General features: G+C 37.9%; 1 pseudogene; it reads right to left on the minus strand.

Moving 5' to 3' along the window:
• Positions 1-609: 609 nt before the first annotated feature.
• LOC133091768 (dynein light chain 2, cytoplasmic-like) lies at positions 610-41279 on the minus strand (annotated as a pseudogene).
• Positions 41280-72089: the final 30810 nt, after the last annotated feature.

The raw sequence follows: 72089 nt of genomic DNA on the forward strand, positions 1-72089 counted from the left end.
GGACTCCGCAAACCACATCCAGCCTTGCCGCCAGTTCCCTTTTCCTCTTCCACCAGGGGGCACTAGAGGGAGATGGCCAGTCTGGAGGAGGAAGCCACGCTCCTTCCCGTCTGCTTCCTGTTGGCTTCTGAGCTCTTCCTGTTCCTATGAGCTGCGCTCCAGCAGTGCTTTCCCATCCCGCGGCGGCAGTTCCTTCCTGAAGTCAGAATTGAATCCAGTTTGCAGTTCCTCTGACACTTTCAAATATTGTGCTTCATTTCAGTCACTGGCACCAGTCACACCTCCTTTTTGTTTATATATTTATGTATGCATGCATTTATTTATTTTTCACACTTCTCCATCAGATTTATTTATTTATTTTTTGAAAGGAATGGATTTTGAGAAGAAAAAACATGGGGAATAGATAAAAATTACAAATGTAGGCTGCTTTGCTAATTGTTTTATAACCACAAGTAATTAGAATGCCCTGTTCAAAACAAGACAATGAAATCTCAAAGATCGAGGTGTTCCTTTAGGCGAGGATGAAGATTTCTGTCTCTGGTATTTGGAATTTAGGCTGCAGTCCTTGTTTTTGGATAGATCACCGGGTGTTTGGTACAGTCCATGTTTCTAACCAGATCTGAACGGAAGAATGGCCACTTGGCTCAGGTAGAAGTAGATCAAGTGTTTAGTTACAGGGGTCGCATAAGTACCGAAGTTCCTGCTGCGGTGCTGTGCCGGGTTGGCTTGTACTTGTCAAATGTCCTCCTCAGTGTTATATTTCTCCAACACCTGGGTAGCGCACTCCACCAAGCCCGTTGCATCTCCTCCGACATATCTGCATTTTTGATCACGGCCTTTCGGGGTACACGTGGTTACCATGGAGCAGAGGCTGCCTCACCCTGCGGGGCCCCTCCTCCAGGCTACTAAGTTTCAGTAATTCCAGCTTCTTTGTTCCTCAGCCCTAGGGATGTTAGCGGTTTCCTGCAGTTGCTACCTCTGTGCCAGAGCCAGCCCATATTGGCTCGCAGAGTCTATTGTTAAATTTTCAGGAATTTTGCAAGTGACATGGTAAACTGCTGGTAGCTGGAAATCTGCCATGCTGGGAGTATTTACACCATGAAAATTGGCAAATGCTGCAAATCAGATTTCCCCAACCAGAGATCTGGTTGTAACACTTAGCAGCCCACCACTAATTAGAGTTCTCCTTTTACTCCTTCAGTTACCTAGTTAATTACTTTGTATCTAGTTAAGAATACTTTATATTCATTTCTCTCTATTCAGTTAACTGGTGTGGTTTCTGTATCCTGGATTGACCCTGAATGATACATTACCTTGTAGAGTTGTGCCTCTATCAATCCCAGTTGTACTCCAGGAAAACTGGTGTGTGTAGTTTTGTTCTGTTTTGACAAATATCTTCTGTAAAAAGTGCCTAACACCTAGAATTTTATAAATAATCAATTAACATGAGTTGTGTTACTAACATTGGTTAACATCAATAACCTGAGTTGCTGCTGGTTCAGAGACTCCAATAGTCATGTGGAAAGCTATCTTGCCTGTTTTAGGATACAGTTTGTAATTCTTTTTTCTGTATAGAAGGGAAGGAGATATAGCCAATAACCACATTTTGCTGAGCAAGGAGGGTGGCATGTTTCTTGAAAAAACCAAGTAAATAAAATCCTGTTCTCAACATGTTAGGCTAAAAGGAAAAACGTTTCCTATTCTGGCACTTGTATAGATTGGGTCAGATTTCTGAAAAGCAAGGTATATTCGATATCTCTGATTCCTTAAGATATACGTTCTGGCTCTTGATAACTATATACTTTCTGTTAAGGTTTTCAAGCTCCATTTTAACTGCATAATTTTGCTTATTCGACTTGGAGCAACCTTCTGCTGGCTCTCCAAAGCTTTGATCTTGCTCAACATGGGTATGAGGCTCCACAAAGTTATATTCTGAAAAAAGATGCCAACATTCCAACATAATTTCAAAATAACTTGTAAGAAAAAGCAAACTTTTCACACAAATCCTATATTTAAAGATGCCTTCCTTCCAATAACATTCATTAAGCGACCATCTGTTTGCCTTTGATTATCATCTGGACCACTAATAAGCGAGTTTAATCTGAGCAGTGTTATTTGCACGCTACTTCTAAATTTAGTGCCTTTCAAAGAAGTCAGCAAGGCTGGTCTCCAGGAAATATTGCCTTTGATGTAACATCTGGTTTTCAGGGAATTTCTATGTAGTGCCCAACCGGGGGGTGGACCAAAGGGCAAAGAGAAATCAAGTGACTTGCCCAGAGTCACGTAATGAGTTAATGACTTAACCTGGGTTACCTGCAGTTTCTATCTGTGGCTAAAAGTCCTAGCCTGCTGTTTTCCATTCTGTATGTTATATAGATACTGAACATGTAGACATAGCTATTCCCTTCCCTGCATTCACGAATGGATAAATGTGTGGATCTGTAAGACTGGTTATAGATTTATTGATATTTATTTGCATCTTTCTATTTGGTGTTTCCTTTCTATATTTTGAGAAGAAAGGAAAATTTCCTGCATTATCCTCCCCTTTAGTAAAAAAAATGATTGGAAGTAACAGTGAATTGTTACTGACTGCAAAATCTTCTCTAGAAGTGAACCGACCTTTTTCCTTGCAAGGGAAATGGAAGGTTAAACTGTATGGACAACTCACTTGATTTGAGGGAAACTGAAAGGCATCATTACAGGCATCATCAACATTCAACCTTTCTCCCTTCTCTTTTGTCTTCTCTATTTTTCCCTCCTTTCTCCTTCCCTGGGCTGGAGATCACAGGGCTGTCAACACCTTAAATACATGATTATAAAGAAAGTTCAAGGTTATGATGCTTTATTATAAAAGCAATTCTTTTTGTTACTTTACTGGGTCAATACGTTTTATAATCGATATGTGATTTTAATATCCTTGTACTAATTATAGCATAATGTATTCAATCTAATTAGTGCTTATAGCTTTAAAGGTATTTTCACATTTATGGTTTATTTTAATCTTCTCAGATTTATATTATAAAACAGTTTGTATTTTATGTATGCTTAGAATTGTTTTTCCGTAACCTAAAGGACCACTCCAATTTTTGTACAGTGAAGCATAACTTAATATCTTATAAATTAAAAAAATTAAAATTTTAATCTGACAAATTGGGGTTGAAGTCTCAGCTCTACTGGCTATGTGACCGTGGGCAACTCACTAGATCTTTCTAACCTTCAATGTCCTCATCTGAAATACCTATCTCATAACACTGAGAGAATGAAATGAGATTATATGTAAAGCTGTTAGCACAGTGCTCTGATATACATTAAAAGTTCAGGAAATAGTCTTCAATTTTCTTTCTTGTTCTTTTTTTTTTTTTCTATAAAGTACATTAGTCTCCTGTGCTTGTTCTTGCCTGACTCTTAGAGATTTTATGAAAATCACAATCACATAGCGGAGTGAGAGAGGATCTTGGGAAACTGAGAAACCTGGATTAGAAGATTAAATGAAATGGTGTATTAGCGGCTTTTGCGTTTGGCTGGACAAGATCCATTCCCTTTGCTTTGGGTAATGCCACCCTGATTCCCTTTAAGGGAGTTCCTTTTGCTCTTTTTTTGTGGAGTCTTAGGAGTACAGTCAGAGAAGTGACAGGCCTTCCCTTAGCCAAGGGCTGAGCATGAGACCTAAGCCATTGCAATTGTACCATCTCTTTTTTTAGGACTTTGATCCTGGTGAAATAACGCAAGGGCAGGAAAATTGTTAAAGTCACTTGGGGCCTTGAAGCGACTACCCATCAGAGAGGTCATAGTATGCTGAGTGGCTCAGAGCAAGACTCAGGAGCCAGATAGCCTGGGTTCAAATCCCTCACTAGCTAAATGACCATAGCTAGGGTGAGTTACTTAACCTCTTTCTTAAAAAAAATTTATGAATTGTTTATTTCTGGAATTTTTCTTTTAATGTTTTTGTTTTTCTAAAATTTTATATTGGCGTATAGTTGATTAACAGTAATGTGTTAATTTTAGGTCTACAGCAAAGTGATTCAGTTATACATATACTTGTATCTATTCTTTTTCGAATTCTTTTCCCATTTAGGTTATTACAGAATATTGAGCAGAGTTCCCTGTGCTATACAATAGGTCCTTGTTGTACTCAACCTCTTTATGCCAAGTTTCTTTATCTCTACAATGGAGTCATTAATAGTACCTAACTCATAGGGTTGTTATGAGAATTAAATAAGTTAGACTATCTAAAGGGTTTAGGATATGCCTAGTACCGATTAAATACAGTATACATTATAACTGCAGCTGCTAATACTGGAACTATTATTACTCTGTTCTTGCCTTGAGACATCCAGACCTACCTTCCTTCCTGTTCTTCCCTGATCCTGGTTCTCCAGCCTTCTCTTTGATTCTGAGGGAGCTACCCCAAATCCCTTTTATAAACTTCTTTACTGCCTAAAGTAGCCAGAGTTGGTCTCTGTTCCTTGCAACCATATGATCTTAAGTAATAAGAATGGTCCTGAGAAACCATGACATCCCATCTCCTCTTTTTATAGATTTTTAATATAGATTAGAAAACTAAGTGAAATCCCTTGGGTGAGATCACTTAGCACGTAAATAGCAGTATTTGGATTAGTGTCTGGCTATACTGACTACTACTTGTGGACTTTGTCTAGTGGACCAAGATTATGCTTAATTTGTCCTTATTCTTTCTTTCTTTGTAACAACCCCACCCCAAATCCTTATTTGTTACTGAAACTTGGCTAATTTCTTTTACACATTATTTTTAAATACAGTCATCACCTCTGTCATTTAATTGTTTTTTACACTTGACTTGACAGACCAAGGCATATATAACTTGGGTTTCACTGCTAATATTTAGGGACTCAATTAGGACTCAAAAGATACTTGGTCCTTTCCCCATACTCCTCTCCACTAGTCATACTCCTGTCTTTTTATTTTGAAAAATCTTATTGGTTGATTCATTCATTTCTTGCTTCATTCACTCATATATTCATTTAATCAGTTGACACTTACTGAGCATCTATAATGTGCTAGGAACTGTTCTAGATCCTGGAGATATGGCAATGAACAAAGCATAGTCCTTTACTGCAAGGAGCTTATATCCCCAGTTGATTTAGGAATACATAAATATAATTATAATAGTATGTTATACAGTGATAAAAACTATCAAGGGTAAGGGGATGGAGAGGGGAGGTTCTTATTTCATATAGGGTATTGAAGAAGCAACATTTGAACACAGAATTGAATGAAGTGAAGATGGGAACCCTGTGAATATCTGTGGGAGGAACATTCACTGAAATGGGCATATACTTGGGATGTTTGAGGAATAACAAAGAGGTCAGTATGGCTAGAGGACAGCAAATAAGAAGAATGGTAAGATCTGAGGGGTAGCAGGGGCAGGTCATGTAGGGCTTTGAATTCATAGCAAGAACTCTGGATTTTTTTTCCAAGTGTGCGGGTACCAGTGATGTCTTGGAGCCCATTTACACTACTCATGAGATCAGACTGTTAGCATTTCTTCCCAACCTTGTATTTGGTGATTTCACACAGGTTATTAAATGTTGTCAAGCATAATACTGGATGGGACACTCTTGGATTGTTAAGAGGAGGAGAGTGGCACAATCCCATTTATCTTTTAGAAGGATCACTCTGGCTGCTCTATGGAGAACAATTTGTAGGAGGCCAAGAGTGCCTGCAAGGAGACCAGTTAGGAGTCTACTGCTATAGTCCTGGGAGTGTTGTTGGTGGCTCAGAGTTTGGGAGTAGTGGTAGGTTATGCAGGAAATAGCGGAATGTAGGATATAGTTTAGAGATAGAGTGACAGTAGAAGCTGAAGAATTAAATGAAGGTGTGAATGAAAGAGAGGAGTCAATAGTGACTCCAAATTTGGGTTCTGAGCAAATGGCTTAATAGAGGTACTGATTCCTGAGATGGGGAAGACTGGGGAAGTGACAGATTGGGGTAGGAACTTATATCCAAAAGTTGTAGTTTGGATCTGTTTCCAGAGTAGAAAAAACCTGAGGAAGAGTAAGCATTGTTAAAAGGCCGTACAAAGAGGAGGTTGAAACTAGGAAGTTGTCAGTTGTCCAGCTTATTGTTGGGAATGAAGAATTGTAACTGAAATCCTTGAGGGCAGGTATTAGCCTATTAGACAAAGAGTCGGTCACTTCATTCTTAGGTATAAATAGGTTTCTACCTAACATTAAAAATATACCTCTTGCATAAAGACCTCGAACAAACATATATACAGAAAAACATTTAATTAATTGTTACCTTTCTAAGCCTCAGCCAGATTCTCTCAATGCCTAAAGAAATGATTAATTATAAAGTTTTACTGAACAATTCACCCTGACTCGTTTGGACCACACTATTACAGTGGTGAAAGAATGGAATAGTGGTTAAGAGAACAGGTGCTGGAGCTCAAATGCCTGGGTTCATATCGCAACTCTGTCCATTCCCAGCTGTGTGACTTTGGGTGAATTGATGGAGCAGTCTCTATCTGCAACTTTTGGGTCTCTCGGCAGAGGGGAAATACACATGGCTAACCATGTGTTAATTCTTAAAACTTCTTTTCAAAGGTGACAAACGTGACTTTTGCTTACATTCCATTGGCCAAAGGCAGTTATATGGCCAATCCTGACCTCAATAGGCTAGGGATGTTTAATCTTCTAAAAGAGAGGGCAACACAAATCACAAGACCAAGCCTGATTTCAGCCTCCTTCAGAGATTAACAGCAAATACTTTGAGCAATAATACAGCCTACTTGAGGGTAGTATAGGTACAGGGTAATATAATACATGAACCTCGTCTTTAACATCAAATGACTTATGATCTTAAAGCTCTGGTTCCATGTTTATTATTACTGATGGCATCAAGATTCTTTTCAAAAATGAAAAATTCTCATTAACACCTAGAAGGAACAGAGCAGGGAATCATATTCCTGGCAGCTAATTAGAAGAGAATGGCTTTCCAATCTTGGGACATTAGATTGTGCTATAATAGTAAATTTCTTTGGAGGGCCTGTGTTTCTGTGGGTTTAGGGCCTGGATTTTAGAATGGGTAGCTGCTGCTTGGATGTCTACCCTGGCGGTCCCACAGGCATGGTATAGCAATTCTGCCACTCATCCCATCCCCTGGGTCTCATCATTTTTCTGTGAAACAAGGTAGACCACTTGTCATCCCCTCGACTGACTCACAGTCATGTTGTGAGGATTAATGAGTTAAAGTTTGTAAAATGTCTTCAGCTACTGAAAGGTGATAAATAGAAGGCGTAATTATTGGTATTTTCCCATCTTTATTTAGACTTGAAAGGCCTTTCTAGTCACCTTTGAGATTCTGACATAATCCAGCTACTGTGGTGAATTTCTTTGTTTTACCTCTCTTCTGTTTGACATTTTCCTACCCTCGTCCCATCACGGTGACTTTAAAGAAAGAATGTCAACCTTAACCTTTTACATCTCCATCTGTTGAGATTTTTGGCTTGTCTTATTGTTATTTTGTGTATTTTATTCTACCATTTACAAGACGGTGCTCTCAGACCTATGCTATTAGCTAAGTAACACAGAGGTATAAAGGGCAAACTGTAGTCACATGTTTATTCTATATAGTGCCTGTTAAGTTCATAGGGTGGCTCAGTGATTAACCAACATCATTCACAACCACAGGCTTCCAGTGAGTGAGCTCTCAATTGGGAAGTCTCATTACTAATTTAAAACAGAATTCAAAACAAATGTTTATTATTAATATAGTCAACGCATTACCATATAGGTACTATCCATCCCTGGCTTTGAGCAGACATCATAGAGAGAGAAGAGAGTTGAGAGAGGAATATTCTGTGTAGAGGTTGTCATTACAGGGGTGTCATTTAAGTTTGCACTATTGTGTCCACTGTGATTTTGCCTGTGAGATACAGAAATTAACTGTAACGCTTCTCTAGTCAGGCAAATTGGGTTTCTCTCAAGAACATGCATATAGATGGCTTCCATTTTCACATTTTTTTGCTTATTGCTTCTGTAAGGGCAGACCTCTCTGCAGATTTGTGTTTCACCTTTAAAACTTGTTTCTGCAGAACTGACTTACATTAGACTAACTTCAATCATGAGTTATTTGGCTTTCCTTTAGCACTAATGGAGGCAGGATGGTATGGTAGATAATGCCATTAAAACCCTACTTTATGTAAAACCCTATTATTATAGTAAAGTCCAAGAGTTACATGTAAAATATGAATCAGAAAATCAAAGGTTCAAGTTTTGGCTTATTCCTATATCCAGTCAACAGACATTTATAAATTGCTTTTCAGAAGTCAGACATTATATTTGGTGCTGGGTGCATTCTGCCCCTTGACCAGGGTGTTCCTTTGGGCAAATCACTGGGGCTTTTAAGCCTCAGTTTCCTATCTGTAAAATGGGAATAATACACTTTATCTTGTTAAGAGGACCTGTTTTAATTTTCTTTTGGTTGCAAGTTCCAGAGTCCCATTATCCCTGTGCCTTTAACCCAGCAATTCACTAACTCAGTACTAATAGGATGAGGCCTCAAAATTAAATCCTTGAAATCTTTTGCTTCTTACCCACTTTGGTCCTTGACTTAAATTGTTTTCCTACATTTACTATGCTCCTGATCTTTCTGTGTCATCTAACATTGTTGGTTGTAAGTAAAATCCTTGGCCTAGGTTTAAGATTTGGCCTCTTGAGTTGACACTTGGCTTTTGCTCTCCATCACTTGTGATAACCTTGGTGTACTACAGAGGCTGATCAAACCTTGTCTGATCCTGACATCCAATCTTGCAGTTGACCTGCTGGATTTTTGACTTGGTTGAGCCTGCTCTGGTCTGCTTTAAGGGGATATTTCATAGATATGGTCTCAGCCTCATTGAGAGGAGACCAGAAAGTGTTAGCGTGGTCATCAGGGCTCTGTTTGGACGGGGTTCAGGCAGAACCCTGGGTCTAGTGAAAGAACTGGAGTCTTATTCAGAACCTGCAGCAGAACCAGTTGTATGGTTATTCCCCAAAGTGTTAAGATGATGCCGTGGCTTGGTGAGCTTATGAGAGTCTAGGGATTATTTTAGTACACCGGATACAAAACCCATAGGACAAATCTACTGTCTCTGTTTGTTGTTGCATCTTAGAGGGAATGGGTCAGAAAATAAGTGGCTGTTAGACCACAGGTTGGAGTGTTCAAGTTCACTGCAGAGAGGGACCAGGAAAGGCAGGTATTAACATTTTGTAAACTATACAAATGTGGGTGTCATCATTACCAACACTATGTGGCAAAAAGCAGGTACTGAACAGGTATTTGCTCAATAATATCTGTTGCTTTTATTGCTTAGTTTTTTTTAATTGATTTATTGGTTAGTGGCTCATATGTTTATTAGGAAATGTTCTCATGTCTACTATACATTCTTATTTCAAAGCCTTATTTTTTCTCTCCAGAGAGATCTGGCAAAGTTGTCTAGTGCTGGTGGTATGGTAGCTAGTACCATGAAAGAGCTAGTTCATGTAAAGCCCTAGGAACAGGGAGGCTCAAGAAGTTCCATGTAAATTTTTTTTAATTTGGGTATAAGTTACCTTTAAAATTTGAATCAGAAAGTTGGGGGTTCTGGCATGGACATATATACACTACCAAACGTAAAATAGATAGCTAGTGGGAAGCATCCGCATAGCACTGGGAGATCAGCTTGGTGCTTTGTGACCACCTAGAGGGGTGGGTTAGGGAGGGTGGGAGGGAGACACAAGAGGGAGGAGATATGGGGATATATGTGTATGTATAACTGATTCACTTTGTTATAAAGCAGAAACTAACACACCATTGTAAAGCAATTATACTCCAATAAAGATGTTAAAAAAAAAAAAATGAAAGTTGGGGGTTCAAGTTTTGGCTTATTTCTATATCCAATCAACAAACATTTATAAAGGGCTTATTAGGTGTGGTACTATCTACCATACCACCCGGTACTATCTAGACTCCTGATTCACAGCAGTTTATTCAGTATATGGTGATTCGGTATAGGAGTGGGAGAAGCCGTGGATTCCTTTTAGCAGCTATCTTTATATAATACAAATAACATTAATATAGTACAAATAATAGACTGGCCATGGTTTAGGCCTTCCTGGGAGAAAGTAATTTAATATATGTTAATTTCTACCTCACAAGCATTTTTTGAGAGTTAGAGATTAAATGTGTAGTTGTAACTCTGTTTCCTAAGGCTGACTAACTGCTTTTGTTCCTTGGCTGGGAGACTTGTTTAAAAGCTGAACAATATTAATGGCAATGTATATCATTAATCATTGCTCTAGCTTTGATTAAGCAAGTACTCTAAGTTGTTCAATGCATTATTCTATTTATGCTTCTAAAATCCTCTGTGATTGATCTTGGGCAAACTAACTACATTCTCTGAATCATAATTTCTTTACCTATGCTGTGAAAATGGTCATGGTTACCCTTCAGGATTATTATGAGGACTAAATGAAGCCATACAGTCCTTGGACAGGTATTTACTGAGTGCCTCCTATGTGTCAGGCACTGAGATATCTCCTAAGTATACAATAATGAAGCAAATTTTGACATTGTCCCTGCCCTCGTGGAGATTACAGTCTAGGGAGGGAAACAGACATTAAATAATACAGATTGTTATTTAATTACAGTTGTGATCAGTGCTACCAAGGACCAGGGTACTATGAGAGAGAATTTCATTGAAACTGACCGAGAATGTGGAGTCAGGGAAGGAAGTTTCTCTTGGGAAGAAGTGTAAGACCTGAGGATGAGTAAAGAGAGGTGGGGAGACCCATGGAAGAACATTTCAGGAAGAGGAAATAACCTGCTGTGAGAGGAGTTTGGCACCTTAATGCTGTGGTGGGATTTCAGTGGGCAAGAGTGAAAGGGTTGCCTGTGAGCTTGGGGAATTGTTACGGATCTGATGGTGTAGGGCTATGTAGGCTGTGGTGAAAAATTCTGAATCTATCATAAGGATTATAGAAACCATTGAAACACTTTAAGTAGATTTGAATTACATTTACTTTTTATTTGACTCTGATAGCACTGTGGAGAAAAGTGTAGAAGGAATCCAGAGTGGATGCAGGGAAACCATTTGGTGGCTACAGTAGCTGTCCAGGTAAGAAATGCTGGTGCTTTGGACCTAGGGAGGTGTCCATGGAGACGGGGAGAAGGGATGCCCTGGTTATGGTAGGATAGGGAGAGAGGAGTTAAAGATAGTGCCCAGGTTTTCTGGTATGAGTCACTGAGTGAAAGGTGTTAGTGGTATCTTTATTGCGAGAAGAGACACTGAAGGAGGAAAAGGTTTGGAGTAGACAGAGAATACTAAGTTCATTTTTAGGCATGTTAAGTTGAAGGTGGCTGTGAGACATCCAGGTGAAGGCACCAGGTACACAGACAGTATATTGATATATAGGTTTAGAGCCCAGAAAAAACGTCCGGATGGAGAACAGATTTTCTGAAATCGAAGTATAGTTGATATACAATGTTGTGTGAATTTCACGTATAAGGAGAACACATTTGGGTCTTCGTTGCTGCGCGCGGGCTTTCTCTAGTTGTGGCGAGCAGGGGCTACTCTTTGTTGCAGTGCACGGGCTTCTCATTGCGGTGGCTTCTCTTGTTGCGGAGCATGGGCTCTAGGTGCGTGGGCTTCAGTAGTTGTGGCACGCGGGCTCAGTAGTTGTGGCGCACGGGCTTAGTTGCTCCACGGCATGTGGGATCTTCCCGGACCAGGGCTCAAACACGTGTCCCCTGCATTGGCAGGTGGATTCTTAACCACTGAGCCACCAGGGAACCCCCAGGAGAACAGATTTTGATGTAGGAAGGATGGCAATTAAAGTCATGGAAAGGAGGAGGTGGCTTAGGGAAAAGGCGTACAGTAAGAAGAGAAGCCCTAGACCTAGGCTGTAAGGACCTAGGGCTAGGCTGTAAGGAATATCAATATTTAAAGGTTACATAGAATAGGAGGGACAGGCCAAAGAGGCTGGGCTAGAATGGGAAAATAGACAACAGGGAAATTAAGAGTGTGCTGTCACAGCACAAAAGCAAAGGCAGTGTTTAAGAAAAAAGGCATAAATGGGCCCATGCATATTTTTGGAATGATGGAAAATTTTTTTAGAATTGGACTGTTGTGGTGATTCCACGATTCCGTAAATTTACTAAAAAGAATTGAGTTTTACGTTTAAAATGGATGCATTTTATGGTAAGTAAATTATACCTCAATATGCTGTGAAGAAAAAAAAAAAAAGAAAGCATGGTAACCATGCTGACAGTCAAAGAGGGATTGAGACAGATAAAGACTAAGAAATACATATATTTTTTCCATCGAAAGGAGGCCTTCATTAGAAAGATGGAAGAAAGGTGGAAGGGTGTTTGGAAGGAGTCGAGAACTGAATGGATGGTGAGGAGTGGAGTCAGTGAGTGCTGACACCTTTGTAGACACTAAAGTGCTTTGAAAACTATAAATCACATTATGTTGTACTGAGATTTTTTTTTCTAAAATATAACAAGCTCTTTCCCTGGAACAGTGATTTCTAAAGTGGAGTACAAGAGGAAATATTAGACTTTGCAGATGTTAATTTCATCTAAATAAGAGAAATCAGCTTTACTAATTTTTTTTTTTGGCCACACCACGTGGCATGCGGGATCTTAGTTCCCCGACCAGGGATCAAACCCATGCCCCCTGCATTGGGAACATGGAGTCTTAACCACTGGACTGCCAGGGAATTCCCAGCTTTACTAATTTTTAACATGCTGATTGATAGTGGTATTCTCCCTTGGTCCACACTGGCTTTTTCATAAACGGTATTTATGGTGCTGGGGGAAAATGTGAGGGTTTCACAAAGTAGAGAGTGGACAGTGGTACTGACCTGGGCGCTAGCTTGTTTACTTCTAGTGAAATGTGGTATATTCCAGTTTGTGTCTGGGTAAGAAGTTTCACATTATCAGGCTGTAATGAAGCAAACTTTAAAAAACTGGACAAGTTTCTTAAAAGTGTTCCTGTAATTAAAGCATATTATCAAAGAGAATTTTAATAATTTAACTACAAAGAACAAGAAAATGCTCCCTCCCCTTCTAGTACAAGTTGTCTGTCACTTTGCAATAACAGAATAATGATTTAATCCGACCAGAAGTTGGCCAAAGCACTTGAAACAGTTACAATGAATTGATATGTGAATCTCATCTACTGTTGTTAATAAACTTTGTCCTGTTTGTTTTCTATTGTGTATATTGTGCCTTTGCAAGCTATATTTTCCAGCTGTAAAGCAGCTATAAATCCATTAAAGCCAAATATTGAAATACACTGGATTTAGAAGCAACCTTTAAATTGCTGTGTCGCAGAGTGTGAAACCAAGGATTTTAGAAAAACCGAGCATAACCAATGCAGCTCTTGCATCAGAATTAATACTAATTATTTTTCTGATGTAGTAAAAAATACTTAGCATTTGTTTATGCTGTCCCTGCGATACTACTGTTTACCATCTTGGTCAGTCCAGGGCAGAGATTGTAAAGAAGGTAAAGTCTGTTTTTAATATTCACCTCCTCAGTTCTTGACTTTTCCTCTAATCTAAACTTCTTCCTTAGCTCTTCCTAATCCATCCCTGAGGTTGGTTCTGCTTATTTCACTGGGCAGCTATGGTAGCTGTAGGTGACACCGGCAATTCTCAGGCACCCCTAAAGCAAGCATTCTCCTACCCTACCTGGGAGGGTGTAAATTGACAGTACATACGAAAATCTTTAAAACTCTGCATATCCACTGACTTAAAAATTCCGCTTTTAGGGATTTATCATAAGGGCATTTTCATAGCAGCCTACAGGGTTAGCTTTAAAGGTGCCACATTGCTGGTAATATAGAAAAGTCAGAAACTATTTAAATGCCCAAGATATAGAGTTAAATTATGGTACTTCCACACAATGGATATTAACCAGCCATTGGGGATGCTGTTGCAGAAGAACATTTTGTGACCAAGCTATTTGTGATATATAACATTTAGTGAAAAATGTAGGATATAGAAATATATATTTGATTCCATTATTAGAAAAATATTAATATGAATAGAAAAAAGACTGGAAGGATATGCATGAAAACATTAAGAATCATTACCTTTTGGTTAGGGTATTAACAGATGATTTTTAATTTCTCCTTTGTGCTTATAGATCCCCTATATGTTCTAGAAGGAACATAACATGTATTATAAGTTTCAATAAGTTACTGAAAAAAATAATTGTCCGGGGCTTCCCTGGTGGCACAGTGGTTGAGTCTGCCTGCTAATGCAGGGGACACGGGTTCGAGCCCTGGTCTGGGAAGATCCCACATGCCGCGGAGCGACTAGGCTCGTGAGCCACAACTACTGAGCCTGCGCGTCTGGAGCCTGTGCTCCGCAACAAGAGAGGCCACGATAGTGAGAGGCCCGCGCACCGCGATGAAGAGTGGCCCCTGCTTGCCGCAACTAGAGAGAGCCCTGGCACAGAAACGAAGACCCAACATAGAAATCAATCAATAAATCTTAAAAAAAAAAAAAAGAATTGTCCGATCCCTCTTTTTCCCCATCTCTCCCAAAGAAAAGTCAAGATTAGGAAGATTAGAGTTTCCAATGAGACCATTATTGACTGCAAATGGCCAGGATCGCTGATGTTCAAATATAACCCAGAACTACTTTTCAGTGCAGAGGGAAGGGCAATGAGCACAGAAGCAGCAGCCACAGCTACTGAGCATCAGTCTGTGCTGATCATCCATCTAGGCTCTTGGAGCACAGCAACAAATGATATGATGTCCTGGGCCTTAGGAATTTTATGTTCTAGTGAGCTAAGGCAGTCAGTTAATGAAAAACAAATACATGATGTGTCAGGTGTAACAAAGTCTACAGAAAAAATTTAGCAGGTTAAGAAGATTGAGAATGGTGTGTGTGTGTGTGTGTATACTTGTGGGCTACATTAGACAGGGAAATAAAGAAGGCAGCTCTGGTAAGGTTATATCTGAGCAGAGACCTCAAAGAAATGGGGGATGGACCCATGTGGTTACCTGGTTATCTAGGCTGAGGAAACGGTCAGTGGAGAGGTCCTGAGGCAGAAATGTGCTCGTCAGGTTTGTGGAATCGAAGGGAGGTCAGCGGTACTGGAGGGTGAGCAAGGGTGAAGAGAATCAGGGCGCTAGATCAGAGGGGCAGGCAGAGGTCAGAGTGTCTTGTGGGTCATAGGAAGGGCTTTGGATTTTATTCAGACATGAGACACCATTGGAGCACTTTGAGCAGGGGAATGATGTGATGTGATTTAAGTTGTAAAAGGATCACCCTGACTGCTGTGGGGATAAGGGACTGTGAGATTGCAAGGGTGGATACGAAGAGTCTAGTTAGAACACTAGTGTAATTGTTCAATCAAAAGGTGATAGTGGATTACCACGTGATCCAGGAATTCCACTTTTAGACATATACCCAAAAGAATAGAAAGGAGGTCTCAAACAGATACTTGTAAACCAAGGTTCATAGCAGCGTTATTCACAATAGCCAAAAGGCTGAAGCAACTCAAATGTCCATCAACAGATGAATGGATAAGGAAAATGTGGTATAGACATACAATGGAATATTATTCAGCCTTAAAAAGGAAAAGGAAAATTTGATACATGTTACGACATGGATAAACCTTTAAAAAATGCTAAGTGAAATGAGCCAGACATAAAAGGACAAATATTGTATGATTTCACTTATATGAAATACCTAGGAGAATCAGATTCAGAGAGCGAAAGTGGAACAGAGGTTATCAGGGGCTGGTGGGGGGAAATGGGAAATGGGGAGTTACTGTTTAACGGGTTTGGGATGATGTAAACGTTTTGGAAATAGATAGTGGTGATGGTTGTACAACATTATGAATGTACTTAATTCCACAGAATCATATGCTTAAAAATAGTTGACATGGCAAATTTTATGTCTATTTTACCCAATTAAAAAAGGTGATAGTGGCTTGAACTAAGAGGCTGAGGAGGAGGTGGTAGGAGGCGTTGGATTTTGGATATATTTCGAATTTTAGCCAGTAGGATTCTCTGATGGTTTGGATTTTTATGTGGGAGAGCAAGAAAAGAATTAGTGATAATACCAAGTTTGTGGGCCTGAGCAGCTGGAAGCATGGAGTTGCCATTTCCTGAGATGCGGGAGACTGTGGGAGGAGAAGGTAAGGGAATCAAGGAGAAGGTTTCAGATGTGCTAATTCTGAGGTGCAAGACAGCCAAGTGAAGATGGTGAGTTATCCGGTGCTAATCACTGGTCCATCCAGCTAGGCCTTCCCTTTGGAAATCCATGAGGACCTTGTCACAAGGAGTCTGTTATTTAAAATATATCAATTATCTAAAAATGGAATACTACTCAACCATAAAAAATAGTGAAATTCTGCCATTTGCAACAATATGGATGGACGTGGAGGACATTACACGCAGTGAAATAAGTCAGACAGAAAGACAAATATTGTATGATATCACTTACATGTGGAATCTAAAAAATACAACAAACTAGTGAACATAACAATAAAGAAGCAGACTCACAGATATAGAGAACAAACTAGAGGTTATGGGCAGGTGGGGAGAGGCAATGTAGGGGTGGGAGAGTGAGAGGTACAAACTATTGGGAGTGAGATAGGCTCAAGGATGCATTGTACAACATGGGAAAGTAGCCAGTATTCTGTAATAACTGTAAATTTACTAAATGTAAATTTTGTAATAAACTTTAAAAATTCTATAAAAATTTAAAACATTTAAAAATCGGTTATCTGTCAGATTTTATTTGAATATATCATATGAAACAAATAAATAAACAGATTGATGGATAGATAAATAAATACATGACTAAAATACAGCAAGCCAGCTTTTCAGGACAACTGAAAAAGAGATGTGGTATTCTGGTGATTATCCTTAATACAGAATTTGTGGCTGTGTAATCTGGGGCTAATTGCACTGTTGAAATCAGTACACTGTGTTCATTATCTTTTATCACGAGGTGGCCTTAATTCACTTGGTGCTTCAGATAAACTTTAATGGAAGAATCTCAGAGTCACCTTGATCCTCCTTACCTGACAAATTAGGGTAATATAGAACTCAAATCTAACCTGAGCTCAAAGTTTAAATTTCATCTGTGTTTTGTGTTGGAAAATAATTTTAATATTAAAGGACAGCTGTAGACTGCTAATGACTTGAATACAGTTTGACTGTTTTCATGAAGTGCTCTGTGGGATGTCAGAATATTTAATTCAGGATGTTAAAAACATCCCAAAATGTCACAATAATTATATCACAGCAGGCAATTAAAACACTGGAAAATGCCAACTGACTAAGAGTGTTCCTTGTTATTTAGGAAACTATTAAGAACCTGACATATAAAGTAAAAAACCCTGGTTATAATTTTCTATTTCAATAGACAATTTCATCATCATATATGAAATTGACACTTGATACAGTAAGGGTCACGTTAAAAATGCAGCCCAAGGCAGAGCTAAGGAAGAGACCTCTACTTGATCTTTAACTTTATAATATCTATATTCACTCATTATAAAAAAAGGTTGTTTGGTTTTATGTATCATACCATATGTGCTGCAATACCCTCCATACAATGGTTGTGTTAATTAAATCATATGTTGGCAGGCTTAATTGATCTGATTTTGCCACCCTAAATTACAGGCAATAGAATTACTTCCTCGTTTTTCAAATTGTAATTTTGTAAATCCTAATGGATTAACAATGTAATGCTGAAGGCCAGGGCCAATGTTTGCTTAATCCCTGAGGATTAGAGTGTCATTCTCAGTGGGGATCTTAAGCACTGACTACCATGAGCTGGAAGGGAATATACTCAGACAGGGTGAGGTACAGAAAACAGAGTGTATTAAAGTCCCAAGAGTTTAAATGCATTTACAGGCAGGTTATCTTGAGTATAAGTGAACAGTTTGCCTGTGCAACTGTAACATTTGGAAGGACAGTGTTTATGAACAAAGAACCTACAGTTAACCTGAAGCTGCATTTTGGGGAGCTATGTACAAGTTTAAAATGGGTCACCTGAGGGGTTAAACATTATCTTTAACCACTACACTTATGAAGGACTTGTTAAGATATGCAGTTGGCATGGTAGCATTCATAGAGAGCAGGACTTATTACAAACAACATTTATTTTTGATTTGGGGAAATATTATGGAAAACAATTGCCCTGCCTTCAAGAAATGTATATGATTAAATGAGGTAATGTCATAAAGCAGCTGATACGATGTCCAGCAAGAAGAGTTGCTTAAAACAGTTTAGTTCTTTCTTTCCTTTGTGAAAACAGACATCAACACAAAGTAATATGGTGTAGAGGTGGTATTTGGGCAGAGCATTACAGGATAAATAGACTGGGTGGAAGAGGAAGACAATGTCTTGAAATAATGTCCAAACTCGGGGGCAGATTGCAGTGTTTACACAATTTGGGGGCCCTCCTTAGGGAAAATAACACAAGATTATCAACGCAAAACTTAGTAACAAAGTGAATAAGAATGAGGAAAGAAAACACAACCAAGTGTACATTTTAAAAATCTGACAAATACCACAAATATTCTAAAATTGAGAAAAACAATATTTTATTTTTATTAATTATCCAATGACTGTACCACTGGAATACTTTCTTTTCTTCATTTTTTAGATGCATGTGTTTTGATCATGTTTTTATATGACAGCAGTTTTGTAAAATCTTCTATAGAGTGTAGGTTGATAATTCAATCTTTTCTTTAAAATGCTAAAAATTTGATGTTTTACATTATTGATTTTTTAGAAAAGTTTTCTTTTTAGAATAGCTTCACAACTCATTATTAATATGCCATGTAACCGTTTAAGACGATTGTGAAATTTGGGGAAACCCCTATTAAATTTCTTCCAAATATGAGTTGTAAGATTTTAGGGCATTTCAAAGTTTCTAATGATTAATCTTCAGTGACTAATCTTCAGGACCAGTAGAGTTGATAACACACATTAAGCAATTAGTTGTTGATGCCCCCTCTGCAGTGGAGTATTAAGAGTTAACTGTCATTTTTGTTGACTTAAGTATTTTATTTCAAATTAGCAAGAATTTTAAGTCTTTTGCCAATGTGTTCATATGATTCATTCCTCTGCACTAATTGGATTATCAAAATATCCAGGTGCTTATTTGTTACTTCTATTCAGAATTTATTTCCTCCTCTTAATTAATCATTTCATTTGGTATGATCGGAAAGCTTATTGTTACAATTTGCTTTTCAATGTTAGAGTAATTTTTATTGATTTCATTTCTAATCTCTATTGCATCTATGCTATATTTCATTATTTTAATCTGTAATTTATCAGCAATTTAAAAAATAATTTAAAAGTGATAAAAGAAGGTACCTGTCACAGGCACTCATGTTAGGAGTCTTTAATTCCTAACTTGTTTTATGGATATGTCTTCCAAATGGCAATAAAAACTATGTATTTGAACTTTATCAAATGTGCCATAAAAGAAGGAAAAAGCCTTTCTTATGCTGAGATGGCTTGCAATAATTTCACCATATCTGGAAATGGTTGTGAACAGTAAACCCAAACTAATTTATAGTCAACCCTACCTTCCATAGCTAGATGCCCACCAAGTGCCATAGCCACTTCAGTGCCAACTGACACCACAGGAAGTTTAATGGAGGGGAAGTCAGAATGGAATAGACAGCTCTCTTTACCAATTTCAGTGAAAAGTATTTTTCTTATGCAAAATTTTCCAAAACTGTGACTATATGAACCCCTTGCTAGAGCCCCTCCCAGGGCCTTGGAATTGTTCCATGGGAGTAGAGGGCTTCATTAGCTTTAAGGTAATTCTGCATTTGTCCAAATGTCTTAATATAGCTATTTATGATTTAGCTTCTGCTAACTTCTCCAACTCAGTCTCTCACCACTTTTCCCCCTTGCTTTCTCTGTCTGAGCCTTATTCAGTTTCTTTCAGCTCCTTAACTCTGCCATACTCTCCCTTACTCCAGGGCGTTCACTAGTACTATTCTTTGTCTGGCTAAACATTCATCCTCCACATGTCACTTTAGAAGTCACTTAGCTTTCCCTTACTACCCAAACCTGTGATAAATGTCTCCTGTGTTTGCTCTCATGGACAGTATATCAATAATTGTAATAACAACCAGTAATTAATAATTCCATGCTACAATGTAGTAAGAACAATAATTAAAAATCTGTATCATGTCCAATTATTTAGTGTGTACTTGCATTCTTACCTGTATCCGCCATTAAAGGTGTGTTCTGTGAGGGAAAAGACCATGTCTTCTTCTGCATTGTAACTCCATTTTCAGGCACTGTTCTTAGAACATTCAATAAATATTTATTGAAAAGAGAGAGGCAGAGTATTCTGGGCCGAGGGAAAAGTATCAACAGAAACAGAAGCTTAAAAGATAGTATAGAAAGGTGGTTGGGAGTATAAGCTCTAGACCAAGATGGCTGGTGTTTAAATCCCAGGCCCATTAGCTGCTTGTCTGTGGGCATGCTTCTTAATATTTCTGTGCCTCAGTTTCCTTACCTGTGAAATGAGGATAAAAGTAGGGCATACCTCATATGGTTTCTGAAAATTAAATAGTTCAAAACATGTGAAGTGCTTAGAACAGTGTCTGATACATATTAAGCCCCCAATAAATGTTAGTTATTATTAAAATTCATAGCTTAATCCCAGTAAAAAAGTTTACTTATTTTAGACTAATCACCCTTCAGCTTTCTCATCAACCTGACATTTACAAGGCACGAGATCAGTTTTGAGCAAACTCCTCATTTTACAGAGGACATTAGTGCACAAAAGCCAGCTGGGCAGTGCCAGGATTAGAACCCAGTACCTGCCAGATCAAGCTGATGACAGTGGTGAGTTTAGAACCAGAGACTTGGTGATGCGTGGCTTGAAGATATATAGATATATGGAGGTAAAGGTAGTTGAGCTGCTTTCTGAAGATGGTGGTTGTGTTTTACTGCTGCAGGAGCTGTGCCCACTTCAAGAATTCCATGCTACTCCTTACATGTACCAGTCTGGGTATTAAGACTCTGGAAGAGCCACAAAAAAGGTCACAGTAGACTTCTGACTTGTAATCCAGTCCATACTAGCTTTATTTGGATGTCAGAGAGGCTGGTGCAAGGGATGGAAAGTCAGCAAGAAGACTGGATTCTGGCTCTCAGTCTTCAATTCAAAAAGCTGCATTAATATACCCTCCTTAAGTGTATCTTCACTTTACTGCTACGAACCGAGACCCTCCAAACAGGACGAGGCAGTGTCTCTGTGGAATTCAGCACAGAGGCATGTGGAATTCTAGGAGACTGAGTATCTCAGATTTTAGAGCTTGTGTGCTTAGAGGGACACTACACACACAGAGTTAGAAAGAAGCAATTTTTTCTAAGTGTCTGGGTTAGGTGGCTAGCTTTAAAATGCATCCTAATGTACTGTGACTATTTCTTATGTCCTGTAAGATGTTGCTCAGCAAAATAGCAGAACTATTCATAAATAATTCTGCTAGGATGACTGCTTATCACTTCTGCTCAAAGTAAGTAATAGGACCTTAACTACAAACATAGATTTGGTCCATTGTATTCTGCTATTTCTCTTTAACAGTAACTTGTTATTGTTAAAGGGCCTGAGTTAAAGGGCCAACTCAGGTCTTTGAAAGACGAAAGACTGGTTGAGAAATGGACAGAAAGGAATAAACTATGTTTATTTTACTAAGCTCATAAATATACTCAGAACACTGAAAATAGTACAAAGATAAGATAGATATAGATAGATAGATGACAGATAGATAGATAGATAGATAGATAGATAGATAGATCGATAGATCAGTCAGACCAGGGTGGCTCTGGGTGTGTTTTTAACTTATCTTCAGAGTACTTGTTGGCATGCTGTGCCTTTGTTAGAAGGGGTAACGCGGTGTCTTTTATTTCATTCCAGATCTGCTCATTGAAGTCAAGTATATTTAAAAAAATAATTAATAAACACTCACTATGTGATGGAAGCTGTGCTATGCTAATTATTGTGTAGGTAAGGATAACTAAGGTGTGGTTCTTGTCTTCAAGCAGCTTTCTTTTGAAGGGGGTTGGTGGAGATCCTGTGACCTCACCCAGGTAGGAGTTATTTCTTGGAGTTATTTTTTTGTGTGTGTGGGGTTGTTTTGTTTTGGAATTGTCCTTTTATTTCTATGTTGGTTTCTCCACTAGATTAATTGTTTCTTGGTATCAGAATGTTTTTCCTCACTCTAGAGCAATGCCGGTTGGTTAGAGTTCAATTTTTCATCATCGATTAGAATTAACTAATAATACTACTACTACATATTTATTGCATTAGTTATTTCTGTTCTGACTTGCTATTGTACAAATCTAAGCAATGCCGGAAATGACAAAGTGAATAGATGCTCTAAATAATGCCTTTTGCCTGTGACTGCTGAGGTGGGAAGAAGATTATAGTCCACTCTGGTTTGGAGCAGGAAAAAAAAAATATACTCAGGGCTGGGTGTTGCCTAGAAGACTATTTCCTGCCACTCTAAAGTCCTATTCTTTGGGAATGTTTCCTGACTCCTACAAGCCATTACATTTCCTCTGAAATAGACAACATTTAGAATTAAGATCTGTACCTTATGAAAAAGTGCAGTGCTCTTAGGCTTTTCCTGTTTAAAGTCTCAGGTATTCTCTATACAAGTTACACCTAAGTAAAGGTGTGTGAAGGCCGATTCATGACTATAAAGACTAGGTCATTAATTTGGTTTGCTTACTATCTAAAGTATCTTTGCAAAATTCCCACATTCATACCATAAGGCTGTGTGTGTACATATATGCATATTTAAATCTTATGTTTTTCTTTTATGTTAATAGTTTTTATCATATATTGAGAGAGCTTTTGTATCTTTCTCTTCTAATCTTCAAATCTGCCCAGTGATATAGCTGAGCTGTGTGAGATGACTTCCCAATCACAGATTAGGAAACTAAAACTCAAATAATTGACTTTCCTAGATAGCATGAAGTAAGGAGCAGAAATCAGACTAATTAGGTGTTTGTCTCTCTAGAATCCCTTCCCCTGTCTTTTGGCAATAATTTTCAAGTTTCACTGGGGAGCCATACCTTCCCCATCTTCTGTCTGTGTGGACTAGGTGGGACTCCACCCATAGTTTCAGGGCTGTGTCTTATCCTGAAGGCCTAAGGCAATGGCATTTCTGTGGTCTGGCCCCAGTAATGAGATGAATTCAGAGTAAGCAAGTGACTGACCTGGGTTCATGGGGAGGAATCCTAGACTTTGGGGAGAGATGTGGGAAATGGATCCTCTTTTCCTCTCGGCTTGGTGTTGGGAGAGGGTGGAGCTAGAGTTGCTTGCCACTACATGGGGTCTTGGAAGAAAGCCAAGAGCGCAGAAGGCAATGTCAGATAAGGAGGAAAAAGAATCTATGTGCTGGTAGTATTGACGTAGGTAAGCACCTACATCAGGCCACACCTCAAAGTCTACCTTACCTTTGGACTTTTAGTTCAGTGAATAACCTTTTTCTGCTCAAGCTTGTTTGGGTTGGGTGTTTAGTCCTAACTAGTGTAACTTTGTAGATGAATAAGTCACAGTTCCAATTTTCAAGGACCACAATTTCCCAATGTAGAAAACGAAGGTGCTTTTCTAGCTTGTTATGGCTCTGAAGTCATGATTCCACCTTGATTCTCTGAGGGTCATCTCAACGGCATGCCGAGAGCACTGCGTGTTCTTTGGTGTCCGACAATTTGCGTTTGCTCTTGGGAGTGGTGTTTCTTTCCCTCTGGCAAATAGTTGATTTTCCCAAGGCTAACAGAGTCTAGAAAAGATTTACTGGGGGAGACCTTCAAGATGGCAGAGGACTAAGACGTGGAGATCACCTTCCTCCCCACAAATACATCAGAAATACATCTACATGTGGAACAGCTCCTACAGAACACCTACTGAACGCTGGCAGAAGACCTCAGACCTCCCAAAAGGCAAGGAACTCCTCACGTACCTGGGTAGGGAAACAGAAAAAAGAAACAACAGAGACAAAAGAATAAGGACGGGACCTGCACCAGTGGGAGGGAGCTGTGAAGGAGGAAAGGTTTCCACACACTAGGAAGCCCCTTCGCGGGCGGAGACCGCGGGTGGCGGAGGGGAGAGCTTCAGAGCCACGGAGGAGAGCGCAGCCACAGGGGTGCGGAGGGCAAAGCGGAGAGATTCCCGCACAGAGGAGCGGTGCCGACCAGCACTCACCAGCCTGAGACGCTTGTCTGCTCAGCCGCCGGGGCGGGCGGGGGCTGGGAGCTGAGGCTCGGGCTTCAGTCGGGTTGCAGGGAGAGAACTGGGGTTGGCGGCGTGAATACAGCCTGAAGCGGGCTAGTGCGCCAGCCGGGAGGGAGTCCGGGAAAAAGTCTGGAACTGCCTAAGAAGCAAGAGACCATTGTTTCAGTGTACCGAGGAGAAGGGATTCTTTCCCTGTGGGCCCACAGAAGGCAGAGCACTGCCTAAGCGAGCTCCAGAGATGGGCGTGAGTCACGGCTATCAGCTCGGATCCCAGAGTTGGGCATGAAACGCTAATGCTGCTGCTGCTGCCACCAAGAACCCTGTGTGCAAGCACAGGTCACTACCCACACCCCATGGGAGTCTTGCAGCACACCACTGCCAGGGTCCTGAGATCCAGGGACAACTTCCCCGGGAGAACACACGGCACGCCTCAGGCTGCTGCACCGTCACGCCGGCCTCTGCCACAGCAGGCTCGCCCCGCATTCCAATTATGACTACCATACCCCTCCCTTTCCTGGCCTGAGTGAGCAAGAGGGCCCTAATCAGCCACTGCTTTTACCCCCTCTTCTCTGGGCAGGGAACAGACACCTGAGGGTGACCTACATGCAGAGACAGGGCCAAAACCAAAGCTGAACCCCAGGAGCTGGGCGAACAAAGAAGAGAAAGGGAAGTTTCTCCGTGCAGCCTCAGGAGCAGTGGATTAAATCCCCACAATCAACTTGATGAACCCTGTGTCTGTGGAATACCTGAATAGACAACGAATGTTCCCAAAATTGAGGCAGTGGACTTTGGGAGCAACTGTAGACTTGGGGTTTACTTTCTGTGACTGATTTGTTTCTAAGGAGACAAAAGACCTGTATGCTGAAAATTATAAGACACTGATGAAAGAAATTAAAGGTGATACAAACACATGGAGAGATATACCATGTTCTGGGACTGGAAGAATCAACATTGTGAAAATGACTCTACTACCCAAAACAACCTACAGATTCAATGCAATCCCTATCAAACTACCACTGGCATTTTTCACAGAACTAGAACAAAAAATTTCACAATTTGTATGGAAACACAAAAGACCCCAAATAGCCAAAGCAATCTTGAGAAAGAAAAACGGAGCTGGAGGAATCAGGCTCCCTGACTTCAGACCTTACTACAAAGCTACAGTAATCAAGACAGTATGGTACTTGCACAAAAACAGAAATGTAGATCAATGGAACAGGGTATAAAGCCCAGAGATAAACTCATGCACATATGGTCACCTTATCTTTGATAAAGGAGGCCAGAATATACAATGGAGAAAAGACAGCCTCTTCAATAAGTGATGCTGGGAAAACTGGACAGCTACATGTAAAAGAATGAAATTAGAACACTTCTTAACACCATACACAAAAATAAACTCAAAATGGATTAAAGACCTAAATATAAGGCCAGACACTGTAAAACTCTTAGAGGAAAGCATAGGCAGAACACTCTGTGATATAAATCACAGCAATATCTGTTTTGATCCACCTCCTAGAGTAATGGAAATAAAAACAAAAATAAACAAATGGGACCTAATGACACTTAAAAGCTTTTTGCACAGCAAAGGAAACCATAAACAGGACGAAAAGACAACCCTCAGAATGGGAGAAAATATTTGCAAATGAAGCTACTGACAAAGGATTAATCTCCAAAATATGCAAGCAGCTCATGCACCTCAATATCCAAAAAAATAAACCAACCCTATCCAAAAATGGGTAGAAGACCTAAATAGATATTTCTCCAAAGAAGATATACAAATTGCCAGCAAACACATGAAAGGATGCTCAACATCACTAGTCATTAGAGAAATGCAAATCAAAACCACAATGAGGTATCACCTTACACCAGTCAGAATGGCCATCATCAAAAATCTACAAACAATAAATGCTGGAGAGGGTGTGGAGAAAAGGGAGCGCTTTTGCACTGTTGGTGGGAATGTAAATTGATAAAGCCACTATGGAAAACAATACGGAGGTTCCTTAAAAAACAAAAAAAATAGAACTACCGTATGACCCAACAATCCCACTACTGGGCATATATCCTGAGAAAACCATAATTCAAAAAGAGACATGTACCACAATATTCATTGCAACACTATTTACAATAACCAAGACATGGAAGCAACCTAAGTGTCCATCAACAGATGAATGGATAAGGAAGATGTGGCACATATATACAATGGAATATTACTCAGCCATAAAAAGGAATGAAACTGAGTTATTTGTAGTGAGGTGGATGGACCTAGAGACTGTCATACAGAGTGAAGTAAGTCAGAAAGAGAAAAACAAATACCATATGCTAACACATATATATGGAATCTAAAAAGAAAAAAAAGGTTCTGATGAACGTAGGGGCAGGACAGGAATAAAGACGCAGACGTAGAGAATGGACTTGAGGACATGGGGAGGGGGAAGGGTAAGCTGGGTTGAACTGAGAGAGTAACATTGACATATATACACTACCAAATGTAAAATAGGTAGCTAGTGGGAAGCAGCTGCCTAGCACAGGGAGATCAGCTTGGTGCTTTGGACCACCTAGAGGGGTGGAGAGGGAGGCTGGGAGGGAGGCGCAAGAGTTAGGGGATATGGGGATATATGCATACATATAGCTGATTCACTTTGTTATACAGCAGAAACTAACACACCATTGTAAAGCAATTATACTCCAATAAAGATGTTAGAAACAAAGATTTATTGTAACCCAAGATTTTGATTCAGAAATGGCTAGGGTGTTATCCTTTAAAATATTAATAAAAACACTGAAGAACTTAGTCAAAAGTTGATACTAGCTAAACAATATCCAGTCTGACAGAAATCTATGTGCTAAACCCAGGTGTTATTTTGGCATTAAATAATTGGTGTTAGTATATAAACAGGGTAAATTCCTTCCACGATGTTAAATGTGGTCCCCAAAATTTAGTCATCAAAATTGTGGTGTTTTGTTGTTGCAATGTTAAACAAAAATCATATACATTGAAAAAATATTATTCCAGTTGTGCAGAGGAAGAAAGAAAAACATGTTTTTCATTTATTAGATGTATAAGAAATAGACCAATTATTACAATCAAAATGTGCATCATACACTAAACTGAAAAATGCCTGAACGCTGCGGGAAGAGTCACTTTTAACACCACCCCTCTACTCACAGAAGTGAACTAACCCTTCAAAGTTGCCACAATTTCCTGGTGAGGATGCTAAATGGAAGATAGGAGCAAATTGCCAATTGCTTTATGGCCATATTTGTTGCATGGTGAAGTTTTACTGTATTTGATAAAATGGCGTGAATATCCCATTTAAATCCTCATGACAAATTAAATGTTTGGGGGTTTCTAGAAAGTGATTAGTTATGGTTCCCTGAACACACTAGGGGTTTTTGTATTTTCATGCTTTTGCATATGCAGTTCCCCCAAACTGAAATGCCATTCCTTGCTTTCTCCACCAAAGGAGTCCCTGCATGCCTTTCAAGACAGTTCAAGCATTTTGTTTTTCCTGGGCTCCTCCTCTAGGCATTTGATTGCTCTGAACTTTGGTCCGTGATTCCACCACTGTACCTTATTTCTGTTTTTTAAATTGTAGAATCAGTCAAAATCTATTGCACTAATTTCTGTGCTCCCTGTCTCTGCCACTGGACTTTGAGGACCTTGGATTCAAAGACTTGCCTTACCTTGTAAGCGCCCAATACATATTTGCTGAATGAATAGAAAACATTAGTGGTCCTCATTTGAGTAAACCTTCTAACCATAATTGTAATGGCTATTCATTTTGAATACCTAATAAGGGCCAGGCAATTTATATACATTGTAATTTATTGTAGTTTAATCTTTAACCCTGCAAAGTGTGTATTATCCCTCTCCCCACTTTGTAGATGAGAAAACTGAGGCACTGAGAGGTTGAGAGGGTTTCCCAAGATGTCACTAGTAAGTAGCAGTGTAGGGATTCACAGTCTGTGCTCTTTACTCCACATAATATCTCCAACTTTGTTTGAAATAGTTATTTAAAAAAATTTCTAAAATGCTTCCTTTTAAACATTCTTTGAATACTCCCCTGAGGGCTCTGTTTCCTGCTAGATTCGTGCTACCTGCTTCCGTCTGCAAAATCAAATAAGCCACTTTATGCAGCTCCTTCCTCAGGAAATCTGGAAAACGGAGCTGTTCTTTCTAGGAACACTGACAATCCATCTCCATTTACTGGCCTGGCTTATGATTCTCAATTTAACCCATTGTGAGTCCTGTTCCCTGGGTTGGGATTGTTCGCATAATAAGGCTAAAAAAGTTGTTATTCCCAGCAAACAGAATCAGGAAGTGGAAGCAGATTTTAGGAAAGAAGTTATTTCAGGAACTGAAGGCAAACAAACATTTTGATTAAAATGATCTAATTCCAATTCTTTGCTTTGCTCTGCCAGTGTAGATCTGGTCCACACCTGTTATACTCTGCAGTGCACTTTACCCCAGTGATTGCCAAACGCTGGTTTGTGAATTCAACCTGCTTAAGGTTTTGATGAGGTTTTCATCAGTCTGAAGAGAAATCAGAAACAAAGAGGTGCTATTATATGTGCATCTGAATATATATATATATGTACATATGCACAACATACACACAATCATTGGTTCCCTTTTGGGTAACGATTGTTTTTCATTCTGAGGTTATTTCTTTCTACCTACTTTCGGAATAAAATATTCTTTTTCTTGATATATTAGGGTATGAATAGAGGGTAGATAATTTTCTTAACGCTTCAACCTTCATGACAAAATAAAAATGTCTTAAAGAGTCCCATTTCCCTTGATTTTTTAAAATTTAATTTTTAATTTTTTAATTCAAATTTTATTTTATTTTTTTATATAGCAGGTTCGTATTAGTTATCTATTTTATACATATTAGTGTGTATATATCAATCCCAATCTCCCAATTCATCCCACTACCATCCCCCCTTGATTTTTTTTTTTTTTAACAAATTTTACAGGACCACGAAATTCCAGAGTGCTGGAACCACGTCTCACTTCCTTTATCCTTTGTTTTTTTTTTTTTTGGCGATAAATAACAAATCTGCTCCCAAAGATGGAAGGCTAATGTTTTCAAAATGGTTTCCTCCTCTGGACTCTGGTCTCACCTGTTGTCTTTACCCTTCACTGGCCGTTAAACTATGATGCCTTGCATAGTGAGTATAGATTTATGTCCTAGCTAGTAAAATAGATTGTAACCACACCTATCCGAGGTAGGAAGCTTCACTTTCTTTCCATGTACTGCCAGAATCCACACATAACAGATGCCCAGATGTTTTAAAATACGTTTAATGTCAGGATGTTTGGGGAAGCTGCTGGAAATTAATAAGATAATAATGACAATAGATTAAAATGAATATTTATTAAGTGCTTTCTATACATTAGGCACTATTTTAAGTATTCCAATTATGTGCCTTGTTTAATCCTCCCAACAGCCAAAAGAGATAGGTTTTATTATAATTGCCTTCATTTTACAGGAAACGGAGATAACAAAAGATTAAGTAACCTGTTTAGAGTCACATGGCTTTACTTGGCAGTGGTAGGATTTGAACCCAGATGTGTATAGCTTGAGAGCTCAACATTCCTAACCACCACACCATGGCACCTCCTGCAAGAACAGTGCTGGCAGCTGCATTTAGAGAAGAATGATAGCAACAGCAGCAGAAATTGCAACAACTAGAACAACTAGATGATCCCAGGGTTTTGTGTATGCTAAGGGATTTATGTGTAGTATTTCATGCTCACAACAACCCTATGCAATCTAGGCTCCTGTTATCCCATTTTACAGATGAGGAAGCTGAGGCACAGAGGTCTTGAGTGACTTGCCCAAGACTGAGAAGTGGCTGAACCTGAACTCAAGCATAGGTTTGTCTGACTCTAAACCCCATGGGCTATGATGGTGTACTTGGATGAGCTCAGGATTTGGGGCAGGAAAATTCCATCTCCAGCTTCTCTAGTAGCTGAGCGTCCATGGTCATGACACTGGGCTCTCTGAGATTGTTCTGTCATCTATAAGGTGGAGGATATGTGTGTAAGATGCTTAATAAAGAGTAATTGCTGCTTAAATGCAATTTATTTATATATGTGGCAGATGCTTGTTACATTTCCTGGTCCTCTGAGCATCTCTGGAGATTCAGAACGCTCACTGCCTTTCCTCTTTCCTTCACTTGCTAGCTTCCCATACCAGCAGACGCTTCAGAAAACTTTGGGTCCCTGTTGCTGAGTAGCTATAGGAAATGTATTTCGAGTTCCCAATCTCCTCTAGCCACACAAAGAAAATCAAGGCTGACAAGAACCATGCTCATTAGGCAGACGCTCAGTTTTATCCAGCCACAAAGATATTAGGAAAAGATATTTATAGTTGACCTTTCAAGATTAATAATTCCCGTGAAAGAGAAACTGTAGTATTCAACACAACTAAAAAAAAATCCTGAGTATTGAAGGAAATAATTATTTTACTGTTTGTAGTACAGTTTGTTACATTTATTAAAAATTTAATAAAATGCATATGGATAGCTATCACACTTAAAAGACACTAATAATGTAAAGTCAGTTCAGTTTGCTTCTTTAAAATTGGGTTGTGACATTCTTAAGACTTTTAATTATTTTGATATTTTCTTAAAAATATATGCATTAATCTTGTTATTTGAGAAAGTAAAATTCCATAACAATTAGTTAATAAGAAACTCAAGAATGCATCTTTTAGGCACATTAAAAATCAAATGCTAAAACATTCATGATTTTAAATGTCAGGAAATAAAAATTAATAGGAGTTAACATGTTCCTTTTTCTTAACTTTTGATCTTCCTTTATTCTTTCTTCTGACTCCACATTAGACTGACAACTAATCTCATGTTTAGGCATCATATGTCTGGTGAAGATTTTCCTGTTTTATCTTATTGTTTGGAAAAGGCAAGAATTAGGAGAATCCATTTTGTCTCCAAATAAATGTATTCTCATTGAGGCAACTTCAGTTGAAACTCCTTATACCGTAAGTAATTAAATGCTCTGTGCTTTGAACATTAACTATGCTGTACCCTGGGTGGAAAAAGCCACCCAGTTTTTCTAAATAGGAGCGACTTGAGTTTTTGAGATGGGGAAGGAGAGGGTGAAGGCACTGAGAACACAGTGTAAGTTAACATTGTGGGAATATTTACTTTAGTACTTGATGCTCCTGGTTTGCTGTTTTTAGTGCAAATAAAAAATTGTTATGAGTTAGTCTGAAAAACATTTAAAAATAATTTTGAAAACATAAAAGCATTTCCTGAATAGTAACACCTCAGCCTTTCTTTTTGAAATTGTAAACTAAAAAGGATTTTTAAAAGATTTTTATGAAATAATGACCATTAACACATCAAATAGCAACCATTTTTATTAAGCATTTTCCTTTAAAGTCTTTGTTCACGTATTATAAGAATTTTCAATTTTAGATTATTTAAAAAATTTGAAATGACATTACATTTACTTCATTATTATCATTATTAAAGTCTACATAGGACCTTGATTTGGTTAGTCACTACTTATTTAACCATTTCCTTGTTTTTTATAATTAGGTTTTTGTTCATTCACTTTACTTTCCTAGAAATGGCAACGACACATTCTAGGTTTTCTAAATGATTTGTTCCATTATCCCTATAATTTTCTTTATATTTGTGTATCCTGCTTTTTGCTTTAAAAAATATGGTCTTGATAATCATCATTAATAATACAATAAGCCAAAATATGCCTACAGGATTTTTTCCTATGGTGAGTTATTTGTTTAGTGCAAATTTTCATTTCTCTGCTTGAGCAAATTTTTTTGCCATATTCTATGAAATCTTATTAATTATTTATAACCCAGCTTAAATATCTTTTTGCTGAGGTTTTCACTGATATTCTCTAGCAGTGTCTGTCACTCTGTCCTTTATACATTACTTCTTTGTAGCAGAGAGTACCTTGTAGTACAATTATGTTTAATTAAAACAATTTACTGCTCCTATTCCACTGTGCATTTGTTGAAGACAGGCCCTGAGTGTACTTTGTACATCATCCCAAATTCATAGAACAGTTTTAGACAAATTCAATGTTGATTAAATAAATGATTGAATTAAATAAAAGAGCTTACCAGGGCCTAGACGAGTGGAAGAAGAAATAAAACACTGCAGTGGAGGAGTTCAGGGATAAGAAAGACCACTGGGGACTGGAGGAGGAGATGGCAGGAAACCTACTTCTATTGAGCTTTGTTATGTACTCGGCACTGTGCCAGGTGCTTTACATACCTTATACCATTTAACCCTGAGAACAGCTCTGAAGTCAGTTCTGTTGCTCTCATATTGCAGATACAAAAAATTAATGTTCATTGAGTAACTACTAACTTTCACTCTGGAGCTGGAGGAGAAACAAAAGGGACATTTCACTGAAGTTCAGAAGAAGGGATGGACGGGCAGATTCTGCAAAGGCACAGGCACAAACACAGATAGGAGTTATCAGCTAGTGTTACAGGTGATGGAGGAGGCCAACCTGGCTAACCTGGAGAGCTTGAACGGGGTTGGGAGACTGGTAATCCGTGTTCGTGGTATCACATACTTTAAGAATCATTAAGCCGTTAAGGTCACTGACAGAGTAGAAGGGGTTAAGGTTCTGGTGAAGGGTGCGTCTGCATAAATAATGGTTACAACTAGACTAGGTAGCCTGGGCAACTCCTGATACCAAAGGCAGGTCATAGTCTCACTATGGCTCTGTTACCAGATGATTAAGGCTGAGCCCATAGGAATTAATTTACATTGCCGAGAGCCTTTGGGAATGCTCAGTTGAAAGTTTTAATGAAACAAAAGAGATAGTTGAACTAAGAAAAATAGTTCAAGACAGAAAGAAGGCTCTGATACTTGAAAGATTATATGAAAAATCAAAATGCATTATTTAAAAGGGAAAAAAGGAATAGCAAAAGTTGGTGTTTAATTTTCTTCTTTCTTTTCCATAGGACACTTGTAAAATGAAATACAACATTTAGGCATAGGTGGTGTCTTAGTCTGTTTAGCCTGCTATGACAAAAATATCATAGACTGTGTGGCTTATAAACAACAGAAGTTTATTTCTGTTGCATTGGCAGATCATTGCATTGGCAGATTTGGTGCCTAATGAGGCTCCTGGTTCAGAGACAGCTACCTTCTGGCTCTATCCTCACGTGGCAGAAGGGGCATGAAAACTCTCTGAGAACTCTTTTTTTTTTTAACAATTTCTTGAGTACTTCCTATTTTATTTATTTATTTATTTATTTTATTTATTTTATTTTTGGTTGCATTGGGTCTTCATTGCTGCACTGTGCATGGGCTTTCTCTAGTTGTAGCGAGTGGAGGCTACTCTTTGTTGCAGTGCGCGGGCTTCTCATTGTGGTAGCTTCTCTCGTTGCGAAGCATGAGCTCTAGGTGCATGGGCTTCAGTAGTTGTGGCACGTGGGCTCAGTAGTTGTGGCTCGTGGGCTCTAGAGCGCAGGCTCAGTAGTTGTGGCATGGGGGCTTAGTTGCTCTGCAGCATGTGGGATCTTCCCGGACCAGGGTTCTAACCCGTGTCCCCTACATTGGCAGGCGGATTCTTAACCACTGTGCCACCAGGGAAGCCCTGGGGCCCTCTTTTATAAGGGCACTAATCCCGTTCATGAGGTCTCTGTCCTCATGACCTATTCACCTCCCACAAGCCCCTCCTTCAAATACCATCGCTTTGGGATATGAATTTTGAGGGAACACAAATATTCAGCCTATAGCAGGTGGTTATGGGCACCTTTTTTGTCAGTGCTTTATCTTTGTGTTTTGGGTCCTCACCACCACCACCGTCACCAAGTCATCATGTTGTACACCTCCTGACGTACAATGCTTGACACCTTTGGGTACACTAATAGACATAAGGCCCAGTTCCTGTTCTTGAAGAGGAAATGAGATGTGTAGGGAAGACAGTAAAGGAACTAACATTTATTTAGCACTTTCTACGTGCCATCCATTTATATCAAGTGTATATCATGAGGAAAGCCTGAAAAATACTGCTATCTTGACAGCTGGCATAGCCAAAGAGTTATTTTAGGAAGAGAAGAGTCATTGTTTAAAAAACTTTGTTAGACTACTTTGGTGGTGGAAAGTGAGGCTTGGTGACCTGGTATGAAGAAGACTGTGCTGTAAGGAGATGGCAAAAGTGGAAATTAAACATTTTGGGAGGAGGGAAACAAAGTCAGGCATGGTGCCCCACATTGCTCACTTCTGGAATGAAATATAGATGAACTTGATTGGCTTAATCCAGGCTCCATGCTAATATTTGCTTATACTCAAACTTCCTAAGCAAGGAGGGCTAGGAAAGGGAGTTTTGAGTTCTAGCTTGGAGAAGTAAGAGTCATAATTTAGGGCATTCTTCAAACATGTGAAAACTGTCCAGAAGATGCTGGGAGAGCCAAAATATTATGGGCCCACTATAAATAGAAATCCTCCTTTGAATCTATTTCCATCTCTCCTTTCTTGATTACAAAGACCCATGAAAAATAGTGCCTAGGGTCACTGTGTACAGAAGTACTAGCTGTGTACTGCATGACTCCTCAAGGTGTGCCATTCATGAAGACTCTGTTGTGAATGGTTCCTTTAGAGTCATGCAACTTGGAAGCCCTAAAAGTGCCCCTTGCATTTACAATACTAATTAATATGAAAAAGCATTATGGAATGGTTACTGTGGTTCAGATACCATCCTGCTGCAGGGCAATGGAATTGTCCAGAGCATGGACTTTGAGGCCTTGGCTTTCAATTTCACTTCTGCCACTTATCAGTTGTGTGGCCATGGACAAGTTACCTAAACTCTCAGAATCTTACTTTCTTCATCTGTAAAATGGAGGTACCGATATTTACCTCATCGTGTTGTTATGTAAGCTTGGTCCAGGACGAGCATGTGGAAAATGGTAGCTATAATTATGATTTACAAGCATTATCTCATTTAATTCCCATCACAGTCTTATAATTTAGTTCTAATGCATGGGGAAACTGAGGTTCAGAGGACATAAGACTTATGCAAGATAAGATATCTGTAGGATGGCAGAGCATGAATTCACACTCATATTTGGGAACCTGTGCTCATTCTACACTGACAACTTGGTTTTTACCTATTTCCAAGGATAAATCTTCAATCCAAAGTCCTTTTCCTCCGATCCTCTCTTGCCACGTCCAACATAAATATTAATGCAGCTACCATCTGCCATTATGTAAAAGCACTTGGTCAAATCCATTTTAGCAAATGAAATAAAATTGCCTTTTGTTTGGTTTAGTATATGTGTGTGTATTATGCTTTCTTGTGACTCTCCAGTCTGTTTTTGAAGTGGAGTCTTGGTTACCTAGGGAACTGGAATACAGTACTGGTAAATGTTTTTATTTTTAATGAGATGCAAGTTCAAAGTGGCTAGAATTGTTGGCTGAATTTCAAATGGTAACCTCTGTATTGACTGGAAAGTAACACAATTTTACTTTTTTTACATAAAAATAAAATTAAAGGTGGGAGAAAATTAAAGGAGTTGATGAGAGTTGGTGAAAAATAAGAATCTTTAAGTTGCAGACATTCTGCTTGCAGTTCAAAGTTAGCTAATTAATATCTTTATTTTAGACTGTGTAATTTGCACACTTTTTTTCACTTTGGGAAAAGTTTTATATATTTTGAATGAGCATAATTTCACATGCCATGTTACAGGAGCTATGTAGGCATTAATGGTTTTAAGTTCCTTTCTGGTATGGTATTATATAACATCTATGGGATCTTGCCTCTCGCTAGACTTTTGTTTCTTTTTAAAGAAGCCTGGGCTTAGTTCACAAAATAACTTAGTTCACAAAACTCTTACAACACATGAACTATCATTATAAAAATAAGTGAAATTAAAAATGAAGTAAAAATTACCCAGAGTCCCTTTCTCTGCCTCAGGGACTACAACTTGTAAAGACAAGGTGATGGCAGAGAGATCCAACCTGAAGTGACAGAGGATTTGGGGAACTAAAGGCATAAATCAAAACAATGTTTGTTGAAGAAATCTAAGGCCCCTCTGCCAAAGAGAATACCACGAGTGCCAGCCTGGAGGTCTGGAGGGATGGAAATATAAGGACTTAGAATGAAAAGTTTGGAGCCAGGTAATGACTCAAAAGTTATGAGCCTGAATTGCAATTGAACGAGGGGAAAGTTGGATGCTGTTTGTGTTTCACTTTAATGGTGGCAGGTGATCAAACCTTGGATTGGTCAGCCTATGTTAAGAGGCCAGTGTTGGGGCAAACATGTCCTCACAGAGTGTGTGTTTCAGTTTTGCCATATTTTCTCTTCGTCTTTTATGTTAATCAGAATTAAGTTTGGCCATGAGAGACTGTCTTCATTTGGCTTCCTAAAAGCAGAGCCTGAGAATATGGAGCCAAGGGGAGGTATGTACAACAGTCCAGGGCTGAGGTTGGAGTTGAGAGCCAAGCGTATAACTATCGATGTGTTAATTTAATGGGTCTGGGCAGAGAGATAATCAGTTATGTGGCAGGAATCAGAGACTCCAAAACAGAGCAAGCAGGATGGGAAAAAAGGCAGGAGATGCCCTGAGGTGCTGGCTGTAACCACAGAGACATTTCCTAAAGTGCTTGTTGCTGGTCTGTTAGAGCTAGAAAGGAAGTTCTTACAGGCACTCATCCATTTAGACTAATCGGACTTTGAAGGGTAGATAGGTTCAGATGGAGTGATGTAGGGGAGGGTAGTTCAGTGGACGTGTGCTCAAGATGAGCCAATATGGGAGGATTGGTTGAAATATTTCATAGATCTCTTGAACCCATTCCCCTCAGCTGTGTGACATCAACATTATGCCATTTAAGATTTACTTTTGGGGTACATCTGGGCCCTTTCAGTTGAGCCCTTACCTTAGTAAATACTGAGACAAGAAAGCCAGCTATTGCTGATGCCATGAGTTAGTTGGGTAGTCATTGTTCTAAAGAGCCTCCTTTACACTCATAATAATATTATTCCATGACTGGTGTTGAGATAGCAAAACAAAGTGGCTTTGGCCTGTCCTATAAAGACATTCAGACTGAAAAGATGAAGAACTTTCCGGGAAGTTCACTGAAAGGCAAAATAGTTTCAACCTGAAGTGGGCAGTGGCAGTTCACCAACTGAGCAAGCACAGAAGAAAGAAAAAGTGTGCAAAGGTCAGCAATTAGAGGAGACGGGCAAGGCGACCTTCTAAGAACTAGTCATCGGAGCAGGAGAGTCTGAGTAATGCAATAAAGAGGCACAGAATAAGCATAACGGGGGAATGTGAGTCTGCCACAACCCACAAAGAGGACTGAAGGGGACGAGGACAGAAGAGAGAGGGAGCAGTCAGACACCGACCGGCCATGCGCAGAGGGAGTGCGTGGACCAGCCCATGGTGGGAGGGGGAACTGGTGGTCAAAACTAAGGACACAGGTGGTTCCTGTGTGTATAAGAAGTATTTTATCTCGTTTGAGGTTAACAAAATCATTTAGTCTGTATAATGTGTTATTATCAAGCATGTTCCTTTCTAAAAATTACTAGCTCCAGTAGAGAATACAAACAGGTTAGCGAAATACTTCAATTTGGGTGGTGAACAGCCACCTGTTCCCTGGATTCATGCCCAGACTGGACAGTTTCTCCTAATTCTAGTCTACCTATATCCTTATTTTCTGATAGGAACAAAAGGGCTTTGGGTACTTACTTGTATGTTTGAAATAAGGGATCTTTGATGTAATGGAGTTGTGTATAACTGTAGACAAGCTGCCTACTCTCAAAAACACTTCACTTTCCAAGTGCAGAAAGGTGTAAATTTAATGAGAAATTTCTACAAATAAATCACTCCATATACACTTGCTGATCTATGAATATACAGTGCTTTCAGGAACAAATAGAAATGGACTAAAATGTTTATATGGACATGTAAATTCTTCACATTTGAAAAATATGACCAAGGACATTAAAATATTCATAGAGGCCCCTTTTCAAAAGAATTGACTTAAGACTTTTTCTGCCTGCAACAGACTGTATTTAATTGTTAGGAGAAGGACTAGAAAAATCGATGTGTTCGTCCCTCACAACAGAGCGAAGGCTAATGCTCTGCTGGAGGGCAGCACACTTTTCAGCCCGTTCTGAGCAAATTGCTGGTACATTATAAATCTTCTGGAGGCGCTGAATTATTAGATTTAAAAGAGCAGGCATGCACAGTTGTCAAGTAAATTGTTTATAATATGGTTATAGTTACATATGGTGCTATTTGATAATCTAAAAAGCATGGCATGGAAGCATAAAAATGCATCTTTGAATAAGATGCCAAGGAGAGAAAACCTTGACATTACTGGCTTTAATATTTCTGTTTTTCTCACTATTTCTGAGTGACCCTGGAAATCCACGGAATGTAATCCTTTGCCATTCTGCTGAGGCACATGTAGCGTGGAGCTTATTTTAGTCACAGAATTTACGTTGATGACTGTAAATTCTTTTTTTTCTGTCCCTATAGAATCTTTATAAATTGGCAGGAGGTCAGTTGAAATTTTTCACTAATAGTTACTGCATTTTTACAGGAGAAATTGTATGTTGTAATGACATTTTTAAACACTTCTCATGGATGTTAATGGTCGTCATATGAATAAAGGTAGTGTTAGAAACATGTTTCCCTGTATGATAGGAATTCTGAGAGGGAACAGAACCTGATAACTGTGAATTGTTAGTGCACACATGTGGGTGGTCCAGGAGTGGTGATAAAGAAGTTATGTACAGCTATAGCTGTTCTCTGCTTTTGCTTTTATGTTTAATTCTTAAAGAAGAAAAATTATTTCAAGGAGATGGGAAGGTGAAAAATGTAGGTCAAGTTCAAAGAGCAAGGCAAGGATTGAGAGCAGTTAGTAGCCCAGAGAGTAAGAGCGTGGAGGACAAGGACTGAAGAATGGGCAGAGGTTCACTGTAGCAAATACAAGCAGGTAAAAGAAGGAGGAAGACTGCACGTTGGTCATATTGCCTGGAATAACAATCTCTAGTTTTCTTAATAGGTGGCTGTCTAATCTCTTTTTTGAATCGTGCCTTAGAGATGGGACATTCTATTTCGGGGGTGTTCTAACTTTCTAAAAGTTATCTATTATATATTGAACACAAATCTTGTTTCTTTTTTTTTTTTTTAAAGATTTTTATTGATTGATTGATTGATTGATTGATTGCTATGTTGGGTCTTCGTTTCTGTGCTAGGGCTTTCTCTAGTTGCGGCAAGTGGGGGCCACTCTTCATCGCGGTGCGCGGGCCTCTCACTATCGTGGCCTCTCTTGTTGCGGAGCACAGGCTCCAGACGCGCAGGCTCAGTAGTTGTGGCTCACGGGCCTAGTTGCTCCGCGGCATGTGGGATCTTCCCGGACCAGGGCACGAACCCGTGTCCCCTGCATTAGCAGGCAGATTCTCAACCAGTGCGCCACCAGGGAAGCCCCTTCAGTTTCTTTTTATCCCTTGGTATTAGATAATTTCCAGATACTTCACAATTCTTCCTTTTAATAAATATTTACTGAGGACCTGCTATGTGTAGGCACTGTTATTGGTGCTAGATATACAGTGTTAACAGGACAGACAAGGTCTGAAGACACAGAGCTTACATTTTAGTGAGGGCAGACAAAACTATGCGAGTAGTGAACACAAATAAATCAAAGTGACAAGTATTGTGCAGAGAATTAAATAGGGTGACATCCTATGGAGTGACTGGGAGGCCAAAGGAGACTTCCCTGCAAGGTAACTAGCAAGCTATGCAAAGATTGGAGGGGTCGGGGCTAGCCAGCGTTTAACTCTAGGGAACAGCATGCAAAAGACAAAACGTGCTCAAGAACTTCAGTGTGTATTAGAGGAGCTTAACCAAGGCTTTTGTGGCAAAGTATAGTGTATGAGGAAGAGAGTAGCCCAAGACGTGGGTGGAAAGGAAAGCAAGGGGCAGATCACCCAGGACTTTGTGAGCTGGGAAAGAAGTTGGTTTTTATTTTAATTGTGATTGGAAAGTCATTAGAAGTTTTAAACAGGGGAAAGGGACCATGTTATGTACATTATAAAAGGATCACTCTGGCTGCTGGGTTGAGAATAGATGGTGGGGAAGCCACAGCAGAATAAAGGCGACACCAGGGGGCTATAGTGACAGGTCTGGTGATGGTGGCTTGGAGTGGGATGGTAGTGATGGGAAGGAACGAAATTAACATATTAGAGATATGTTTTGTAGGACTTGATGGATAGATTGGATATTGAATGTAAGGAAAGACAGGAGTCAAGGAAGACGTTTAAGTCTTTGGCTTGCACAATGGATGATGTTTCTGTTCCTTAAAGGGGCACACATATTGTCGTTTGTTTCTCTGTGTTAAAATATTCCCAGCGATATGGTTTACAAGTGTATTTGACATATCAGATGAAGGGTAATTAGAAAGGAAGATGTTTACCATTATAGTGTTTATTCTATTTTTGTTAGAGTCCAAAAACATACACCTATCCTAAATTTATTTAACTAAAATTTTAAACACATTTTAGAATCTAAAGTAGCTGTTAGAGACAAGATGTTTATAGAATGCATTAGTATTTTCTTGATATTGTGACCTCATAGGCAGTATTTAACAAAGAAAAAAATTACACATTTTAAAAGTTATAAAATAATGTAAAAATTATGAAAAAATAAGTGGCAAAAGAAAAACATCTTGGGAAAATACTTCGATAGATAAAACTGATAAGAGATTAATATTCTTAATTTCTAACGATTCTTACAACTCAAAAAAAAAAAAAAACCCCTGTGGCCCCTCGGGCGCACGCGCGCACACGGCATTCTGGGAAGGCGTGCGCACGGCGTTCTGGGAAGGCGTCTGCCCGGAAGCAGTTTTATTCAGCTCCTCTTCAGGAGAGCCATTTCGGCCCATGTGAAGGTCCGAGGGGTTGGTGGTGGTGTCGCCGGCGTTTACTTTGGCCGGTCCCGGGGCTGGTGGGAGCAGCCGCCCGAGAAAAGCACCATGATTTTGACCGCAGAATTTTTGCATGAGTTAATCGGCCGGGACCGAAATCTCGCCCCGGCAAGAAGCGCAGCATCGCACGGTGGAACCACCAGAGGGTTTGTAAATACTACTTCTTTGGTTATTGTCCTGCGGAATTGTTCGTTAAAAAAAAAACAAAGAAACCCTGACAAACTGCTTATTAGGAATATGAGCACAGAACGTGAAAAGGCAGTTCGCAAAAGGCCAACAGCATGAGAGAAAGTTCAGTCACACCAGTAATCAAATCATTCAATAATAATGAGAAAATATTATAGTGGATAAGAGCACAAACTCTGGAACTAGAATTCTTGAGTTTGAAGACCTAGCTCTAACACTTACTAACTGGCTAACTTTGGGCAAGTAACTTAACCCATATTTGCTAGTTACCTTACCTGTAAGATGGGGTCATAGTGGTGTCTATCTCAAGGTTGTTTTGCATAGTAAATGGGTGTTAATAGAGATATATTGCTTAGAACAGTTCCTAGGATGCAGTAATGGCTCTGTGAGTTTTTAGAAGTTCTTCTCATTAGTGTCTTGTTATAATCTAGTGTCTGATTATTGTTAAATATTGATAAAATGACAATACTTAATATTGGCTAGGTGGGGAAAATGGGTATTTTCATACACTGTAGATGAGACTATAAGTTGGTCCATTACTTTTGGAAAGAAGTTTTCCAATATGTCTCAAAAGTCTAAAAATAAATAACGTCTTTAATAAAGAAATTCTACTTTGGGAACTCAGTCAATGGTCTCTGAAATTATGTGTTCATACTTATAATGGTAAAAAATTAGAAACAGGTAAAAAAGTGATTTGAATATATACATTTAATTTCACTCACTCAACTTCATTAAAACTACAATAAAAAGGTTATATTTTATTTAGGTAAAATTCACACATACAGAAATATATATATTTTAAAGTGTATAATTTGATGAGTTTTGAGAAATATATATTACCTGTGCTACCAATCTCTCAATCAAAAACATTCCCGTTCCCCTGGAAAGTTCTTTTATGCCCAATTCCAGTCAATTCCCACCTCCATATTCTATACTCTTCACATTTCTTTCACCATAGATTAGTTTTGCTTGTTCTTGGAATTCATATAAATGGAATCATGCAGTATGGATTCTTTTGTGTCTGGCTTCTTTCATTCACTATAATTCTGAAAAACCTGTTCATGTTGTTATACTAACATTTACTCCTCTTTATTCTTATACCCTCTGTTTCTTCATTGCTGAATAGTGTTCCATTTTTTGACTATACTAGAATTTATTTCCCTATTGGTGATGTTTTTGTTGTTTTTGACTATCATGAGTAATATTATGAACACTTCTGTGCAAGACTTTTTGTGGTCATGGTTTTCATTTCTCTTGGGTAAATTCTTAGGAACCAGAGTGCTGGGTCATAGCATAAGTGTATGTTTAATGTTATAATAAGCTGCTAAACAGTTCTATAAAGTGATTGTACGATTTTATACTTTCACCAGCATGTATGTTGTCTAATGTGCATTGCTCCATTTCTTTGCTAACATTTGATATTGTCAGTTTTTAAATTTAAGCCATTCTATTAGGTGTGAAGTGGTATCTAACTATAGTTGTATTTTGCATTTCTCTGCTGACTGGTGATGCTGAGCACCTTTTCATGTGCTAATTGGCCACTTACACATCTTCTTTAGTGAAGTATCTATTCAGGACTTTTGCCCAAGGTTGTAAAGATACTCTCCAGAATTTTCTTCTGGTAAGCCTTATGGTTTTAGCGTACAGGTATACCTCATTTTATTGCATTTCAATTTGTTGCACTTTGCAGATTTTGCATTTTTTACAAATTGAAGGTTTGTGGCAATACTTCATTGAGTAAGTCTATTAGCATCATTTTTCCAACAGCATTTGCTCATTTCCTGTCTCTGTGTCACACTTTGGTAATTCTCACAATATTTCAAACTTTTTCATTATTGTTATATTTGTTATAGTGATCTGTGATCAGTGATCTTCAATGTTACTATTGTAATTGTTTTGGGGCATCATAAACTACACCCATATAAGATGGCAAATTTAGTGGATAAATGTGTGTGTTCTGACAGCTCCACTCACTGGCCATTCGCCTGTCTCTCCCCTTCTCCTTGGGCATCTCCTGCGGTGGTCTGGAACTGAACCTGCAATATCTCTGAGGTGTACCTGTATACATTTAGGTTTATTATCTGTTTCAAATTAATTTTTGTGTATGATGTGAGAGAGAGGTTGAGGTTCATATTTTCCATAGTTTTTCCTAGTTGTTTCAGCTCAATTTATTGAAAAGACTTTTCTTTCCCCATTGTTATCTTGGTATCTTTATTGAAATTCAATGAAATGTACATGCACAGTTTTTTCCTAAACTCTACATTATGTTACATTAATCTCTTTATCCATTCTTATACTAAAGCTACAGTCTCGGTTACTGCAACTTTTTAATAAGTCTTGAAATCAGTTTTGTGAATGGTCCACAGTTTCTTCTTTAAAATTGTGCTGACTATTCTAGATCCTTTGAATTTCTGTATAAATTTTATTTAAAAAAATTTTTTTTATTTTTAAAATTTTTATTGGAGTATAGTTGCTTTAAAATGTGTTAGTTTCTGCTGTACAGCAGAGTGAATCAGCTATACGTGTACATATACCCCCTCTTTTTTGGATTTCCTTCTCATTTAGGTCACCACAGAGCATGGGGTAGAGTTCCCTGAGCTATATTGTAGGTTCTCATTAGTTACCTATTTTATACATAGCATCAATAGTGTATATATGTCAATCCCAATCCCCCAATTCAGCCCACCCCCCTTTCCCCTTTGGTATCCATACGTTCTATATGTCTGTGGCACTATTTCTGCTTTGTAAATAAGATCATCTATACCAATTTTTTCAGATTCCACATATATATGTTAATATACAATATTTGTTTTTCTCTTTCTGACATACTTCACCATGTATGACAGTCTCCAGGTCCATCCATGTCTCTACAAATGACCCAATTTCACTCCTTTTTATGGTTGAGTAATATTCCATTGTATATATGTACCACATCTTCTTTATCCATTCCTCTGTTGATGGACATTTTAGGTTGTTTCCATGTCCTGGCTATTGTAAATAGCACTGCAGTGAGCATTGGGATGCATGTGTCTTTTTGTATTATGATTTTCTCTGGGTATATGCCCAGTAGTGGGATTGCTGGGTCTCATGGTAGTTCTATTTTTAGTTTTTTAAGGAACGTCTGTACTGTTTTCCGTGGTGGCTGTAACAATTTACATTCCCACTAACAAACAGTGAAAGAGGGTTCCCTTTTCTCCACACCCTCTCCAGCATTTATTGTTTGTAGACTTTGTGATGATGGCCATTCTGACCAGTGTGAGGTGATACCTCATTGTAGTTTTGATTTGTCTTTCTCTAATGATTAGAGATGTTGAGAAACTTTTCACGTGTTTGTTGACAATCTGTATATCTTCTTTGGAGAAATGTCTATTTAGGTCTTCTGCCCATTTTTGGATTGGGTTGTTTGTTATTTTGATATTGAGCTGAATGAGCTGTTTGTATATTTTAGAGATTAATCCTTTGTCAGTTGATTCGTTTGCAAATATTTTCTCCCATTCTGAGGGTAGTCTTTTTGTCTTGTTTATGGTTTCTTTTGCTGTGGAAAAGCTTTTAAGTTTCATTAGGTCCAATTTGTTTATTTTTGTTTTTATTCTCATTGCTCTAGGAGGTGGGTCAAAAAAGATTTTGCTGCAATTTATGTCATAGAGTGTTCTGCCTATGTTTTCCCCTAAGAGTTTTATAGTGTCTGGCCTTACATTTAGGTCTTTAATCCATTTTGAGTGTATTTTTGTGTATGGTGTTAGGTAGTGTTCTAATTTCATTCTTTTACATGTAGCTGTCCAGTTTTCCCAGAACCATTATTGAAGAGACTGTCTTTACTCCATTGTATATTCTGGCCTCCTTTGTCTAGATTAGGTGACCATAAGTGTGTGGGTTTATCTCTGGGCTTTCTATCCTGTTCCATTGATCTATATTTCTGTTTTTGTGCCAGTACCATACTGTCTTGATTACAGTAGCTTTGTAGTAAGGTCTGAAGTCAGGGAGCCTGATTCCTCCAGCTCCGGTTTTTTTTCTCAAGATTGCTTTTGCTATTTGAGGTCTTTTGTGTTTCCATACAAATTGTAAAATTTTTTGTTCTAGTTCTGTGAAAAATGCCATTGGTAATTTGATAGGATTGCGTTGAATCTGTAGATTGCTTTGGGTAGTAGAGTCATTTTCACAATGTTGATTCTTCCAATCCAAGAACATGGTATATCTCTTTATCTGTTTGTGTTGTCTTTGATTTCTTTCATCAGTGTCTTATAGTTTTCTGCATACAGGTCTTTTACCTCCTTAAGTAGGTTTATTCCTAGGTATTTTATTCTTTTTGTTGCAGTGGTAAATAGGATTGTTTCCTTAATTTCTCTTTCTGATTTTTCATTGTTAGTGTATAGGAATGCAAGAGATTTCTGTGTATTAATTTTGTATCCTGTGACTTTACCAAATTCATTGTTTAGCTCTAGTAATTTTCTGGGCCTGCCATGTACTCTTGATTCATAAAAGGTTGCTTGAGTGGGCACTAAGCTGGATACAGTACCTGATCTCCTGCTTGTTTTTAATTAGGAATCAGGTAATATTGAAGTGTGATCATAGATTATAAAGAATTAAATTATTTTGCAAGCTTTTGCTATTTTATAGTCAAAATAAATCTGGTTTTTAGCCCTTTGTTTCTGGATAGGATAGTTTCTTTGTTGTAGAATAATTTATTAGTCTGGAGTTGGTTTGTATTAAAACTATTCTAATGTGATTATTACTGTCTAGAGAGGAGGGTAAGATAGTGAGATAAGGATGTGTTGAGATAAAAATAAGTTGAAGGATAATATATGATAGTGAAGTGAAAAGGATATTTGGTTGAATTTTAAAAACATGTTAAATGACTTGAGCCATTATTCAGATTAAGAAAGCCAGGTAGGTTTAAGAAGCTCAGAGAACAAAAGCTTCTAATTACTGAAATATATCTACTGAAATAATGCTAATTTTTAAATAAATTAGGGTGCAAAGAAAGGGACTGCCTTGGTTTTAGCTTCACAGATAAATTAGTAGATATAGTAATTGATTAGTTTGACACTTATTAACTCATTCTTATTTTAAAAAATAAATTTATTTTATTTATTTATTTTTGGCTGCTTGGGTCTTTGTTGCTGTGCGTGGGCTTTCTCTCTAGCTGAAGTGAGCGGGGGCTACTCTTTGTTGCAGTGTGCAGGCTTCTTATTGCGGTGACTTCTCTTGTTGCAGAGCATGGGCTCTAGGTGCATGGGCTTCAGTAGTTGTGGCACGCGGGCTCAGTAGTTGTGGCTCGTGGGCTCTAGAGCGCAGGCTCAGTAGTTGTGGCGCACAGGCTTAGTTGCTCCGTGGCATGTGGGATCTTCCGGGACCAGGGCTCAACCTGTGTCCCCTGCGTTGGCAGGTGGATTGTTAACCACTGTGCCACCAGGGAAGTCCCTCATTCACTCATTCTTAACCAATCAGGTTGACATATTCTTTAGTCATATTTATGTTTAGTTTTTAAATGGAAATAATCCATTCACCATACAACTGAGACAATATAAATGCCCAGTCCCTGCAACTATCCTCCATTCCCATCTTTCAGACTCAGGCATGCCACCCTCTTGCTTTGTCTGGCTCGTTAATATTTGGATTAATATACTCAGGCTGTCCTTTTTTGATACTTTGTTTAGACTTTCTAGCATACTGGGTTACCCTTTTGGACCATTTAAAATGTATATTTATTCATCTAATTTTGCTTATTGCAAAAAAAAATGAGAAAATAGGTAGACGTGTAAAGAATGATACAAGGACCAGTTGTAATCCCAGCTATGTAAAATAATTACCAATGTCAAATAATTACTAATATTTTACTGTATTTCATCAAATCTAAGACACCATTGACTAGAACTTCCACTATTTTACCACTGTGAAAGGAGAAATGCTGTCATACTATGACATACTACTTTCTTTCCTATTAAAAAGTTTATGCTTGTTGGAAAAATTCTTTTAGACTTGTTTAGATATAGACTTCTATTATGAATGGCTTTACAGCATATCTCAAAAAGAAAATATAAGAAAAACAAGTTGCTTAAAGTAGTTCTAAAACCTCTTCACATTCAGAGTCCAACAGTTCCATGTCACTTTTTGATTCAGAGTTGTCTATGTCTGTGTTTTTCCTAATGGTTTCATCCTCTGTGTTATCAAAAACATTGATGATGCAATTTGCATAAAAGAGAGTTCTCCAAGAGAACTTGCAAAGAGTTGTCTCCAAGATTTTCATCCAAGCTCATCTATTTACCCCTTCTTTTTAGCATTGAAACTGTCTTCTCACCAGTTTGGGGTGGGCACATGGTGGCCAAGTTAGAGACATTTCTGAGACTCCCTGGTAGTTTAGTGCTATGGCCTGAATGCCTGTGTCCCTCCAAAATTCATGTTGAAATCCTGACCCCCAAGGTGATGGTGTTAGTAGGTGAGGCCTTTGGTAGGTGATTAGGGCATGAGGGTGGAACTCTCTTGAATGGGATTACTGCCCGTATAAAAGAGATCCCCACAGAACTCCCTAACCCTTCTGCCACGTGAGGACACAAGGAGAATTCTCTGCAAACAAGAAGAGGGGCTTCATTCAACCATGTGGGTGCTACCATTTCGGACTTCCAGTATCCAGAACAGTGAGAAATAAATTTCTAATGTTTGTAAGCCATCCAGTCTGTGGTATTTTGTTATAGCAGCCTGAGCTGACTAAGAAACTTGTTATGACCATGTTCTGACTAGTAGGATAGGAGAAGTGGTGTGTGCAACTTCTAGTTCAAATCCTTAAAAGGAAGCTGCTTACCTTCCACTTTCTTTTTCACCCTCTCCTTGGGATGAAAAGCAGACATGGTGATAGTGAGCCAGCTTTAATCATGTAGAAGAAGATACCCTGGGGATAGTGGAACAACTAGATAGAAAGATCTGGATTTTTAGATTACTGTGTAGAGCAGAGCTGCCTCCCTGCAAAGTGTGAACAGCAGCTCTCATGGAAGGGAAAAATAAACCTTCCATCTTGTTTAAACCTGTTATTGTCAGAACAGCCAAATTAATGTTCATGTTATACATACTGTTTTTTAAATTCCTTTTAAAATTTACTATCATATTGAAAAATACTTTTATTTATCATTAAAAATTTTAACGGCTAAGTAATATTCAAGGTACAGATATGTTATTATTTATTTAACTAAACCCCTATAATTGGGCATTTAGGTTGTTCCAATTTTTCTCTATTGTTAATAATAGTGGAATGAAAATTCTGCTATAAATCTTACGGTAAACACACACACGTGTATGTATATGTGTATATGTGCACACACAGACATCTCTAATTGTTTCCCTAAAATAAATCCCTGTAAATAGAATTACTTGGTCAAAGGCCTTTCACATTTTTAAGATGCATTATCAAATTGACTGCCAGTATTTCTGCATTAATTTACCCTACCACTATAGATTGTACCATTAATTTACCCTACCACCATTCTCTCTCTATATATACATATTCTCTACATTTGTAAAAATGTTTTTGAGGTATAATTTGCACAGAATAAGTCTATGGATCTTAAGTGCTCAGTTCCATAAGTTTTAATATCATGTAACTGCCATACGCAAAAAAGGTATAGAACATTTCCATTACCTAGAAAGTTATATCGTGCTCCTTTCCTTAATCCCTATCCTGCAGAGGCAAGTACTGTTTTGACTTCTAATTTTGCCTACTTTTGAACTTCATATAGATGGAATCATACAGTAGATATTCTTTTGTTTCTAGCTTCTTTGCTTTCATTTTTGAGATTCATCCATGTTGTTGCAAATATCAGTAGTGTTCTGTTGTACGATGTTACTACATTGAAAAAAAATCTGCTCTCCGGTTGATAAATATTTGTGTTGTTTCCAGGTTTGGGTAAAGAATATGACTTTTTGTGAACGTATGTTTTTCATTTAGTTTGTCTTGAGTAAATACCTAAAGTGGGATTGCTGGGTCATAAGGTAGATGCGTATTTAACTTTTAAGGAAATTGACATGTAGCTCTCAAAAGTGGTTGTACAACTTTATGCTTCCACCAGTAGCAATGCGTGAGAGTTCTAGATGCTTGTTTTCCTGGCAAACAATTGTATTGTCAGTCTTTTAGATTTTAGCCATTCGTGTGGCTGTGAGAATGTTAACTTTTGTTTTCCTTTTGACTAAGGATGTTGAGCTCCTTTGTATATGCTTATTGGCTATTCATTTATCTTCTGTAAAGGATTTGTTCATGTCTTTTGTCCATTTTTACAAATTGAGTTTTCTTTTTATTATTGATTTATAGGAGTTCTTTCTATGTTTTGGACACAAGTTCTTTATCAGATATATGTGTGGTGAATTTTATTTTCTAGAGTGTAGTTTTATAAGCAGAAATTTTAATTAGGAAAAAATATAACATATCAATTTTTTTCTTTTGTACTTAGTTGTTTCTTGTGTATTCTGTGAAATTTTTACCTACTACAAGGTTATAAAGGCATTATCCTATGTTTTCTTCTAGGCTCTCTGGTTCTGATTTTTCCAATACAGTTTATGATCGGTCTCAAGTTAACTCTGTTATTGGAATGAGGTAGGTTTCAGGTTCATTTATTTTCTGTTTTTTGCCAATATGATAAGTATATATGATAAGTATATATTTTATTGTTGTTTTATGCCCTAATGAACTCTTGACTTTGAATATTTTCCCGAGTTTCCATGTTCTTACAATTTTGAGTAAGAGCTATTCCATTAGCCAACCCTGAAGGGCTAACTTTTTGACTTCAGTGAAAAAATCTTATTTTCTTTTTGAGAGCTGTGAAATTACCTTAGCAGGACTGATCTAGTGACATCTATGTCAGTCAGGATTAGAAAATACCCAGAATAATTATTGGTAACCATCAGTCTACTTTAAATTAGTTAGGATTTAGACTGATTTATGAAGCATTAAGATGGCCATATTTCTATGATGTTGCTCAACTGGAAGAGGTTGAATTGTTCAACATGGGTTAACACATAGGAAATGACTAATTATACCAAATACTTAGAATAGTATAATAACTATTCAGTTATATCAGTAAAACATGAGCTCTGCTTCCTAGGGAAATAAAAGAAACTGGTTTTAAATATGTTTGATATAAAAGAGAACAGAGAATACATTTCAAGGAAGCAGCTTATGCTGATAAGTTAAACCAAATTGCTTTGGTGATTTTGCCCTTAGATTTTATGACCTACAGAAAATAGGAGCCATGAACCTGATGTCAAAATCTGAGTTCCTCAGAGAAGTGTAAGTCTCAGCCCCACTGAGTTTTTCAGGGATTATCCTACACATAGATAGATGGGCTAGAGCTCGAAGGAGAGTAGAACATTCACATTCATTTTGGAGGGTTAATGTCTGAGAAAATTGACTAGCTAAACAGCTGTAATAATTCCAGTAGAGAGTACATTTACATTTTCTAATAATACAATTCATGTAAGTTTTTATGTCACATAAATCTTTTCCACGGACTTCCACATATTTGGCTTCCATAAACCCCATTACAACTATAAATTGAGCTCAAATCTTCCTTTTTGCTGATATTTTTCTATCAGTTAACTTCTTCCCATGACCTCTAGTAGTGATGTTGTGTCATTTGAACTTAGAACCCTAAATAATTTTTACTCCATTCTCTCCATCTTCTTTTCTGACAAATGATAAGGCTTATTATTTAATTATCTAAAAATATTTCTCACACATGTTCTATTATAGTTTGTATTTTGTAACTCACCACATCTTAATTTCTTATTTTCTATTTGGTGACTAAAAAATAAGGCCAGACTCAATACAAAGGCAAGTAATTGCCACAGGAGAGCATTGTCATAATTTCCCCCAAGGAACTCCATCTTGTTAACTGTTTAAAATTGCTGAGAACATTTTTCGTAAGGGATTTAGCATTTATTTTTTCCAGTACTTTTATGCTGCTAAAAAACTATTTTATATATTGAGTGAGTTCCAGTAGTATCTGTGACAGCAGTTCTGTCAAAACACTTGAAAAGTATGTTCACTCATCACGGAAATTTTGAAAGCGTCTGTCCCTTCAAAAATGTATGTTTTGCTTTGGAAGCTACGCAAAACAGCTTAAATTTTGGAACAGCATTGGGAACAATCCTCAGAGAAAGCATTTTAGTTTTCTAATTAGAGAATACAGGACAATGTTACAGGAACCAGTCTAGAAAACATCACTTTATCTAAAACAGTTCAAATAACACCTTCTAGAAGGTTCTCTGCAACAGCAAAGTTTTTATTTTTTAACATTGCCTTAACAATGTATCAGCAGATTAAAGAATTGAGTGCCATGAATGCAAGGCATTGAAGATCCAAATCCTCTGAGTTGATCCTTTCTGACAGAGGAGAAAGGCCAATAAGCCAACCCCAAATGGTATAATCAGGAGAAGTGCATAATTAAAAGCCATCTGCATGTCTTGTGTGCCCCTTTCTGTATGTGAAATAGGGCCAGCACTATGTGAGTACTTAAAAGCTCCTTTCAAAAAATTTAAAATCCTTATTGAGAAGTTATCCTACAGTGCAGAGAATAAGACAAACCAAAGTATTCATGACCAGCCCCTCCCACTTCTTATTTTCTTACAATATGTGTGAGTGATTTACAATCAAATTAACATAATGCCATACCACCAACACTAGAAATGTTTATTGTAGATTTAAAAATATTCTATGTTTCATGAAAAGAAGTTAAGTCGTGGGAGCTAAGAAAATAACGTTGTTGTGTGTCTCCATCAAGATTACAGTCCAGAGTTCATTCTGGATTCCAGTGGAGGCTGTGCTCTACTCCCACAAACAAATGCTAGTTACTAAGCCCTCAGATTCAGAAGTTTTATTTTTTCTTCTTTAGGATGAACTTTCTAAGTAGATATTTAATATGTTTTCTTTAGTAGGAATTAATTGGTAAAGGAGCCTATTCAATAGTTCTTGTAAGAGGATTGAGTCATAACTAGGTGATGCTCCTTATAATCCCATTTAATTTTAGAAGATTTGTTCATCCTACACAGATCATCAGTACCATCCAAGAACACATTTTCTTTTTGTGGTTCTATGGTTTGGGATGTTATATAAGGGAGATCTGAATTGTTATAGAGGGGAAATTGGTCTTGATGCCCTTATAAATCCCTTCTTTTTTTTTTTTTTGAATTTTTGAATTTTATTTTATTTATTTTTTTATACAGCAGGTTCTTATTAGTCATCAGTTTTATACACATCAGTGTATACATGTCAATCCCAATCTCCCAATTCATCACACCCCCACCCCCACCCCCCAACCACTTTCCCGCCTTGGTGTCCATACGTTTGTCCTCTACATCTCTGTCTCAATTTCTGCCCTGCAAACCAGTTCATCTGTACCATTTTTCTAGGTTCCACATATAAGCATTAATATACGATATTTATTTTTCTCTTTCTGACTTACTTCACTCTGTATGACAGTCTCTAGATCCATCCACGTCTCAACAAACGACCCAATTTCGTTCCTTTTTATGGCTGAGTAATATTCCATTGTATATATGTACCACAACTTCTTTATCCATTCCTCTGTCAATGGGTATTTAGGTTGCTTCCATGACCTGGCTATTGTAAATAGTGCTGCAGTGAACATTGGGGTGCATGTGTCTTTTAGAATTATGGTTTACTCTGGGTATATGCCCAGTAGTGAGATTGATGGATCATATGGTAATTCTATTTTTAGTTTTTTAAGGAATCTCTATACTGTTCTCCATAATGGCTGTATCAATTTACACTCCCACCAACAGTGCAAGAGGGTTCCCCTTTCTCCACACCCTCTCCAGCATTTGTTGTTTGTAGATTTTCTGAGGATGCCCATTCTAACTGGTGTGAAGTGATACCTCATTGTAGTTTTGATTTGCATTTCTCTAATAATTAGTGATGTTGAGCAGGTTTTCATGTGCTTCTTGGCCATCTGTATGTCTTCTTTGGAGAAATGTCTATTTAGGTCTGCCCATTTTTGGATTGGGTTGTTTGTTTTTTTAATATTGAGCTGCATGAGCTGTTTATATATTTTAGAGATTAATCCTTTGTCCGTTGATTCGTTTGCAAATATTTTCTCCCATTCTGAGGGTTGTCTTTTGGTCTTGTTTATGGTTTCCTTTGCTGTGCAAAAGCCTTTAAGTTTCATTAGGTCCCATTTGTTTATTTTTGTTTTTGTTTCCATTACTCTAGGAGGTGGATCAAAAAAGATCTTGCTGTGATTTATGTCAAAGAGTGTTCTACCTATGTTTTCTCCAAGAGTTTTATAGTGTCTGGTCTTACACTTAGGTCTCTAATCCATTTTGAGTTTATTTGTGTGTATGGTGTTAGGGAGTGTTCTAATTTCATTCTTTTACATGTAGCTGTCCAGTTTTCCCGACACCACTTATTGAAGAGACTGTCTTTGCTCCATTGTATATCCTTCCCTCCTTTGTCATACATTAGCTGACCATAGATGGGTGGGTTTTATTTCTGGGCTTTCTATCCTTTTCCATTGATCTGTATTTCTTTTTTTGTGCCAGTACCATATTGTCTTGATTACTGTAGCTTTATAGTATAGTCTGAAGTCAGAGAGTCTGATTCCTCCAGCTCCGCTTTTTTACCTCAAGACTGCTTTGGCTATTCGGGGTCTTTTGTGTCTCCATACAAATTTTAAGATTTTTTGTTCTAGTTCTCTGAAAAATGCCATTAGTAATTTGGTAGGTATTGCATTGAATCTGTAGATTGCTTTGGGTAGTCACTTTCACAATATTGATTCTTCCAGTCTGAGAACATGGTATATCTCTCCATCTGCTGGTGTCATCTTTAATTTCTTTCATCAGTGTCTTATAGTTTTCTGCATACAGGACTTTTGTCTCCCTAGGTAGGTTTATTCCTAGGTATTTTATTCTTTTTGTTGCAGTGGTAAATGGGAGTGTTTCCTTAATTTCTCTTTCAGATTTTTCATCATTGGTATATAGGAATGCAAGAGATTTCTGTGCATTAATTTTGCATCCTGCAGCTTTACCAAATTCATTGATTAGCTCTAGTAGTTTTCTGGTGGCATCTTTAGGATTCTCTATGTATAGTATCATGTCATCTGCAAACAGTGACAGTTTTATTTCTTTTCCAATTTGGATTCCTTTTATTTCTTTTTCTTCTCTGATTGCCGTGGCGAGGACTTCCAAAACTATGTTGAATAATAGTGGTGAGAGTGGACATCCTTGTCTTGTTCCTGATCTTAGAGGAAATGCTTTCAGTTTTTCACTGTTGAGTATGATGTTAGCTGTGGGTTTGTCATATATGGCCTTTATTATGTTGAGGTAGGTTCCCTCCATGCCCACTTTCTGGAGAGTTTTTATCATAAATGGGTGTTGAATTTTGTCAAAAGCTTTTTGTGCATCTATTGAGATGATCATATGGTTTTTCTCCTTCAATTTGTTAGTATGGTGTATCACATTGATTGATTTGTGTATATTGAAGAATCCTTGCATCCCTGGGATAAATCCCACTTGATCATGGTGTATGATCCTTTTACTGTGTTGTTGGATTCTGTTTGCTAGTATTTTGTTGAGGATTTTTGCATCTATATTCATCAGTGATATTGCTCTGTAATTTTCTTTTTTTGTAGTATCTTTGTCTGGTTTTGGTATCAGGGTGATTATGGTGATACCAAATCATGTATCTATGGTGGCCTCATAGAATGAGTTTGGGAGTGTTCCTTCCTCCGCAATTTTTTGGAAGAGTTTGAGAAGGATGGGTGTTAGCTCTTCTCTAAATGTTTGGTAGAATTTGCCTGTGAAGCCATCTGGTCCGGGACTTGTGTTTGTTGGAAGATTTTTAATCACAGTTTCAATTTCATTACTTGTGATTGGTCTGTTCATATTTTCTATTTCTTCCTGGTTCAGTCTTGGAAGGTTACACCTTTCTAAGAATTTGTCCATTTCTTCCAGGTTGTCCATTTTATTGGCATAAAGTTTCTTGTAGTAGTCTCTTAGGATGCTTTGTATTTCTGCAGTGTCTGTTGTAACTTCTCCATTTCATTTCTAATTTTATTGATTTGAGTCCTCTCCCTCTTTTTTTTGATGAGTCTGGCTGATGGTTTACCAATTTTGTTTATCTTCTCGAAGATCCAGCATTTAGTTTTATTGATCTTTGCTATTGTTTTCTTTGTTTCTATTTCATTTATTTCTGCTCTGATCTTTATGATTTCTTTGTTTCTGCTAACTTTGGGTTTTGTTTGTTCTTCTTTTTCTAGTTCCTTTAGGTGTAAGGTTAGGTTTTTTATTTTAGAATTTTCTTGTTTCTTGAAGTAGGTTTGTATAGCTATAAACTTCCCTCTTAGAACGGCTTTTGCTGCAACCCATCGTTTTTGGATCATTGTGTTTTCATTGTCATTTGTCTCTAGGTATTTTTTGATTTCCTCTTTGAATTCTTCAGTGATCTCTTGGTCATTTAGTAATGTATTGTTTAGCCTCCATGCATTTGTGTTTTTTATTTTTTTCCCTGTAATTGATTTCTGATCTCACAGCGTTGTGGTCAGAAAAGATGCTTGATATGATTTCAATTTTCTTAAATTTACTGAGGCTTGATTTGTAACCCAAAATGTGATCTATCCAGGAGAATGTTCCGTGCGCACTTGAGAAGAAAGTGTAATCTGCTGTTTTTGGATGGAATATCTTATCAATATCAATTAAATCTATCTGGTCTATTGTGTCATTTAAAGCTTCTGTTTCCTTATTTATTTTCATTTTGGATGATCTGTCCATTGGTGTAAGTGAGGTGTTAAAGTCCCCCACTGTTATTGTGTTGCTGTCGATTTCCTCTTTTATAGCTGTTAGCAGTTGCCTGATGTATTGTGGTGCTCCTGTGTTGGGTACATATATATTTATAATTGTTATATCTTCTTCTTGGATTGATCCCGTGATCATTATGTAGTGTCCTTCCTTGTCTCTTGTAACATTCTTTATTTTAAAGTCTATTTTATCTGATATGAGTATTACTACTCCAGCTTTCTTTTGATTTCCATTTGCATGGAATATCTTTTTCCATCCCCTTGCTTTCAGTCTGTAGGTGTCCCTAGGTCTGAAGTGGGTCTCTTGTAGACAGCATATATATGGGTCTTGTTTTTGTATCCATTCAGCAAACCTGTGTCTTTTGGTTGGAGCATTTAATCCATTCATATTTAAGGTAATTATTGATATGTATGTTCCTATGACCATTTTCTTAATTTCTTGCCTGTGTTTTTGTAGGTCCTTTTCTTCTCTTGTGTTTCCTACTTAGAGAAGTTCCTTTAGCATTTGTTGTAGAGCTGGTTTGGTGGTGCTAAATTCTCTTAGCTTTTGCTTGTCTGTAAAGCTTTTGATTTCTCCATCGAATCTGAATGAGATCCTTGCTGGGTGGAGTAATCTTGGTTGTACCTTCTTCCCTTTCATCACTTTAAGTATATCATGCCACTCCCTCCTGGCTTGTAGAGTTTCTGCTGAGAAATCAGCTGTTAACCTTATGGGAGTTCCCTTGTATGCTATCAGTCATTTTTCCCTTGTTGCTTTCAATAATTTTTCTTTGTCTTTAAATTTTGCCAATTTGATTATTATGTGTCTCGGCGTGTATCTCCTTGGGTTTATCCTGTATGGGACTCTCTGCGCTTCCTGGACTTGAGTGGCTATTTCCTTTCCCATGTTAGGGAAGTTTTCGACTATAATCTCTTCAAATATTTTCTTGGGTCCTTTCTCTCTCTCTTCTCCTTCTGGGACCCCTATAATGTGAATGTTGTTGTGTTTAATGTTGTCCCAGAGGTCTCTTAGACTGTCTTCATTTCTTTTCATTCTTTTTTCTTTATTCTGTTCTGCAGCAGTGAATTCCACCATTCTGTCTTCCAGGTCACTTATCCGTTCTTCTGCCTCAGTTATTCTGCTATTGATTCCTTTTAGTGTATTTTTCATTTCAGTTATTGTATTGTTCATCTCTGTTTGTTTGTTCTTTAATTCTTCTGGGTCTTTGTTAAACATTTCTTGCATCCTCTCAATCTTTGCCTCCGTTCTTTTCCCGAGGTCCTAGATCATCTTCACTATCGTTATTCTGAATTCTTTTTCTGGAAGGTTGCCTATCTCCACTTCATTTAGTTGTTTTTCTTTAGTTTTATCTGTTTCCTTCATCTGGTACATAGCCCTCTGCCTTTTCATCTTGTCTATCCTGTGAATGTGGTTTTTGTTCCACAGGCTGCAGGATTGTAGTTCTTCTTGCTTCTGCTGTCTTCTCTCTGGTGGATGAGGCTATCTGAGAGGCTTGTGCAAGTTTCCTGATGTGAGGGACTGGTGGTGGGTAGAGCTGGCTGTTGCTCTGGTGGGCAGAGCTCAGTAAAACTGTAATCTGCTTGACACCTGATGGGTGGGGCTGGGTGGGGCTGGGTTCCCTCCCTGTTGGTTTTTGGCCTGAGGTGACCCAACACTAGAGCCTGCAGGCTCTTTGGTGGGGCTAATGGCGGACTTTGGGAGGGCTCACGCCAAAGAGTACTTCCCAGAACTTCTGCTGCCAGTGTTCTTGTCCTCATGGTGAACCACAGCCATCCCCTGCCTCTGCAGGAGACCCTCCAACACTAGCAGGTAGGTGTGGTTCAGTCTCCCCTGGGGTCACTGCTCCTTCCCCTGGGTCCCAATGCATACACTACTTTGTGTGTGCCCTCCAAGAGTGGAGTCTCTGTTTCCCCCAGTCCTGTCAGAGTCCTGCAGTCAAATCCCGCTAGCCTTCAAAGTCTGATTCTCTAGGAATTCCTCCTCCCGTTGCCATACCCCCAGGTTGGGAAACCTGACGTGGGGCTCAGAACCTTCACTCCAGTGGGTGGACTTCTGTCGTATAAGTGTTCTCCAGTTTGTGAGTCACCCACGCAGCAGTTATGGGATTTGATTTTATTGTGATTGCACCCCTCCTACCATCTCATTTTGGCTTCTCCATTGTCTTTGGATGTGGGGTATCTTTTTTGGTGAGTTCCAGTGTCTTCCTGTCGATGATTGTTCAGCAGTTAGTTGTGATTCTGGTGTTCTTGCAAGAGGGAGTGAGAGCACGTCCTTCTACTCTGCCACCTTGATTCAGGCTCCTAAATCCCTTCTAACTCTTAGATTCCATAAGTTTATGAGTTTTAGTTTTAGAATGCTGTATATCAACAGTCAGTGAAAATATGTAGGGTTATTATGTAAATTGATGTAAGAATATTCAAAGATCAGAATTTTTAAAATGTTTATATTTAAAAAATTGTTTTAAATGATTTTGCTTCCTACATATCACACGTATAGAATTTATATCATTACTGTATACTCTATTTTTCTCATGACACAGAATTCTTTCTTTTGAGATTTCAAGCCTAACTTCTTCTCAGAGCTTCAATTTAATACTTCTTTCCAAATGTAACTGGTATGTTCAGGTTGGAATATAGTAATTGATATTCCCAGATGCAACAATTCTGAATTCCCAAAGGTTCGTATATTAGCAGAAAGACTCTCCAGTCTTTATTTGGAGACTCTCTATTGATATGCCCTTTAATCCCCATGGGCTTAGTGGAGCCTAACTGGTCATTTCTGGTTGTTTTTTAATCACTCACAAATGCAGCCAGAACTCAGTCTCTTTGATTCTTTTGAGGTCAGAGGACTTGGTAATCTCATAATGTCATCCTTTGTCTGTGTGTCTCTTATTGTTTTTCCCACAGTACCCCAAATCTTCACAGAACCTCCCGGTTTCTCTGTGGTTTTACGTGGCCAAGAGATTCACTAGTCAAAGTGGGCCAGGCCTCTCCCGGGCTCAGAGTCTTTGTCCAGTTGGTTTTAGCTCTAGACAGAGGAAGATGTCTTTCTGTCTTCCAGTCTGCAGATTCTGTTTTCTGATTTAGGATTAATGTTTTCACAGGATGATTGAGAGGGAAGATGTATTCCCTGCAGGGAAGTTCTCATCTCCCACCTTGGGAGTAGAAGTGTGGTCTGGCTGGATCTGACAAGACAATTAGTAACTAACCTGATGTGAATATCAGGGTTGTATGGTCATTTTCACCATCAACTTCTTTTTTTTACCTTCAGAATTTTTTTTTAAATTGAAGTACAGTTGATGTACAATATTATATAAGTTACAGGTGTACAATGTAGTGATTCACAATTTTTAAATGTTATACTCCATTTATAGTTATTGTAAAATATTGGCTATATTTCCCATGTTGTACAATATATCCTTGTAGCTTATTTTATACCTAACAGTTTGTACTCTTAATCCCCTACACCTGTATTACTCCTCTCCCCTCCCCTCCTCTCTCCCCACCTGTAACACTAGTTTGTTCTCTATATCTGTGAATCTGCTTCTTTTTTGTTATATTCACTAGTTGTATTTTTTAGATTCCACATATAAGTGATTTCATGCAGTATTTACCTCTCTCTGTATGACTTGTTTCACTTAGTGTAATGCCCTCTAAGTCCATCCATGTTGCTGCAAATGTCTAAATTTCATTCATTTTTATGACTGAGTAGTATTTCTTTGTGTTTGTGTGTGTATAGGTATATATATATATGTATATGTATATATTACATACCACATCTTCTTTATCCATTCGTCCACTAATGGATACTTAGGTTGCTTCCGTATCTCGGCAACTGTAAATAATGCTGCTATGAACACTGGGGTGCATGTATCTTTTCGAATTTCACTGTCAACTTTTTAAGCCTAGACAGTCTAATGAAGGGACTTACTGAGTTCACATTTACATGGAATTTATTGGGAAGGAAGCGCAAGTGTGTTAAATTCTCTTTTTTTCCCCCAATTTTTAAAAATGTAGAAAGACTACACTTTCTAATTTTTAAAAATTCCTGTTCCCCCGATTTTTATACCTTCATAATAACTCCTCATTCTAGCACACTGTCTTATTTAACAGTGGTTTTTTAAATGGCACTTAGGAGAGAACAAGCATAGGCTTCAAACTTCTTTAGCAATAGTTTTGTGGTTTTGTTTACCAAAATGATATATACGTGGTATCACACACATTTCATTAATCCCATAAGTATTTATTTCATATTTACAATGTGTCATCACAGTTATAGATTCTCTGGAGACTATGGAAAGTATGAGACAACTCTGAATAAAATTGTTTACATTTGAAAGCCTGGGAGTAAAGTGGTCATTATAATTAATCACAATCAAGAATCAAGAGTTATAATAATAATATGAAGCAAATGGTTTATTAAAGAAATTGCTTTAAAAGAAGTATAATCATATTCTATGGCAATATGGATGAAATTCACAATTATTTCAAAAGCTACAAAAATTAGTATGACAAAAATTTGAACATTCTTGCTTATACAAGTAAATTTAAAAGGTAAATTTCTCAGAGAATTTCTGCTTTCTCCCTGGCTATGGAAATATGTTGCTGCCTTGCCTTATTTTTTTATTTCTCCCAAGCTGTAAGATAAAAACAAGCCTTTTATCAAAAGAACTGGAAATGTTTAGATGCAGTGGTTGAAACTGGTGAAGTGAGGTCTGTGGATTCATTGTTTAAGTGGTGTTTTACATAATTGGAAGATATGGTTTTAAGGTTGTTGGTACTGAAGTAAATTTTTATTGCTAATTTCATTTACATCTATAACTACAGACACTAAAGGATTAACTCTTTTATTTCAAAAGTGGATGTTCGTTGCTTTTTAAAATCATGTTTTGAAACTTGTAATAAATTAGAGATTTTTGACTTAATGTTGTCACCAGAAATGACAGGGAACTAACATTTTCTTAAGTCAAATACTACTTTATGCTAGACACTTTCCATGCATTCTTTCATTTAATTTTACAACTGTAGGGGGAAGCTGCTCTACCCATCCATCCATATACCCAACAAATGTTTATTAAATGTTTACTATGTACTAACCATAATGATGGCAATAATAATAACAATAAGGTGTGCCTTGTAAGTAAAGGGAGAAGTGTGTGCCCATGATTGAAGTAATTGGAAGGAGAGGGCTGGTTCTGGACTTAACACATCAATGATGCTAAAATCCTTCCATATCCCAATCCCCCAGGAACTGTTGTAATAGGCAGCAGTGAAGTCGATTATCAGGAATTTGGTTGGACTTTCCCAGGATGCCTGGGTTTAGTGTCTATACTGTATGGACAGCCAGCATCAGGGAAGAGGTACCTTTGCATGGGCTGATGATATTCTCTGACCATTTTAAATGGGATTTTTGCTGTGGACAGAGAAAGCAGCACTTGTAATGGAGGGAATGTCTAGAAGGAGTGAACTGAGATTCACAGGGTGGGATTTGAGATGTACTAATTTGGATATTAAAAGAGTGACGTTGCTGTGTGCCCCAGAGTAATACGTTTGGACGAATGGGTTATGTACATATAAAGAAAGTGAAGCTTTGAAAGTCCTACAGTTAAGAAGCAAAGACCCTAGGATTCAAGCCCAGGTTTGTACAACCTCCTTGGGCAACTTTTTAAACCACTTGTAGACACTTACTTGAAATGCTTTCCTTAAAATTTGTCTTTGCTACTGCATGAAAAGAATCTGTATAAAGTGGAACACTTTTCGTAATAGCAAAATGCTTCAGTAATTAGAAAGTCATTCCAAGTTGTACTCTGACTCTGTCCTTTGTTCAAATGTACTATTCACATATCCAGAGACAGAGTGTCTCTATGACTTAATTATGATGAGTATAATAATTGAAAGTAGGTGGTTATATTATGCCAGAGGAGATAATTAAATAGAGAATTGCACTATTAGCTGGGCTTTTAGTACCATGCATTATCCTTATGAAAGATGATGTTATGATTCCATTGTACATTGCTCAGACAAAAAATATTTACAGAGTCAACACTTCAGATCAGAGGGCATTAAGAAGTACATTAGATATAGAAGGCATCCCAGAGATATAATTAAAATACTTTGGAAATTTTATAAGTGTAAGTACAGGACATTGACTTCCTTTTCGACCAGTAGTTTTATTGTCAGTAGGACTGGCAATTCTTCTTGCACCTACAGTTTCAGTAGAAATAAATTAATCATCAAAGTGGATACGATAGTAGCATAGGCAGCTTAGTTGTAAATCTTACCAATTTTTTTCTTGGAAATCATAAGGAGAGTAGAAACAAAACAAAAATTTTTTTCTCTAGAAAACAGAGAATTCACAAGCTCTAGGTTACATTTAATTGTGGCCCAAGCAAATGAAATCAACATCAACTTCATGGGAATGATGGGGCTTTGGGGGCTGAAGGTAGGATGAAGAATTTGGGAACATAGAAGGGATTAGCAGTGGTGGATATTAGAAATCAAAAACCAATATTTGCTCCGAAAAGGAGCAGACCCATCTCTGAATGGGAAGTGCTGTGAACTGGACTGAGACAGAAGAGGGTGTAATTGCTAAGGAAGGTTGGTAAAGAAGTTGCAGAAAGCATCTGGGGAAATCAAGAGGTCACTGACATGTCTCAGAAAACTCCAGGTACCAAAAGGGAGTGAACAAACAGTTTGGAAGGCAAGAGGTATATCCCCTTGGTATCAGTGATAAGCAAAGGATCCAAGGGAAATTAGAGTTGGGGGTAGAAGCTATTCTGAACCAGGTTAGGTGCTAAGTGGTGAAGGAGCTGTGGATTGTATTTTAAATAGTCTACTACTTTAGCAATACCAGTGAGAACTTTTGAACAAAGAAACCTAGAAAACTATTCACTGGGTCTTGTTAATAGCTGGTCTAGGAAAATTCTACTCATTTAAATATACATAACAAAAATGGATTAAAGACAGCATCCAAACACAAAAACAATAAGAAAACTGTGCAAAAGAGCACCAAAACTCCCCTATATAGAAAGAAAGCTCATTGGAAAATGTTGCATGAAGCAAATGAAAATTATAACCAACATTTTAATGTGAATTAAAAAAATTAATGTAGCAATTACAGCTCTCAGTTAATACCATAAATCAGAAATATAAGAAACCAGGAAAAGCTGAACAGTCAACAGAAGGTGTCAGCCAGACTGTTGGAGGAGTTGAAGCAGAAAGTGGTAGATTTCAGAAAAGAGAAAGAAGAAAAAGAAAATAAATAATTTAGAAGTGAAGACTAAATTTCAAAGTGTAAAACAGAGAACAGATATATTAGGAAGCACAGTAAGTGACATAGAAGAAAGAAATGAGACAAAACAAGCAAATGAAACATAAATAAGGACATACAATGATTAGAGAGAAAAAGCTAGGTATAGAATAAAGACAAAGGAAATCCAACATGTTTACAATTGGAATTTCCAAAGGGGGGGGAAAACCCAAACGGTATAATAGAGCAATTATATAAATATATGATTTGTAAAATCTCTCCTGAAAAAAAGAAAATCTGAAGTTACATATTGAAAAGCATTTTAGTCTGCATATCAGAATCCTAAGCCATGCTCAGAAGTTAATTTATAGCCTTAAATACTTAGTGCAATAAAAAGAAACCATAAAAATATGACACAAAAGATAGAAAAAGAACAGAATAAACCAAATGAAAGTCAAAGGAAAGGATTAATGAAGAAAAAGGCAGAATGGAAGGAGTTAGAGAAAGTAACAAAAAATAAAATAAAAAATCTAGTGATTTGAAAAAAATTGATTTGATAAATGATGAGATAATCTAATTAAGAGAAAAGGAAGAAAGTACATATATACAAAAGAAATGACATGAAGGGAAAACAAAACAAAAAGAGGAAATTTGGAGATTAATCCTTTGTCTGTTGTTTCATTTGCAAATATTTTCTTCCATTCTGAGGGTTGTCTTTTTGTCTTGTTTATGGTTTCCTTTGCTGTGCAAAAGCTTTTAAGTTTAATTAAGTCCCATTTGTTTATTTTTGTTTTTATTTCCATTACTCTAGGAGGTGGGTCAAAAAAGATCTTGCTGTGGTTTATGTCAAAGAGTATTTTTCCTATGTTTTCCTGTAAGAGTTTTATAGTGTCTGGTCTTACATTTAAGCCTTTAATCCATTTGGAGGTTTTTTTGTGTAAATGCTGGAAGGGGTGTGGTGAATAGGGAACCCTCCTGCACTGTTGGTGGGAATGTAAATTGATACAACCACTGTGGAAAGCAGTATGGAGGTTCCTTAAAAAACTTAAAATAGAACTACCATATGACCCAGCAATCCCACTACTGGGCATATACCCTGAGAAAACCATAATTCAAAAAGAGTCATGTACCACAATGTTCATAGCAGCTCTATTTACAATAGCCAGGACATGGAAGCAACCTAAGCGTCCATCGACAGATGAATGGATAAAGAAGATGTGGTACATATATACAATGGAATATTACTCAGCCATAAAAAGAAATGAAATTGAGTTATTTGTAGTGAGTTGGATGGACCTAGAGTCTGTTATACAGAGTGAAGTAAGTCAGAAAGAGAAAAACAAATACCGTATGCTAACACATATATATGGAATCTAAAAAAAAAAAAAAGTTCTGAAGAACCTTGGGGCAGCAGGAATAAAGATGCAGACGTAGAGAATGGCCTTGAGGACACGGGGAGGGGGAAGGGTAAGCTGGGATGAAGTGAGAGAGTGGCATGCACATATATACACTACCAAATGTAAAATAGATAGCTAGTGGGAAGCAGCCACATAGCACAGGGAGATCAGCTCAGTGCTTTGTGTCCACCTAGAGGGGTGGGATAGCGAGGGTGGGAGGGAGACACAAGAGGGAGGAGATATGGGGATATTTGTATATGTATAGCTGAATCACTTTGTTATACAGCAGAAACTAACACACCATTGTAAAGCAATTAAATAAAGATGTTAAACTCCAATCAAGATGTTAAAAAAAAAAGGGAATATAAAAAAAAAATGGTACTGATGGACCTAGTTGCAGGACAGGAATAAAGAGATAGACAAAGAGAATGGACTTGAGGACACGGTGGGGAGGGGGAAGCTGGGGCGAAGTGAGAGTAGCATCGACATACATACAGTACCGACTGTGAAATAGTTGGCTGGTGGAAGCAGCAGCATAGCACAGGGAGATTGGCTCGGTGCTTTGCGATGACCTAGAGCAGTGGGATAGGGAGGGTGGGAGGGAGGCTCAAGGGGGAGGGGATATGGGAACATGTGTATGCATATGGCTGATTCACTTTGTTGTGCAACAGATACTAACACAGTATTGTGAAGCAATTATACTCCAAGAAAGATCTATTAAAAAGAGGAAATTAAAATATAAGAGGGTATTTTGTGCAATTCTATCAAAATTTTAAAATTTGAATATAATAATTTTCTCAGAAGATATGACTTAAACATATGACATATGCTGATTATGACAAAAGTACCCAGAAGAGAAAGAAAATCCCAACAAACCAATTTCCACGGGGGAAAAAATAGAGAAATAGAGAGATTCTGGCTTCCACATCCACTGCCTCTGAGGTCTAAATCCATCCTTCTAAATGTTGTTCTCTGAAGCTGGGGCTGGGCCTTTGAGAACTGCAGTTCACAGGGTCCTTTGCCCGCTGCCTTCTGCAGGTAGGGAGCACTGAGAAAGGTGAAAGTCAGGAGCTGTAGAGAATGGGCTTTCTTTTGATTTGTTGATGTTTCTGTTTGTCACCCATCCTTCTGCTTCTAAGGGGATCCCTGGAAATAGCTTCATCATGCCCCTGAGGTCAGAGCCTCCATTCTGCTGGGCTCTTCCTTCAAGCTCCTGGGTTCTTGTAATTCCACTCTCTTCCCCTTTGTTGCTCCACCCCTAAGAGTGGTACCAGTCTTTTACAGTTGTCTCTTGCTTTGCCTCAGTGTTCCCTTCTTACTCCTTCAGCTTTTCAATACCTGTGTAATCAATTTCCTGCATTGAATTCCATCTATCGAAATATACAGTGTCCCCCTACCCCCCGATTTAACATCTCTTGCTTCAGTTTCCTCAGATATAAAATGGAGATGATGATGATGATATAATAATGATGATAATAATGACACTTAGCTCATTGGGTTGTTAAGATTAAATGTGTTAACATGTGTAGGTTCTTAGAACAAGGTCTGGCAAAGAGTAAACCCTATGTTAAATTATTGCCATTATCAAAAAGATTTACCTCCCACCCCCCAAAAAGCACAGCACTTGGCCTAGACAGATTTGTAAAAAACTTTTCTGAAAACTTTAAAGTGCAGATACTTTCTTTGTTATTTCATCTATTCTAGAGCATGGAGAAAGAAGGAAAACTTCCAAATCAATTCTTGTGATGTAAGTACGACATTGATAACAAAGCTTAAGAAAAATTTTACAGAAAAGGAAATCGTAAAACTATCTCATTTTACAAATAAAAATGGAAAATACTAAATAAGGCATTAGCAAAGAAAACTTGGTAGCTCATTAAAGAATAATACACCATAACAAGATCAGAAATGAAAAGGCTTAATATTAGGAAATTTAGTAATGTAATTTATTATATTAATAGATTTAATAGGTGTAACTTAATGCTGTAGGCCCTAGGGTTCACTCTGTGGTCCTCCTTTCCTCTCTATCTGCATTCACTCCCTTGGTGACCCCCAGTTATCCTGACTTCATATGTTATCCATGATCTGTTTTTGTACAACTCTCAAGAATGATTTTTCATTTTTAAAGGGTTGTAAAAAACCAACCAGCCAACCAACCAACCAAATAAACAAACAAAAAACCTCCCAAAAGATAGAATGATATCTCATAAAGTCTAAAATGTTCACTATCTAGTTTTTAAAGAAAAGATTTGACTGCTTCTCAGATACAAAAAATGGCTTTTGGAATAGACAGAATTCTGAAAGATTTTAAATTTAAGTACAGTGCACATTCAGAAAAGTGCACATGCCCTAAGTGTACTACTCCACCAATTTCATAAACTTACCATACCTGTGTAACCAGCACCCAGATCAAGAAACAGAATATTCCTTGGTTCCCAGAAACCACCTTATAATGGGAATGGCCTGGGCTTCTGTTCTTGCAAATGCATATCCTCATTTTTGATCCATTGCGATCTTAAGAATACAATTTTAAAATTTGTCTCCCATATTCTTCTCCCACTCTTTCAAAAATTTCCTTCTCACCAGAAAGGAAAACATCTTAATTTTATTGTTATCTTGCCCTGTTTCTTTTTTGTTTTTGTTTTTGTTTTAAACATCTTTATTGGAGTATAATTGCTTTACAATGGTGTGTTAGTTTCTGCTTTATAACAAAGTGAATCAGTTATACATATACATATGTTCACATATGTCTTCCCTCTTGCATCTCCCTCCCTCCCACCCTCCCTATCCCACCCCTCTAGGTGGTCACAAAGCACCGAGCTGATCTCCCTGTGCTATGCAGCTGCTTCCCACTAGCTATCTATTTTACATTTGGTAGTGTATATATGTCCATGACACTCTCTCACTCTCTCACCCCGTCACATCTAACCCTTCCCCCTCCCCATATCCTCAAGTCCATTCTCTAGTAGGTCTGTGTCTTTATTCCCGTCTTGCTACTAGGTTCTTCATGACCTTTTTTTTTTTTCTCCTTAGATTCCATATATATGTGTTAGCATACTGTATTTGTTTTTCTCTTTCTGACTTACTTCACTCTGTATGACAGACTCTAACTCCATCCACCTCACTACAAATACCTCCATTTCATTTCTTTTTATGGCTGAGTAATATTCCATTGTATATATGTGCCACATCTTCTTTATCCATTCATCTGTCGATGGACGCTTAGGTTGCTTCCATGTCCTGGCTATTGTAAATAGAGCTGCTATGAACATTTTGGTACATGACTATTTTTGAATTATGGTTTTCTCAGGGTATATGCCCAGTAGTGGGATTGCTGGGTCGTATGGTAGTTCTATTTTAAGTTTTTTAAGGAACCTCCATACTGTTCTCCATAGTGGCTGTATCAATTTACATTCCCACCAACAGTGCAAGAGTGTTCCCTTTTCTCCACACCCTCTCCAGCATTTATTGTTTCTAGATTTTTTGATGATGGCCAATCTGACCGGTGTGAGATGATATCTCATTGTAGTTTTGATTTGCATTTCTCTAATGATTAATGATGTTGAGCATTCTTTCATGTGTCTGTTGGCAATCTGTATATCTTCTTTGGAGAAATGTCTATTTAGGTCTTCTGCCCATTTTTGGATTGGGTTGTTTGTTTTTTTGTTATTGAGCTGCATGAGCTGCTTGTAAATCTTGGAGATTAATCCATTGTCAGTTGCTTCATTTGCAAATATTTTCTCCCATTCTGAGGGTTGTCTTTTGGTCTTGTTTATGGTTTCCTTTGCTGTGCAAAAGCTTTTAAGTTTCATTAGGTCCCATTTGTTTATTTGTGTTTTTATTTCCATTTCTCTAGGAGCTGGGTCAAAAAGGATCTTGCTGTGATTTATGTCATAGAGTGTTCTGCCTATGTTTTCCTCTAAGAGTTTGATAGTGTCTGGCCTTACACTTAGGTCTTTAATCCATTTTGAGTTTATTTTTGTGTATGGTGTCAGGGAGTGTTCTAATTTCATACTTTTACATGTACCTGTCCAATTTTCCCAGCACCACTTATTGAAGAGGCTGTCTTTTCTCCACTGTATATGCTTGCCTCCTTTATCAAAGATAAGGTGACTATATGTGTGTGGGCTTATCTCTGGGCTTTCTATCCTGTTCCATTGATCTATATTTCTGTTTTTGTGCCAGTACCAAACTGTCTTGATTACTGTAGCTTTGTAATATAGTCTGAAGTCAGGGAGCCTGATTCCTCCAGCTCCATTTTTCGTTCTCAAGATTGTTTTGGCTATTCGGGGTCTTTTGTGTTTCCATACAAATTGTGAAATTTTTTGTCCTAGTTCTGTGAAAAATGCCAGTGGTAGTTTGATAGGGATTGCATTGAATCTGTAGATTGCTTTGGGTAGTAGAGTCATTTTCACAATGTTGATTCTTCCAATCCAAGAACATGGTATATCTCTCCATCTATTTGTATCATCTTTAATTTCTTTCATCAGTGTCCTGTAATTTTCTGCATACAGGTCTTTTGTCTCCTTAGGTAGGTTTATTCCTAGATATTTTATTCTTTTTGTTGCAATGCTAAACGGGAGTGTTTTCTTAATTTCACTTTCAGATTTTTCATCATTAGTGTATAGGAATGCAAGAGATTTCTGTGCATTAATTTTGTATCCTGCTACTTTACCAAATTCATTGATTAGCTCTAGTAGTTTTCTGGTAGCATCTTCAGGATTCTCTATGTATAGTATCATGTCATCTGCAAACAGTGACAGCTTTACTTCTTCTCTTCTGATTTGTATTCCTTTTATTTCTTTTTCTTCTCTGATTGCTGTGGCTAATACTTCCAAAACTATGTTGAATAATAGTGGTGAGAGTGGGCAACCTTGTCTTGTTCCTGATCTTAGTGGAAATGGTTTCAGTTTTTCACCATTGAGGACGATGTTGGCTGTGGGTTTGTCATATATGGCCTTTATTATATTGAGGAAAGTTCCCTCTATGCCTACTTTCTGCAGGGCTTTTATCATAAATGGGTGTTGAATTTTGTCAAAGGCTTTCTCTGCATCTATTGAGATGATCATATGGTTTTTCTCCTTCAGTTTGTTAATATGATGTATCACGTTGATTGATTTGCGTATATTGAAGAATCCTTGCATTCCTGGAATAAACCCCACTTGATCATGGTGTATGATCCTTTTAATGTGCTGTTGGATTCTGTTTGCTAGTATTTTGTTGAGGATTTTTGCATCTATGTTCATCAGTGATATTGGCCTGTAGTTTTCTTTCTTTGTGACATCTTTGTCTGGTTTTGGTATCAGGGTGATGGTGGCCTCGTAGAATGAGTTGGGGAGTGTTCCTCCCTCTGCAATATTTTGGAAGAGTTTGAGAAGGATGGGTGTTAGCTCTTCTCTAAATGTTTGATAGAATTCACCTGTGAAGCCATCTGGTCCTGGGCTTTTGTGTGTTGGAAGATTTTTAATCACAGTTTCAATTTCAGTGCTTGTGATTGGTCTGTTCATATTTTCTATTTCTTCCTGGTTCAGTCTCGGCAGGTTGTGCATTTCTAAGAATCTGTCCATTTCTTCCAGGTTGTCCATTTTATTGGCATAGAGTTGCTTGTAGTAATCTCTCATGATCGTTGGTATTTCTGCAGTGTCAGTGGTTACTTCCTCCTTTTTCATTTCTAATTCTATTGATTTGAGTCTTCTCCCTTTTTCTCTTGATGAGTCTGGCTAATGGTTTATCAATTTTGTTTATCTTCTCAAAGAACCAGCTTTTAGTTTCATTGATTTTTGCTATTGTTTCCTTCATTTCTTTTTCATTTATTTCTGATCTGATCTTTATGATTTCTTTCCTTCTGCTAGCTTTGGGGTTTTTTTGTTCTTCTTTCTCTAATTGCTTCAGGTGCAAGGTTAGGTTGTTTATTCGAGATGTTTCCTGTTTCTTGAGGTAGGCTTGTATTGCTATAAACTTCCCTCTTAGCACTGCTTTCGCTGCATCCCATAGGTTTTGGGTCGTCGTGTCTCCATTGTCATTTGTTTCTAGGTATTTTTTGATTTTCCCTTTGATTTCTTCGGTGATCACTTCGTTATTAAGTAGTGTATTGTGTAGCCTCCATGTGTTTGTATTTTTTACAGATCTTTTCCTGTAATTGATATCTAGTCTCATAGTGTTGTGGTCGGAAAAGATACTTGATATGATTTCAATTTTCTTAAATTTACCAAGGCTTGATTTGTGACCCAAGATATGATCTATCCTGGAGAATGTTCCATGAGCACTTGAGAAAAATGTGTATTCTCTTGTTTTTGGGTGGAATGTCCTATAAATATCAATTAAGTCCATCTTGTTTAATGTATCATTTAAAGCTTGTGTTTCCTTATTTATTTTCATTTTGGATGATCTGTCCATTGGTGAAAGTGGGGTGTTAAAGTCCTCTACTATGATTGTGTTGCTGTCGATTTCCCCTTTTATGGCTGTTAGTATTTGCCTTATGTATTGAGGTGCTCCTATGTTGGGTGCATAAATATTTACAATTGTTATACCTTCCTCTTGGATCGATCCCTTGATCATTATATAGTGTCTTTCTTTGTCTTTTGTAATAGTCTTTATTTTAAAGTCTATTTTGTCTGATATGAGAATTGCTACTCCAGCTTTCTTTTGATTTCCATTTGCATGGAATATCTTTTTCCATCCCCTCACTTTCAGTCTGTATGTGTCTCTAGGTCTGAAGTGGGTCTCTTGTAGACAGCATATATATGGGTCTTGTTTTTGTATCCATTCAGCCAGTCTGTGTCTTTTGGTGGGAGCATTTAATCCATTTACATTTAAGGTAATTATAGATATGTATGTTCCTATTCCCATTTTCTTAAATGTTTTGGGTTTGTTATTGTAGGTGTTTTCCTTCTCTTGTGTTTCTTGCCTAGAGAAGTTCCTTTAGCATTTGTTGTAAAGCTGGTTTGGTGGTGCTGAACTCTCTCAGCTTTTGCTTGTCTGTAAAGGTTTTAATTTCTCCATCAAATCTGAATGAGATCCTTGCTGGGTAGAGTAATCTTGGTTGTAGGTTTTTCTCCTTCATCACTTTAAGTATATCCTGCCACTCCCTTCTGGCTTGCAGAATTTCTGCTGAAAGATCAGCTGTTAACCTTATGGGGATTCCCTTGTGTGTTATTTGTTGTTTTTCCCTTGCTGCTTTTAATATGTTTTCTTTATATTTAATTTTGGATAGTTTGATTAATATGTGTCTTGGCATGTTTCTCCTTGGATTTATCCTGTA

The sequence above is a fragment of the Eubalaena glacialis genome, chromosome 5 (genome assembly GCF_028564815.1).
Source record: "Eubalaena glacialis isolate mEubGla1 chromosome 5, mEubGla1.1.hap2.+ XY, whole genome shotgun sequence".
Lineage (NCBI taxonomy): Eukaryota > Metazoa > Chordata > Mammalia > Artiodactyla > Balaenidae > Eubalaena > Eubalaena glacialis.